The following is a 72,089-nucleotide window of genomic DNA, read 5'->3' on the forward strand; positions in this document are numbered from 1 at the left end:
ATGATCCCAATCTGGAAGGTTTCACAAGTCCAACTTAAAAAGAGAATTTGGGGTTGTAAGAGGTTAAGTGTAGTCTGTTATAGAAAAGAGAATGTATATGAATTAGGTCAGGCAAAGGGCAAACTGTAGCTGACTTACGATTTTATACCCCAAATCAACTTTCTTCCATTTGCTTTGGAACAGAGCCCCAAGTTTTGCTTGGGCACGTATCCTAGCCTGTATTTCCCAACCTCCTTTGCAGCTTGGTGTGACCTTGAGACTAAGTTCTGGCCAAGGATTTGTAAGCAGAAATATTATGTGGAACTTCCAGGAAGGCTGATTAAAATTGCTTGCCCCGCTGTTTAAGGGCCCTTTTGCTCTTCTTCCTGTCTCCTTCCTTTTGCCTGAAAGAACAGAACATGACGGGTGTACTAGTTATATTAGTCTGTGGTGTGACCTTGTGTGGAAGTCAGCCTAGCAGAGAGAAGAGTCAAATGACTTCATGAAGGTTTTGTATTATCCCAGGACTGCCTGTATTTTGTTGCGGTTGTCATTGTTTCCCCCCCACCCTTTGGTGGTGGTGATGGTTTTGTTTTGTTTTTATTTTAATGTGAGAGAATAAATTCTAATATGTTAATCCAATTTGTTATTATTATTATATGCACCTGAACCTAATCTCAAATGATATAATGTCCATATATTTTTATAAATGCTTAGAATTCTTTTCTTGATGGGGTCTACAGCACAGGTAGAACTGGGAACATTACCAGAATGTTCACCTGATTTTTCAGAGGACCATTACCTACAGTAGGAAATGATTGCAAGCCTTGAGAACATTTCTTTGAAAAGATTGCACATAAGTATACACAAGAAAGAGCTATAATTTCTTCAACATTTCCTGAATATCTAAATTATACAGAAATTAAATGAACTATTTAGATATATACCTAATTCAGATTTAAGAAATTAATAACTATTATCAGGTACCCTTATTTTTATGCTATAATCTTGAAATTTTCTGATTTTAAAGTAAAGTCATTCTTGATTTTTTTAAAAAGTCAATCTCAAATATTTTATATATGCTATATCAAACTATTTGCCTTATTATTTTCTCAAGCTTATTGTTACAATGAACTTAAAATGTACATAACCAGTGTTCACTGTTTTTTTTAACTGCCTATTTCTTACTAAACTGCTATAAATCTTGATATACTGCAGTTAGGTGTGGTTTCCCAAGCTTTAGAGGAGAGTAGTGGAGATACAGAACACAAATGGTTGGGTCAGAAATTTGTAAGGGGTGCCTGGCTGGCTCATTCAGAAGAGCGTGCAACTCTTGATCTTGGGATCATGAGTTCGAGCCCCATAGTGAGTGTAGAGAGTACTAAAAAATTAATAAATAAAATTTAAAAAAAGAAAAAGAAAAAATTTTCCTTCTTTCTATCATAAAGACTATAAAGAATTCTGAAATATTGTACTGTGAGGTGAGAATAACATCTTTTTTGAATCTTAAGGAAATAACTCCAGAGTTTGATTAGAATCTCCACATCTTTGGTTCTGTAGTTCAGAAGGTGATTATCGGGCATCTGGGTGGAAATTGTTGGTATATCTGCTGGTATGGCTACATTTTATTATTTTATTAGTAAAATACATCATTTATTCAAATTTTCAAAATTTTTGTTCATATATTTTATAGGAAACCTGTGAGGAATGACTTAAATCTTAAATTATGGTTTAGACTGTTAATAAGGACATCTTGGTTTAAAAGATCAAGCCCTATTTAAAAAAAAAACAGTTTTGTTTTGTTTTTTTATTGAGTACAGTTGACACACAGTGTTCCATTAGTTTCAGGTATACAAAGTAGTGATGCAATGGCTCTAGACATTATTCAAGCCCTATTGAAGTTGTCTAACACACAGTCAAATGTCTTCCTAAGAGCTAATCAGATATTCTCAGATATCAAATAAAAGCTGTTTAACTATAAATAGTGAAATTGATGGAGAACTTGTTTTTCAGAAACCTTCCCATTTAATTTTATACATAATTGAATATTTGAACACCAAAAAATAAAGTCTAGTTCTGGGTAAGAGATAGTGTTGGCAGCAAGCCAATGTTCCTGCTAAGAACAACTAAAAATCTATATCTATATCTATATCTATACAGTTACAAAAATTATAAATTCAAAGGCATCGGAAAGCTGACAATCTTAATGACTTTGTGCCAAGCAATTGTTTTAAGTAGGATAAAAAGGGAACTGATTATAAAAAGAAACATTGAGAAATTATACTACATCAAATTTAAGTTTTTCTGAAAATCTACAGAATAATAATAATAAACATATATAATAAAAGTTACATCCTGAGAATGTAAAATACTGTGAAAGCTCCATTACAAGAACAAAAACTTCATAAAAAAATGTATCAGTGATTTAAAAGATATGTCAGCAGACAATATATACAGATGGCAAACACATGAAAAGATACTCAACATTATTATTAGAGAAATGTCAAAACCACCAATAAGATACTACTGCATATCTACCAGCATCTCTAAAATTAATCAGGTATGTAATGCAACATGTTGTTGAAGATTTGGAGCAACCAGAACTTTCATATGTTTCATGGGAACACACATGGCACAATCACTTTGGAAAATATTTTGGCAGATTTTCGTGGAATTAATATTGACCTAGTGATTCCACTCTTGATGTCACCCAAGAGCAATGAAAAAAACAAAATTGACCAAAGTAAAAGTAGAAAACATTAAACCAAGTATTAGTAAAGCAAATCCAGTGGTGTATAAAAGGACAAATCATCTCCAGATATTTCACAACAATTGTCAATGGTAAAACAATAGAACTTTGGAAGAAAACATAGGAGAACATTTTCATGGCTTTGGAGTGGAAAAATATTTTTAACACAATACAAAAGGACTAACTATAAGGAAAACTTTAAAAAATTGATTATTTTAAGGTATGACACCTTTAATAGTGAAAAGGGAGAACTGTGGCTGTGTGTTTTGCGGGGAGGGTATTCTCAATACTTAATCTTACTAAGGACTCTTATTCGTAATAACTCCTACAAATAGCCTATAAATCATAAGAAAGATAGACAACCTAACAATAATTTGGGAGAAGTAACAAACATTATACACAAAAATAAATGAATATACAAAAGATCAGTGAACATAAGAAAAGATTTTATTTTTATTAGTTGTCAGGGAAATACAAATGAAACCACAATGTAGGGATGCCTGGGTGGTCTCATTTGGTTAAGCAGCTGCCTTCGGCTTAGGTCGGGATCCCAGGGTCCTGGGATCAAGTCCTGAATCAGGCTCCTTGCTCAGTGGGGAGCCTGCTTCTCCCTCTGCCTGCTTCTCCCCCTTCTTGTACTTTCTCTCTCGCACGCTGACAAATAAACAAATAAAATATTAAAAAGAAAAGAAAAGAAACCACAGTGTAATCCCACTGATTATTTACTAGAATGGCTGAAATAAAAAAGCAGAAAAATTATCAAGTTGGCAGGGACATAGCAGTAGAACCCTCATATATTGTTGACAGCAGAGTTGGTAGGTATGTATGTAATATTTGCACACATGTGGAAGTCTATATCTGTATTTTATATATGCATACACAAGAGAAAAGCACATATCTATCAAACGAAAGAAATATATAAAAATGTTCATAATAACATTATTTGAAATAATCCAATCTGGAAACTATGTACATTCCCCCAAAACAGTAGAATGGATAAATTGCTGCATGTTCAAAAATGGGATAGGAGACTACAGCAATGAGAATGAACACATCACAACTATATGCTACAATCTGGGTAAATCTCATAAATGCAATGTTGGGTGAAAGGACCCAAACACAAAACAATGCATAATGTAAAGTTCAATATTCATAAAGTTTGCAGACAGACAATGCTATTCTGTGGTTTTAAAAGTGATGGTAGATATTTGGGGACTTACCTGGAGAGGAGCATGAGGGAGGTTTCTGAGATTCTCCTATGGTTCTCTTTTTGATCTGGGTATTAGGTGTGTTGTACTTTGTGAAAACTTATCAAGTTACGTACTTCTAGTATGTGCATTTTCCTATCTTCATACTATACTTCAATAATGTTTTAATGGAAAAACTACCGTAATTATTTGAAAAAATTAAATATGTAAAAATCTCTGAGGCCATAATAGAAGAGATAGAGAGAGAGAAAGCCACCTATAATCAAACAAAATTTTTTTTCACCGTATGGAAAGTAGCTATGATACCATGATTTTACAGAAAAGAAACCCCTGTCAGTTAAGAGAAGTGAAAGGTGATACTATATTTCACAGCAACCATACAGCTTTACTTGATGTGGGAAAGCTCTGCAATAAATGAGAAGGGAAAGAAACTTGATAAAACATCATCATTTTATGGCTACTGGATGAAAAGTTGATGGAAATACATTTTTCTCAGAATACGAAAATATCACACTACCCAGTATTTCTAGTTTTAAGGGAGAAAAAATGTACTTTGACAAGGGATAGATGAAGTGAACTTCACCCTCACTTGGTGGTTTACTTCAGCAGCCCTGGGAATTTGGGAACTATTCAATAGAATGTGTGTTAGATTATATTAATGAATAACGACTTTGATGTCATAATTGTTAATTTTCTTAGATGTAATGGGATATTACTTTTAAGTACTAAAAGGTGCTTATTTATTTAGAAAGCATAAAATATTTCATAGTGAAGCTTCATAATGTCAATAATTTACATAAGCATTTTAGCAAAAGTAGGAGATACAAATATGGAAAAAATGTGAACAATTATCTAATCAAGTTAATGTGGATGTACATTATATAATTTCTCCATATTCATGTGGGATACTCTAATATTTATGTAGAATATGTTTTTGAGAGATTTAAACAAATTTAACCATCATTATATTATAGTAAATTATAGATTTCTATACCCTTTTAATGTCTTGGAGCTTTAATAGAATTTGCCTTGTTTTTTTGTGGTGATATGTGCATACTAAGATTGTTTTCAACATTTCATTACTTATATTTTGCATGTACAACTCTGAGGTAATTTTGGTATTAGACGGCATTATTGATTATAATTCAGATACACTGTCTATAGTAAAAAAAAGCCTCATGACCATGAATAATGTGATTTTTTAAATTTATGATTGTAGTTTTATCACATGTATGTATGCTTGATATTTCACAAAGCAATTGAACTTGTGGGAACTGACACTTTTTTCCAGTTAGGCTTCTTGTTTGCTTCCATAGCTGTGTGACAGGGCAATTCTATCATCAGTGAGTGACCTGAATAATTTATTGATCAAATCAGTAAATCATGAGTTGGCATAGATAAATGTAAATGTTTCCCAATGGCAGATTACTTTAAGGGTTTTATTTTTGTTTTAATATATTGGTGGGGGAGTGAATTTGCCTATCACTCTTTTCACTTATTATTAACAAGACTGACAGGTAACACCTTAATCCATACTATCATTATGCCAAAATGAATTTTACAAGGTAACACTACATTTTATTTTATGCTGAACATTAAGAGAATGATTATGTGCTTTAATATTGCTGTTAATGATAGATTCTGATGAAACATTTCTTCTTCCTCTTTTGATCTCTGGTGATCCATTGTCTGTGACTTCTCAAGAGTCTCTAATGTCTTTAATTCAAGAAGTTTAACACCATGACTCTCTGGATGAATGAAGAAGGTAGCATGCTTCTGAGGTAGTCTGAAATAAAAGCTCAGAGAGAAAAGAAAGCTACTTATGGTTGTTTGCTAAGGTTGGAAATTTTCCCAGACTGTTGGTTTCTTATTCTAGCATTAAAATCTAGCTAAATTCATCGTCTTAGTCATAGCTTGGATTTATTTCTAAATTTGGTGTCTGGGAGAAATACTGTGCAAAATGTATTTTGTGTTTTGCATCATTTACTGCATATTTAGTGTGAGAAGATAAAGTATTTTCCTTGAGATATGTGTGTGTATGTTTGTGCTTTCATCTTCTATTACTCATTATCTTTCACTGTTTTAGAAGAAAACTAACTAAAAGAAAAAAAAATTGATCTGCTACATTAACTTACATTGATTCAGTGGTAGCTACAGCCAAGGCTTTTAAAGTGAATAGGTAATTATCCCATTGTGAGTCTTTCCAAAACAAATGCGTGCACACACAGACTAGGCTGATTGGCCCACAGTGCTGATGTTCTGGTTTTCAGAGATCTTAGAAATGCTGACTTCTCTGATTCTGTGCTCAATATAGAAGATTTGGGAGTGTTAAACACTTTTTTTTTTTAGAAAAAATTATCAGTTGGTTTTCTATTCTGTATCATCCAATCCCTTTTGTACTAAGGGGGTTTTAGTAATATAAAGAAAAACTAGTGGCTGACTGCAGAAGCAAAGCACAGGGTAGGATAAGACTAGGTAGCATCTATTAAATACCTACCCTGTAAGCAGTGTGATAACATTGTTTAGGGACGTTATCAGTCGAACAACACTGTGAGGTGAAATATCCCTATGTAGTCAATGAGGTGATAGAGACCAAAGCACTTAAGAAACTTGACCTTATATTATACAGCCAAGACACTCAAGCCACACCATTTTGACTCCAACCCTGCTGTGTCCGTAAATAGCAACTATTAGCAAGTAGTTAAATAATTTAAACATTACAATCAAAAGGCCATATGTTAGCTTTTATTTCAGATCATCAATTTTTGAATTTTTTGGCAGTGAATTTATATCCCATGTAAACAAGAAGAAATACACACTGCTTGCCTAGAGGTAGACTGTACTGAAGTACAGTGGAACAGAAGTAAACAAGTAATTATAACGGGACTCCTGCCATAGTAGAAGTAATTTGAATGACTAGAAAGAGAAGGATGTAAATTAATGTGTCTAGAGAGTCAGAAAATTATGCAAAGAGTCAATGATCTCTAAATAAAATGCTAATGATAAAAAAGAATCTGCTAGTTAGAAGAGATACTTAAACGGGTTCCAGACACTTATAAACCAGAGCACAGAGCATGAAATCACTTGACACAGGCATTGAACAACTAGAAATTTGCTTTTGCTGTCCCCCAATCGACGGAGCCACATGATAAGAGATTTTATTGAAATGGCTGGCAGTGTTCTGATAATGGACTTATACCCAGTGTTAAGGAGACTGGACACCACCCTGTAGCTTATAAGAACTACTGAAAAATGTCAGCATTGTACTGATATATGAAGATTTTCATTTAAGAAATCTTACTTTAGCAATGATATAGATGAACGGAAGAGATATCACTAATGGCAGTGAGATCAATAGGGAGATTATAAAAGGTCAAGTCGTTTCTAATTTGCTTTACGTGTCAACTTCATTCCTTGGTTGCCTTCTCTATAGGTATTGAACAGTGTCAGCAAACAACCTTTATTTTCAGAACAATTCTCCTCCTTCTTGTTCCTGTGATCCTTTCCAAAGGAATTTCTAAAATCTATATTTTATTTAAAAAAAAAAAATGGAGGGCACGTGGGTGGCTCAGTCGGGTAAGCATCTCCCTTTGGCTCAGGTCATGATCCCAGGGTCCTAGGATGGAGCCCTGTGTCTGGCTCCCTGCTCAGCGGGGAGCCTGCCTCTCCCTCTGCCCTTCCCCCTGCTTGTAGTCTCTCTATCTCTGTCAAAGAAATAAATAAAATCTTTAAAAAACATAAAAAATAAAAATTTTGTTTGTGCCCTCTATTGTTTGCTTTCAACATGTAAATTCTTCCACTGTGTCAGGCAGAAGCTAGGTGATTGGGATGCGTCATTTACTCAGTACTCACCTTAGTATTGTGTGAGGTATTATGCAAGCATATCAAGTTGTTGTTTAGAATCATATAGTTAGTGAGTGGTATATCTTGGAGGATTACCTTGTTTTAATAATTCTGTTTTATGAGCAACTTGTCTTTTTCAAAATGCTAAAATTAGACTTAAAATCTTCATTCTTTTACTTATTCAGTGAACATATTTTTATTGAGTGCCTATTATGTACCAAGTAGCATGATAAGGTCTGGTATTTAGTGGTAAGAGATTCATAAAATGGTCACTCTGTGAAAGAACAATGATTATGCAACACCTACACTGATTCATGTGTGACATAAGCCAAATGCAAATTCTGTGATTGCTGTAGCAGTTGTCATCACAGATATAGATGTGTTCATAGAGGTGGGAGAATAAAGTGCAGTGGACATTTTCATTTTTAGGAGTGAGAGTGTGCATTATACCCGTAGAATGAAATTCCCTGGGTTATTTATGAAAAATATGTCAATTTGTAGTCATTGTAACTTTCCCCCAAGACACTTTTAGCAATATGTGACACTCAGGAGCTGAGCGTGTTAGTAAAATTGGGGGCAGGGCTCAAATATACATTACTGAACTCTCTGAGAATAGTAAATTGCAGAGAGCCAGTTGCTGGTTTTGTTTCTGATTACATGCTTATGTCAGTTACAGACAATAGCATGTAAAAAGAAGAGGAGGCAAAAACTATAGGAAAGGCAACTATAGGAAAGGCACAAACCTACTAGAAATCTTACAAGACCATGGCTTTACATGGGAAGAGAAGATATCATAGAGGAGTTAACTTCAGGAGTCAGCAGTAATTAAGTACCATTTTGATCAAGGTGTTCTTAAATTAAAACCTCAATGATGGTACCACATCTAGGCTTAAACAGAATTATTTCCCGGGGAGGGGTGGTGGGTTGGGGGCGGGAGGAAGCCTGACTTAATACAAACTATCTTCAAATGGTGATTTCAACTAAAACTCTCCATTGGAGAAGCTATAAAATAGGCTAAAGATGTATGGGTGTATAAAAATTAGTTGGTATGAAATCTTGGAGAGTTTTTGGTTGAGGGTGTAAATGTGGCTACTTTTAGTTTCTGCTCTATGTGAGTGATATAGGTGGATTGGGTATCAATGATTTTGAAATGAATCAGACGTATATTCAACTGCAAGAAATGTTTAGTGTATTTTCTAGCGTATTATTTAGTATAATACATTTTAATAACATTTAAAATATCTGGAATAGTGATTGCCATAATTAAGAGATAAGAGAGAATTTTATGCAAACTTTCAGTTTTTTAAATCTGACCTGATGAAACCAAAGCTATTTTCTCTTTCTTTCTTTCTTTCTCTTTTTTCTTTCTTTCTTCTTTCTTTCTTTCTTTCTTTCTTTCTTTCTTTCTTTCTTCTTTCTTTTTCTTCTTCTTCTTCTTCTTCTTCTTCTTCTTCTTCTTCTTCTTTTTCTTCTCTTTTAGAAAGTGAGCACACAAGGGGGAGGAGCAGAGGGAGAGGGAAGAGAGAGGGGGAAAAATCTTGAGCAGACTCTAGGCTGAGCACAGAGCTCCACGTGGGGCTCAATCTCACCATGACCCTGAGATCATGACCTGAGCTGAAACCAAGAGTCAGATGATTAACCCACTCAGGCACCCCAACCAAAACTATATTCTAAAGATCTTTTTTTTTTTTTTTTTATTAAAAAGTACGCTTGGTGTTGGGTGTATATACAAACTTAATGAGCTGAACTATAAAAACTAGTATGCACATTCAAAATATAATTACCAATAAAAAAGTTATCCTGCAAATTTATGTACTTGAGCCCTTATAATATTTGTAGTCTATTCTGAAAACACATTATGACAGGGATTCACCTTACTCAGAACTAATTTTCTGGAATATTCTTAAAATTCAAATATTTACATGTAAATATTTTATTTGTTGTATAATCATCTTGCATATCTTTGCCATTTCTTAGCTAAGGATGATTTTTTTATATAGTAAATATTAGAACATGAAGAAACATATATAATTCAATCTATGCAAATATTTTTCATTTATTTGTTCTTTAAAGTGACTGGTTTCAATGTTTGATTTCCTTATCAGGAACACTTAAAAGTGAGTCAATGAGCTCCTCCTAATTCTAAAGAATAATATCTATTTTACAGTATTCCTATACCACCATGCTTCTGCATATCATATAAGAAGGGACTCCAACATAGAAATCACAGTGCAGGGATGCATGTGTGAATTCTAAAACTTACTAGGAGAGGAACTTGAGCTTTACTTTATTCACTTAAATACTCCTTGGAAACAATAGCACCTACCCTCCAAACTTAGAGTAAAACAGTATGTAAAATTTGTATATCATAGTTCTTTACGTAGATCTAAAAGGAGTTATGGTAAGGAGTGTTAGTTCCCAAATAGTTCATTTGTTCTCCACATTTACCAACATTTTGCAGTAAAAACGCTTAGCTCTAATCAGTTAGCTTTGGGTAGAAGTGGTATGTGTCATTAAGAGGCAGGAGTGTGAAAAGACAATATTTCACCATTTAGCTATCTATCTACCTTTCATAGCTCCTGATGAAATTTTGTTTTGAGTATGAGATGTGAGAGAAAAGGGATGGTTGCAAGGTACCACCTTGAGCAATTAGAAGAATGGAGTTGCTAACAATTAAGATGAGAAAGGCTATGCATAGGACAGATTTAGAGGCAGTTTTGGAGATTTTGTTTGAGACGGCAATTAGATATCCAAGTAGAGATATCATGTATTGTCCATTGGATATATCAGTATAGTTGTGCAGATAATTCTGGACTGGAGGTATAAACATGAGAGCTGGCATATGGTTGGTATCCAAATCAATGAGATTGCGATTACTAAGGAGTGGAATGTGGATATAGAAGATGAATAGGATGGAGTATTGGGTCTCTCCAACATTACAAGGTAGATAAAATAGGAAGAATTAGCAAGGACCCTGAGAAAAACAACCAGACAGTTAAAAGAAACCCAAGAAGTATGTGATGTACTAGAAGTCAAGCAAAGAAAGTAAATCAAGAGAAAGGAAGTTATCGACTATGTCAAATGATGTTGACTGATAGCTCAGTAAAAACTAAAGTAAGAAAATCAACCATTGAGTAAGGCAGATAAAGTTTCCGTTATCTATTGTGGTGCACTAACCATCTTAAAATTCAGTGCTTAAAACATAAATTTAGTAATTTTTTTGCTGGTTTTATGTGTTGAGTTGTCTGCTGTGTGATTCCCATTTGGAGTCTCTCAGGCATTTGCAATGAGGTATAAGTAAGCTTTAGTCATCTGAAAGCCCTACTGGTCTCAGCATCCCTGATGGATCAGTCACATGGCTAGCCGTTGATGCTTACTGTCAGCTAGATGGTCAGGGTGGGCTGTGTGAAGGCAGACAAGTGACCTCCCAAAGATGTTCATGTTCTAATCCCTATAACCTGTGAATAGGCTATGTTATATGGTAAAGGAAAATCAAGGTAGCAGATGAAATTACAGTTGCTAATCACTGACCTTAAGAAAGGGAAACTTTCCTGAATTATCCCACTGACACCAGTGTAATAACAAGGGTCCTTAAACGTAGAAGAGGAAGGCAGAAGACACACGCACACTTCATGGGAAGTGATTTGAAAAAGACAACTATCATTACTGGCTTTGAAAGTTGACAAATGGGATCACCAGTTAAGGAAGGCAAGTGACCTCTAAAACTGGAAGAAACAAGAAAGTCGATTCTACCTTAAAGTCTCCAGAAAAAAAATGTAGCCCTGCCAACATTAGATTTTTGCTCAGTGAGGTACATTTTGAAATTCTGATCCAGAGATCTGAAAGACAACAATATTTGTTGTCATTTTAAGATACTAAGTTTGTGATAATTTGTTGCATAACAGGAAGCTAATACAGACGGTCACCTATTTGTCACCATCCCATTGGGCATAGGTGCCACTGACCATTGAGGCTGGTTGCAAGAGGCAGCACCCTGAGAAAAGGTGATCCAAGAGATCCAAGCAGAAGACACAAGGCTTATTTAAATATAGTCTCAGAAGTCTCAAAATGTCACTTCGGCTGAGTGCTGTTGATCAAATAATTCACTGAGGTGAGCCCAGGTTCATGGTGAGCTGAGGTAGACTACATCTGTTAATGCATGCCTGTATGGGAACGAAGGACCTGATGGCAGACGTTCTGAGGAGTATCTATCATGAAAAAGGCGAGCAATACTGGTATAGCCGCAGACTGAAAGCCTGATGGGAGTGATTTAAGGGAGAATTGGAGAAAATAAATGGGACATGAAAAGCTTAGTTAATTACTTTGAGAAAGCTTACGCAAAGAACAAAAAATAATTTGGCAACGGGAAGACAAATGGCAACAAAGAAAAAATGGACAAGAGAAAGAATATGTTTGTATGCTAATTATTAAGAAATCAATAATGATTTCTTTTAAAAAATGATAAAAAAATTTCTCAAATTTTATTTTTTTCATTTATATGTATATGCATGTCAAAATATTACAATATTATTATTGCCAGTATAAACCGTATAGAAAGAAGTGCTCAAATGTATTCTGAAGGAATCTAATCTTAGTTTTGGTTCCAAGGAAGCAGATTCTGAGGCAAAAGTTTCTGTGTTAATATTTATTGAGGTACATGCTGTGGACTGATTTGTGTCAGTCCAAATTTCATATGCTGAAGCCCTAATCCCCAATGTGACCTTACTGGAGATGGGGTCTTTAAGGAGGTGATTAAGTTAAATGAGATCATAAGGGTGGAGCCCTGATCTGATGAACTGGTACCTTTATCAGAAGAGGAAGGGGCATCGCAACTCTCTCCACCACATGAGGACACAACATAACGCAGCGGTCTACAAGCCAGGGAGGGCGCTCTCACCAGAGCTGGGCCATACTGGCCTCTGATCTCTGACTTCCAGCCTCCAGAAATGTTAGAAAATAAATTTGTTGTTTAAGTGACCCAGTTATGGTATTTTGCTCTGGCAGCCTGAGCTGATTAATATAGTATGCAAATTCAGGGAGGCAGGAGCAAAGAAAAGGGAAAATGAGTTAGGAAAGAGAGAAGATAGGATGGACGGTACATTTCTAAGCCGGCCACTGATTATTTTAAGCATAGCTGATTGCCTACTATATCTTTGAACATTAAATAAGTAAAAGATTTTACAAAGTCTCACGGGTACACAGTAAAATAGAAAATCCAGAATTTACCAGAATTCACTTAATCTGGAGAACTAAGACAAATGACTAAATACATTTTCTTTGTTATGTGTATAATGCCCCTAGTCTCTCTAATTCTTCAAATATGTGAAGAAGGACCTTAAGACTGAACTTCTTCCCGTGCATCAACTCCCTAATGGAAATAGATTAATACATCTTTAATGTATTGCATTTTTCAGAATAACAAGAGGATTCGCAGTTACATTTACAAGCCACCTCACACCTCACTTTGGCCTCTGCATGTGTATTTCTGGTTTGATTTTAAGATACTCCTTGAATAATGGTCTTCCCATAAATTTGAGCAGGTAAACAAAGTTAACCAGTTCCTCAGCAATTACATAAGTAACTTATATGTACATATTTTTGTCTTTATTTAATCTCGAAATTTAATAAACATAAAGCATTCAACTCTTCTATTGAACACTCTGGCTGCTCGTGTAATATCATTACTTATAATGTTAAACATACTTGTAGCTGTCCTCTTTGCACCTCTAGGGGAAAAAAAATAAGAATGGATTATTCAAATGATTTAAATCCCTTTGAGACATGGGCCTTACGGCAATACTATAAATTTTGTTTTCCCTCCAAGGTTACTTGCAATGTTGGCCTTGATTTAAAACCCAGGATTCTGAGGGAAATGGCAATGATATTGAGCTCTGACAAATTGAATTGGTCTGAAGGTATTAGAGGATGACTAATAAATCTGCAACCTGATCCAGAAAATATTCTATACAAGCTACTTTTTCTTCTTGAAACACATGTGACACCTTTAAGTGTTAATACCACTAGCTGCTTGGTTTACTTTAATTGTGTGTTTGGGAGTGATTTCATTCTTGTTATGACCAACACTCACCTGTCTAGGACAATTGCTTTGGATAAAGATACAAAGGAGTACTATTTTGTTTTGTTTTCCACGCAGTGTAGCATTTTATTTTTAATGTCACCTTTTTCTAAGAATTGGCAAGGTAATGTTTACTACTGTATTTTGTGCAGTTTGTCATGCCATGAAAGGGAATACCATGTTTTCATGAGACTGTTCCAGGAATATGACTTACAATTGCCGTTTTACTGCTCTACATCAAAACACATAAACACTTTTACTGATATCAGAACGAACATGTCTAAAACATAACGTGAATTTTTAGAAGTTTCATGAAGAGATTCAAAGAATTATACAGTTTGAATGTAACCCTCTTAATAACCCTATTTTCGACAAGGCTTTTTACTGGTCTGTTTTTAAACTATTATTATTTACCAGGATATTTGCATGAAATATTTTCTTCTTATACACATTCTAAAGCCATCTCAGAAACGTTATCATTTTTTTTTGTTATGTTCAGTTAGCCAGCATATAGTGCATCGTTAGTTTTTGATGTAGTGTTCAACGAATAATTAGTTGCGTATAACACCCAGGGCTCATCGCCACACGTACCTGGTAGCTCACTGTGATTGTATAGTGGTTAGTACTCTGCGTTGTATAACGTCATCATTTTTATTAATTTATTGCCATGTTTGTAGATATGGGAGATACATGCGACTTAATGCATCAAATCTGAAAAAGGCTTCCTGATCCAACCCAAATGTCTTCACTCTCACAAAGGTTCCCCTATTGCTTCATCCCAAAGAATCTTTCCTTTACAGGCTCCAGCCTTTAACTGTACAATTGCAGTTTTATTACATATGTAGAGTCCTAATTCCATTTTGCACCATATTAATACTTATAAAAAGAGGAAGGAAGTTCCATACATCATATCTAGTATCCCTTTACTTTGTATCCTATCTGGGGAAGCTTTGTTTGGCCACACTAACTTCTACTTTTTGTTTACTTTCTCAAAACCATGTAGCGCTTGATATTAGTATCATACCTTACATGTCCCATATTATTAATATTGTACATTTATTTTCCAGGTGTGCATATTTTATTTATGCACTTCTTTTGAAAGTCAAATGAGGGTAGGTACTAAGACTTACATATTGAATAGAAAGAACATGTGGCTCAATGACTATTGAGATAACTGTTAAAGGGATTATATTTGCTATTACATAAACTTTGAGTAAAAATTGTGTTGTGGTATGAATTATAAGTATGTTATTCCTTCAAAACATTTATCTTCTACTAAAATATTTAAAAATTAAGCTACTGAATTCATAAAATAAATTAGTCTCTCAAATGGTAAAATTCTATGTCATGAATAATGATGACAAAATATGAAAAAATAGCCCACAACTGAATCAAAGATTATAAAGAAAATGTTTTCAAACTTACAAGAAAAAATTGACAAAAAAATAGTTGAAATATCTAACATGAGGTGATTGGTTAAATTGGGTGTTTTATGTGTGCATGTGATGGGATACTCTGAAATTACAACAGACCGAGAACATGCGATGAAATTGGAGAATTTTGTTCAAGTCCCATTAAACTAGAAAAATAAATTGAAAAAAACAAAAGTAAGAAATAGAGTGATAACAATCCTCTTTTGCCTGAACCTGAGAAGTGTTCCAGGATAGAGAATTTCCAGTGCTAACCTCGGTTAAAGTCCGAGGCAAACTAGAATGGGTTCATCATCTTATAAGAGATCTGTTTTAAATCTAAGTGTTTGTGTATGTGATTTACTATATGCATAGGTATACACACACACACAGTATATTTATATAACCAAATATGTCCTTAAACATACATATGTTACATACACATACTGAAAAAGACAAAGAAACAATGGATGTCTAGAAAAAAGTATGTCAGAACAAATGTGACTTTTGAACAACATGGGGGTTAGGGGTGCTCATCACCATGTAGTTGAAAATTTGCATGTAATTTTGAATCCTCCAAAATTTAACTACAAATAACATACTGTTAATCAGCAGCTTTACTGATAACAAAAACAGTCAATTAACATGTTTTGTGTGTTTGTGTTATATACTATATTCTTAAAATAAGCTAGAGAAAAGAAAATACTATTAAGAAAATCATAAGAGAAAATACATTTATAGTACCCTTATGGCATTTATAAAAAAAAAAAAAATATCCACATCTAAGTGGACCTGCACAGGTCAAGCATGTGTTGTTCAAGGATCAACTGTATGTGTGCATGTGTATACCTGTATATATATGTACACACATAGGTAAAATCTCCATTGAAAGGTGGATATATATGTCAGCTTTTCTGTGTAACAGGCAACCTCAAACTCTCAGAGGCTTATTGTAATAAGAAACATTTATTTCAGGCTCAAAAAGGGCCAGCTGGAACTTGGCGAGATCTGTCCTGGGTCAGATCCAGACTTCTGTGCAAGTCTGTTTATCGTATCTCTCATTCTGGAACCCTAGCTGAAGTAGCAGGGTTGGCCATGGCAGCCATCAGGAGTACGAGAGAGTAAGCTTCTGAAAAGTTTTGCTCTCAACTGGCATTTCTACCCACAGTCAACATGTTAAATCCATGGCCAAGCCCAAACTCCATGAGGCAGGAGTTATGCTCTGCCCTAAGGAGGAGCACAGTGAATATTGGCTGAGAAGTAATCCAATATGCCAATATGGGATTTTGAATAATGTTTATTTTTTTAATTATATTTTCGCCAGTTTTTTAAACTAAAGAGATATTAGTTTAATACCCAGAAAAAATATATAACTTAAAACAAAACAAACAAAACTGAAGTCCTATTAACAATATCTCACTTTTAAGCAAATGACAGCAAACAAAAGAGATGACTCTTTATGTTAAGTTTAAGGTGTGGGAAACCAACAATAAAAATTAAATGGTATTAGAAACACCATCTGAATTTGGGAAGAAGCTATAATACTTTGTGCAGAGATGGGCATATGTGTGTCCCAAGTATGTGGCTGTGTGTTAGTTTTAAGTTCCCTAGTTAAGGTAAAAGAGGACAGCCTGGGAAAATTTTCATTCACAGAAGAGAGAAAAAGTCATAGGAAAATGCTCTGTTCTCCAGGTACTTGACAGAGACTAGAAAGCAATCATTATTATTTTTTTTATTTGCGAATTCTCTGGTGAAAGTATTCAGACTAATTCTTATGATTTAAACCTCTTTAGTAGCAGCAAGTATCACTGGTTTAAAATTCATTTCTGCTTTCAAAAGATGAGTTCTCCTGACCTTTCCCAAGCAACTCAGCCACTATGAAGAATATATTGGTGGGGGGGGGGGGGAATCAGTCATTAAAAAAAATTCTTATAGCACCCAAAGTGCCACTTCTACCCACCCACTCATTTGTAATTGTTAGGCAAACAATAATAAAGAATTTGGCCCCTGACAGAGCATTTTAGCAATTAAACTTCTGATGTGTCAGGCTGCCAGCTGTGGAAATGGGCTTCTTGGCTTCTATTTTTTAGTTACTTATAACAATTTGTTTAATTACTGAACCATAAAAGAGACAAAACTAATTAAGAGATTGGGATGCTAGGGTAGTAGTGCAGGTGCACATTAGTCGTGGCTACCACCTGTGGCAAAGCTTTCCAGCTCACTTTAGCAAAAGCACTTGGGATTTGCGTAGAGCAACAGTGAGTCTGAATAGGCCGCCTGTATGCAAGCTAGAAACCCGGCTGCTTCCACCTCCCAAAGCCTCATCTGTCTTGTTGTGTGAGGTAATGCATGGAATACACAGTCAATTTGGGAAACCCCAAAGAAGTTGCCCCTTGGGAAGTTACCTTCCCAAGTATATGGAAAGGTGAGTGAAAAGGATGGATATAACATACAGTGGGTCTACTTTGCCATATTTTTACCTAAAAAACAAAAACATTTAAGTTTATGTTCTGGTGTATGCATATATTCATTCATCATAGTAAAGTACCAGGCTATGGGTCACATAATAATTCCATCCTGGAAATGCAATTCAAAAAAGAAACTTTTTAAAACAACAAAATCAAGATTTACATGCAACATTTCACCATGTAAATTTACATGTGTTGGCTCATCTGATTCTAACTGAACCACTGTGAGGTAGGTAGGTCAAAGCAGGTATTTAGTATTTAACTTATTTCATCAATGAGGACACAAAAACTGTTTTTAAAGGAGAAAAAAAATTAACATGTTGCAGTAAATAGGAAGTTTTCCTGGGTGGGACTTGATTACTTGTCTTTGGTTTGTGGTGTAATGGAAATACAACGGTTTAATGATAAGAGCCCAGGCTTTTTGAGTTTGAAGCTCAACTCAGTACTCACCAGGTCTGGCACATGCGTGAAATTACCTAACCTTTATGCTACTCAGATTCCTTGTAAGCCCTTTAAGGGTTTAAGATTATGAAATGAAACTAAAGGTCTAGCATACAGTGCAGTATCTGGCATCTAAGAGAATGGCTGGAATTGTTAATTTCCTTTATTTTCAGTAAGTTATTTCTGCATTCACTTCTTCATTTATCTGTATCATGACTAGTTCTTAGAAATACAGGATTTATACATTGATTAGGGCTATGTCAAACGTGAAAAGTGAATTTGTTTCTTTCATATTGCCAGACACCAGTTTCCCCTTAATACATCTTTTCCCTGTCCAAAGTCTACTGTATTGTCCTGACATACTAGTGAATATAATGTTGTAATGCAAAGCCGGTATGTGTGTGTGTATACATATATATTTATGTATATATATAAATATATATACACACATATATATTTAAACTATATAAAATTATATATATATAACTTTTATAACATATATACATAGATATATAATTTTATATAGTTTCAATAGTGGTAATCAATCATTTATACTTGTACTAACCACTCAGTTTCAAATAAAAGATCCTCAATGTTTCAAAGGCCCTTTTGAGTATCTGCATTTTTAGGTCTCTAGCTCCCGAGGTAACTGTTATCCTAAATGGTCACCGACCATTTTTTTGCTGTTTTTAAATAACTTTACCATGTCTGCCTTTATCTTTTAAGTATATCTTGTTTTATTTTACCTGTTTAAAAAAGTTAAAAATAGGAGTATGCATACTCTTTTGTGATTTACATTTTCTCTTGATTTATTTTTGATATCCAAATATAGCAATGCATGTAGCAATACTTCATTATTTTCACTGTTATGTTTTATATCATATAAGCATACCCAAATATATGTTGATCATATATTAAGTATATAATCTCTTAAGATTGTTATTACCTCTCATGAAGGGGTTTAATGTTACTTAAGGATAAATTGTGATAGGTTAAAGATGTATACTAGAAACCCTAAAGCAACTACCAAAAAATTAGAGGGACAGCAAATAAAGCAACAAATGAAATAAAATAGTATCATTAAAAACTCAATAATAAAATTCAATAAAGCCTGGAAAAGAAAAAAAAAAGTTTTCTTTTTTATCTGATAAAAAAATTAATAGAAAGATGATGAACTTTATATATAACCATATAAATAAAGTACATATGGTCTAAAGAACTTAATTAAAAGGCAGAGATTGTCAAATTGTATAAAAAGCAAGAGTCACTGTATGCTGCCTATAAGAAATATACTTTAAATAAAAAGACAGAAAATGTTAAAACATAAAAAAAAATAGAAAAAGTTTTACCATGCTAACATAAACCTAATGAAAGCTGGAATGGCTGTGTTAACATCAGAAACTTTTAGAGCACAGAATATTTCCAAGGATAAAAAAGTCATTTCATGATACTATATTAGCCAAATTATTGAGAAGTCCTAACAATCATAAAAGATTATTCACAAAATAACAAATCCTCAAAATAAAATAAATAAAAACTGATAAAATGGCAAAGATGAATAAACAAAAGCACAATTATAATTTAGCATCCCTCTCTTAATGATCAATAGAACAAGTGCAGAAAATCACCCACAATATAAGACATGTACAATATCATCAGACAAACTGACCTCCTGAACATGTGTATATCACTCTACTTAATGATAGCAGAATATACATATTATTCCAGCACATGTGGAATATTTAAGAAATAAGCCATACATAATCTGAGTCATAAAAGGAGTCTCAAATAATTCAACAGGGCTCATATCATACAAAATATGATTTTTGAACACAGTGGAATTAAATTAGATAATGACAGAAAGACCTCTGCAAAATATCCAAATATTTGGAAACTGAATAAACCACTTCAAGGAATGCCTGCGTGGCTCGGTTAAGCATCGCCTTTGGCTCAGGTCATGATTCCAGGTTCCCCATCAGGCTCCCTGCTCAGCGGGGAGCCTGCTTCTCCCTCTGCTTGCCACTCCTCCCAGCAAGTGCTCTCTCTCTCCCTCTCTCTCTCTCTGACAAATAAATAAATAAGATGTTAAAATAAATAAATAAATAAACAAATAAACCACTTCTAAGTAACTACCAGGTAAAAGAAGAAATTAAATGGTAATTAAGATATCATTTGTTTTTAATGAAATTAAAAATACAACATGTAAATATATGTGCAATTCTGTGAAAGAAGTAATTAGAGATGAATTAAAACAAAATGCTTATATTAAAAATGAAAAGTTTCAAATCATTGACTTCCATTTCCATCTTTAAAAACTGTAAATAGAAGGGCAAATTAAACACAAAGAAAGAAGAATGAAATAAACAAAAAATATCAGTATGGAAATCAACGAAATTAAAAAAAAAACAGAAAAACAGAGAAAATCAATAAATTCAAGAGCTGGTTTTATAATGGATCTATCTAATTGTTAAACTTTAGCAAGAGTGATAAGAAACAATAATAGAAAAGTCCCAAAATATCTGTAACAATTATGGGAAAGGTAACTGATTATAGATTTTAAAGGTACAATAATATTATGATCTACTTTATGCAACAATCTGGCAATTTCAATGAAATGAGGAAATTGCTTGAAAGATAAAAACTGGCAGATTTTGCTCAAGAGGAATTAAAATATTAAATAATCAATATTTATTTTAAAAGTTGAATTTGTATTTTAAACCTTTCACAAAATACAAAAACAAAACACAAAACAAAACAAAAAGGCAGTTCAAGGTCAAATGGTTTCATAGGTAAAGTCTTCCAAATGTTTAAAAAAATAATACCAAGGCATACAAAGGCATATAAAATACAAGGCATACAAAAACCAGTCCAGAATTCATTCTTCGAGGTCAGTAAAGTTCTGCTATCAAAGACATCTCAAGTAAAGAAATGTAAAGAGCAACATCCCTCATGAATTTCAGAGGCAAAATTCTAAATAAAAGTTTACCAAATAGGGGCACCTGGGTGGCTCAATGGGTTAAGCGTCTGCCTTTTGGCTCAGGTGATGATCCCATGGTCCTGGGATTGAGCCCCACATTGGGCTCCCTGCTCTGTGGGGAGCCTGCTTTTGCCTCTGCCTGCTGCTCCCCCTGCTTGTGCATTCTCTCTCTCTCTGACAAATGAACAAATAAAAATCTTAAAAAAAAAAAAAAAAAAAAAGCTTACCAAATTGAATTCTACAATATGTAAATATAGTAATACTTCATTACTGTGTGGAGTTCATTTTAGGAATTCAAGATTCTCTTAACATTTGAAAATGAATTTGTGAAATTGACTATATAACAAACTAAAAGAAAAGCCATATGATCATCTCATTTGACATAGGAAGAATTCATTCAGCAGCATTCAGTATCCAGTTCTGATCTAAAAAAGAACAAAACAAAACACCTCTTAGCAAATAGGAGAGTTTGTTTTCTTTATTATGTATAACAATTTCTTACTGACTATTTGATATCATGTGGGAACAGTAGATACTGAGATAATTTATATTTATGCCTGGAAATGAGCCTGCTTCTTCTTTTGTCAGAATGTTAGTTTGAAGCATTGAGACATCTGGTCAGGAGTTGAGCTGAGTTTGGGTTTTATTGTTACTTTTGTTACCTTCAGTGCACAAAAGTATTCAAATTGTTCAGATGACTCCTGTGCTTAAAGTGGGAGCTAAGCTACCAGAGGGTTTTTCCTCAATGTTTCTGCTCCAGCCTCAGCTTTCAGCCGTCCTAGCACAACTGCAACACGGAGGGGCTCTCCCTAGAAAGTAGGACCCTTGCTCCTTCCCCAGGAAGGACTTGTTCTGACTGCTTGCTAGACTGTTGGACAGGTGACAGAAGTTGTCTCTGGTCCAGGATCAGTCTTAGTGAGGCCCCATATGCCTGGGCTTCATACATGGGGCTTTCTCAGGATTCCTATGCCTCCTCCTCATGAAAGCACATCTCTACATACTAGCCGTAGTGCATCTTGTGTGGGAGAGATTTGTCTTTATGGTGCTGAGGACTCTGAAGCTATTGATATGGGAAGGACACCAAGGAAAACTCTTTGCTGACATTTCCGCAGAGAAAGTTTGTTTCCCTTCCCACAGGAAAATGGGTATCTATCTGTGCCCTGAGAGTGATAGAACTTGCCATTCTTCCCCACACATCTTACGGCTTTTATTTAGTGTAAGAGAAGGAGCCAAGCAGGAGAGATGGCGCTTCCTGGCGTTTGGATAGTGGCGGACTTCCTCTATGCCTGTGCCACCCGTGCAAGGCTGTCTCCTGTCTCCGAGACATTCGCAAGCTTTCTTATGAGAATTCAGTGGCGGTCCATGGAAAACAGCCTCCACAGGAGTGAAAATTCCTTTGGGTCTGAGGCACCCCAAATTTGTTATATGTTGAGCTAGCCCACATCTGTCCTTCAACAATGTGATAACATTCTAATTTCCTCTTACCTGCTGGAGCTACATATTCTTTCCATGTATTCCTTCTTCCACTTGGACGTCTCTGTTCTGGGATTTAACCTCTGCTCTTTGACGGAATAAAAAAAAAATTATGAATTTGTTTATACAGTTTATTCTCCTGTTGTTCGAGTGGAAGTGATGCTCTTTTCCAGCTTTATATAAACTAGGTGAAAGTGGAATCCCATCATTTTATTTGTTTCTTTAAATATATCAACAAATGTACTCTTAATTTAGTATATGTTAATTCTATGGGTCTCTTTCTACAGGTAGTTTCTTTTATTTTCCCCCAGATCATTTTTATTTATGGTAGTTTTATTTCTTAGGGCTCTATTTTTTTAATTGTAAGTTAATTTGAAACAGATTCTGTGGGACTATTTAAATGTGTTTTTGCATTTTAATTGCATTCTTTCTAAGATAATTTGAATTGCTTCTAACAGGTATCTTTTAAATTAATAAAGTATTGATTAAAGGAATATTAATTGTTTTTCTTATTGGCAAATCACAACCTAAAATCAGCCAGGATTAATATCTAAACTGTGACTTGTGGGGCACCTGGGTAGCATATTTGGTTGAGTGCCAGCCTCCTGATTTTGGCTCGGGTCATGATCTCAGGGTTGTTGGATTGAGCCCCGCATAGGGCTCTGCACCGGGTCGGCTTGGGATTCTCTCTCTCCCTCTCCTTCTGCCCCAACCCATGCTCGCTTGCTTACTCTCTCTCTCTCTCAAAAAAAAAAAAACCCAAATAAATCTTTAAAAATTTTAAAAAATAAACTGCAACTTGGATTTTTTTCTTGACATGAAAAAAAAACAAACAAACCACCCATCCAAACCTAAACCAAACTTTCATCTTGTGTTTTAGCTACACCTTCAAATGTCAAACTTGAGGACGTTGGGGAAAAGATCAGAGGAATGCTGTGATTAGTGAGTGAGTCCCCTCCTTAGGCAAGGTATAAAAATATTATATAAACGTAACTTATTCCATAATAAAAATGATTGACAGTTAAGCTAAATATCTAGACCTTAAGACAAGACATTTAAGAAACTCTCTGATGAAATTAGTGAATATAACCAAGGAAGAAAACATTAAATGGCATCATCAGGTTACCTTTGCGTGATTTACTTTAGTGTGGTGGTAGACATCTGCCGTAAGTTGCCTATTATTCCTTGGAGCTTTTTTTTTTCTTTTCCCCCAAATTCTCAGTTTATAATTAATGAAGAACACTTTCTACTCCTTATTCAGTCATGCATTCATTGGCTACAATTGGGCTTGTCTACTTTTTAATGCATACATATATACAGGTGCATTTTCGTTCTCAGCTGCTTTGATTTTTGCCATTTTATATAGATGCTAGACTATTCCAGTAATTATTTTAAACCGAAAAGAGAAAAAGAACCTGCTACTTCTTGTTAATGATGTTCTTAGTAAACTGAAAAATGAACTAGTAGTAGGAGTGTTTATATGGCTATTTCACACCTCTTTTACTGTAATGCTTGGTTTGTTCTTAGATGAATACTACCATTTGGAATCATTTCAAAACATAATTAAGAACTTTGATGATGGTTGATCTAGTGTTCTAAACTATTCCTGAATGTCTCGTTTCCTGAGTTAGAATACAGTAATGGAAGAATAGAGCACATGTATATTGAAAACCAGCAATTGAAAATAAGCACAAAACAAAGAAAAATAACTAATTTTTAATTAATGAAAATAAGTTGAATTCACATACCAAAAATTGTGTATTAATACGACCCAGAAATATAATTACATTGACTAGCCTACAACCTTAATGTTATGAAATTTTTGAGTGAGCAGTGTGGTGGACAGATTCTGTATCTAGCGATATGGCAGGGAATTTAACGGCATGATTAGACAAACAAACTGATTAATGGGATCTAATGGAGGAGGTTTTATTTTTAAAAAATTTTCTCAGATTAAAAACAGTTCCAAAAGGCAGAAGCAAGAAAAGCAAGCTAAGATTTTGGTATTTAGGGATAGTGTGGTGCCATCTGCTTAAAGTAATATACTCTACCTAATTCAGATATATTCCCTGTACATACCGTATTTTTAATATGACCAAAAGCATTAAACCACAAACACTAAACTAATGACAATGTTTGGGGCAGCATAGGTACTTTCTTTTACCTGGATGTAACCCAAAAATCATTTGTCAGACCACATTTCTTGATTTGGGGTTTGGGAAGTACAGTTATCATAACCAAATAAATTACATGCATTTTCTCTGTTTAAATAAGACAATAAAAATCACTTAACACTAAAATAATTCTGAATATAGTTTGAGCATCATTTTAATTGTACTAAAAAGTCTTTTGAGGTCATAGCATCCTTCTGAGGAAAACAGCTATTATAATATAGATGCACAATAGGGCTGGCCAGTGGATAGAAAATTCTAATTGATAGAATAGCAAGTAAACAAGGTGAAACTTTTTTTAAGTGTTTTTAACCATTATCTGATACATTTAATGGTTGGAGGGTTAAACGGTGCACATCAAATCTAATTCATGTTTATTCAGGAAATAGAAAATTGTTTCTTCAGCACAAACCAGTACAATTCTCAGTTTTAGAATAAAGAAGAAGCAACTTATGAAAATTATTCCAGTGGATCCAGTGTATTTATGGAACTTAGTGGAGTGTGAACAAAAAGTAATTTTGTCTGCTCTCACATTTATTCTCTCTGAACACGTTCTGTGGGCTTGTTCTTTCCTACTCCTGGATAAAATCTTGGGTAGATCCCATAGCTTTCTTTATAACTTACAGGTATTAACAAGTGCTCTCACTTTTTCAGGTATTAAAAAGTCCAGTCTCATCTAAGATCTACTTCTTCTTGTCATTCAAAATTTCTCTACGCTCTTCACCCCTCTTTACTCCCAACCCCACCATGTCTGCAGTCGGATTCCACCTCAGGCCTGAAGATTGCAGTGGGAGCTGGGAGGTGGAGATCAGTTTGCTCCCTTTTTCCAGCTACGCACATCCTTCACCTGTAGCCATTGCAGTTCCTTCAGGACTGAGTCTAAGGAGAAGGACAAGGGAGGGTTAACTTTGAAAGTTAAACCGTACATGGGTGAGGAGACCGTGAAGCAGTGTCAGTAACTTCCTCGACAGAATGTCCGGTTACTGGCTCTTTCACTCCCAAGGTGCTCCTCCCTCCTATGCTGCCCCCAACCCCTCTTCTTTCCTTCGTTTTTAGAAATCACCTATACTGTAACAGGATAGCCCATCTGCAGGTTCCTAGTTTCAGATGAAGCCTTGTCCAAGTGTGGTTTATCACCACCCTGTCAGTTCCTTGCTAGTGGGGATCCACCTTCATTTAAAATCACTTTGTTCAGATGCACCACTATCCTTTAATACACTATTTTCCAAATTAGGAAGAGACACAAGTTATCCAAACGGACAGTGCTCTGCTGGGGTAACAGTTACAGGCTGGATTTCAACCCCAACTTGAACCTCTGTGGAGGTCACCAACTGTAGCACCAGAAACCATGGCCATGATTCTACCTTTCCAAGGTGTTTAGAATGATCTGTACTAATATGTACTGTAAGGCGTCAGCTTTATATCTACTGATTTTAGGATAGACTACCGGCTCCACAGTTTTATAGCGCATTCCTTAATGTATATACAAAGGGGTGTTGCTCATGTATTTTAGTATTTTAGCTAAATACTAAAATTACAAAAAGTGTTTTGCTGCTCTTGGTATCTTGACATTTGAAAGGCATGATATATTATTTTCCAGCCAATCAAAGAGAAATTTATGGAATGCCAACTCTAAGCATCATCCAAAACTAGGCACTAGAGGAATATCGTGTTAGAAGTTTGACCAAGGTTACACAGCAGAGAGGGAAAGCTTCAAAATAGTTCACTGAAATATACATTGTGTGCTGAAATCACAAAAAGAAAAAAATATTTGTAATCTTTATCAGCAACCCTAAATTTAATATGCCTGCATGAGAAAATCATCTTTATAATCAAAGGCAAGGTGTATTTTCCTGTTCTCCTAATCATTTTATATCATTTTTAATGTGCAGAGTTCCAACTAAATGTGCATTAAGTAGCACACTTTAATTAAGTACTTCAATATGCATTCACAAAAGCATGTGCTTGAAGATGCTAGCACATATGAAAGCTCATTCAGTAGAAACTAACTTTATTTTTAGAATAAAGTACTAATTGAATTCTGTGATGTAGCCAGTAACATGAATATCAGAGTGTGTGGTATTTGCAAATAAAGTGCTTTATTATCTATAACACTGCGAGAGATCACCTCAAAGACTTAAATCTTCTTCCATCAAAGTGCTTTCTTTATAATGGCTAATGGAGAATAGATATGCTCTAAAGCTTTTGATATAAATATCTTGAATGACATTCTCCCTTCTAGCTTTCTCTTTGTACCTAGGATGTAAGTTACTGCTGAATTACAGTTGATCAGACCATGCTTGAAGTCACGTTTGGTTTTTTTTATCAGGTGAGAATTGGGAGTGATTAGATAAAAGCCTCTACTAGTTCCTGTTTGCCACAGTTGAAGAAGTAAACCATAAATTGGATCAGATGAAAAAACTATTGTTTATGGAGGCAGGGAATGAGGAGGTAAATTTATGACATGCGCACATATGTTACATTCGATTGCAAAACATGTATATAGGTTCAATATTATCAGGTACTTGCTTTGTTGAACTATTTTTTTATTGTTGTTCTCTGAAGTAACAGAAACAAGAAACTCAAATTCAACTCAGATTATGTTAAACTAAACAGAAACTTCAAAGGATGTTATTCTCACTCTCTCTCAATCTCCATCACTGGATTTTCTCACTCTCTTTGCTGGCTTTATCTGTCCTCCCTATTGGGGTAAGAAGGACACTGAGGACTCTAAAGATTATCTGCTCCTTGGACTTATTGATCCAAGAGAAAACATGATTCTCTTTCACCCAATATCCAGATTAAACCAAGGTTCTTGGAAAGTTTCATGTCCACATCTTTAGCTAGAGAATCAGCATCCCCACAGACACATGGAATTAGATGGTGGTTCTTTTGCCTATGAATGGAGGTTTTCTTATGAGAAAAAACAGAAAATAGAGTTGAGCAAACACTAAAAGAAAACAATCAGCAATAGCAAAACAAAAACAAAAAACAAAGGTATACTCTACAAAATCATTTCCCTTCACATACTTCTGAAAGGGGTAAAAGAAAAAAAAATTACCTACACTCCCCAAAAAACATATAAGTCAAAGGGTAGAGAAATAAAGGGAAAAGACAACATGTGGTTGTACCTACAATTTTTCATAGACTTGTCATCCTACAAATGGTTTTGAAAATAAGCCCTTAAAGCCACAGAGTTAGAAAGAGATATATATGTCTGAGATTCTGAAGAGAGACAGAAATGACTAAAAGAGGTTGTAGTACCAATTTCACCACAAAAATTCTCGTAGAATATCAGGAGACTAATCCAAATGCAATGGTAAGGGGATTAAGTCTTCTATTCAAAATCACATATTTGTATTTGTTTTGAAATCTAATATCAAACAATATTGTGCAGTCTAGTTTTGTCTCCCTGAAAATGGTTGCTGTATGTACAATTGCATTTCTTTTAAGACAAACATTGAAAGATGACAATATTAGAAGTTTACCCATCAGTCAGATTATGTGAAATAATAGAAAATGCCAGAAAGTGTCATAGAGAACACTCATATTTACTAATTTTCACGTTCCATATATCAGAGCACATTTAGAAGTACTTACTTAGGATTGGAAATCCCAAACTCTGAACTTTTTTGACAAAAACAAGGCTTCTTACTTATTGCTCACATTTCATGATTTTTTTTGTGTGATGAAAGGGCAAAGTTGGAGAATTTCAAATAGAAATTAACCTAATTGCAAAATAGATATGAAACTTGCAAAGCTTGGAATAATTTTCCCTACAGGGAAACAACTTTCTAGCATCCACTCATAAATCAAGAACTGCAGTGTTAACTACATTAAATTCATTTTATAGTCTAGTTTTCAAGAAATTGTGTGCTTGGAATGTATTTGGTAATAATATATCTTCTAACCTGAAATGACATTTAAAGACAAAATTTTTAATATTAAATCTGAGACTACTTCCAACTTTTGCAGAGCTTCCTTAGTATAAAAACCCAATATATTTTGATTGAATTTGTTTTATAGTCAGCTTATCTTTCCTTCTTTTTATTAACAAATGTTGCCAATTTTCAAATATTCCATACTTATTATATCTAACAAAACCATAACACATGAGCTGTCACATCAAATCTTATTCTATGTATACAAAAATAGACTGTGAATTACTTTTTTCTGTGCTATATAGTTAAAAGATCAGTTAGTCTTGCTTTTCCATATCAGAATAATCTTTGAAATACAATTCCAATAAGCCATTGCTACAACTTCTTCAGTCTTAAAATTCCTTTCTATAAGAATAACCAGTCTCTTCCCTCTTCCTTTTGATTAAATGCACAGCTATAACTCCTTTAACCAGTTTTACTTTTTGAAGATTAATATAGACTCATCCAGTTGACAAATGTAAATATTTATTTGGAATGCAAATTTAATAACGAAATAATCTCTCATAATCATTGCCATCAAGTTACTTTCATTGAATGATCTGTGGAGTGGACTAAAGTTGTTCTTGCCTTTCTTGTTTTCTTTGATGATGACGATGTTTCTTTTTTAAAATGTGCCTTTCATGTGCAGATTCTTGAATCTTACAACGGTATCTTCTTAATGTGAGGACCATTATATCTATTACAAGGTCTGAATTATAGAGGGAGTTCAATACTTGCTCAACAGAACTTATTAACAATTTTGAGAAGTACTTCATTTAGGTAGCAACCATGTACATACCCTAGATTTGTATCACCAGACTTTTGTTTTATCTTACTTTAACAGATTGTATTTAGAAGCTAATTCCCATTATTATTTTTCATGTCTTAAGTGATTTCTTAAAGTGTAAATATATGAAAACTACACATTTCCAGAAATAGGAGTTTCCTTGTACTGGAATGCAGAAATTTGTTTTCTGGTGTTGTTGAAAATATTTAGATGTTTGTTTCTAACTTCTTAAGAGAAATTGCATCAAAAATCAACTGTAAATCAAATTTAATAACCCGTGTATCACCTCTTAATAAAGTATACTACCATGAAACACACAATGATTGAATAAATATATATTTAAAATTTAAAAATATTGGATAATAATCTCACAGAGCAGATAGTGGAGTTATGAGAAAATTCCCTGAGGAGCACGTGGGTGGCTCAGTTGGTTAAGCGTCAGACTCTTGATTTCAGCTCAGGTCATGATCTCAGGGTCTTGAGATTGAGCCCCAGGTAGGACTCCATGCTGGGTGTGGGACCTGCTTAAGATTCTCTCTTTCCATCTCCCTTTCCACATCCCCCCCAAAAAAAAGATTCCCTGAGATCCAGTAGTGAATGATCTTACTCACATGGTGGGGTAAGTGGGTAGGATAAGGACGCACATTACTATCTCTTAAGGAGACTGAGCAGCAATTCTACTGAGGTAGAATTAAATCAAGCTGCCAGAATAGTGCTTTGGTTGCTTCTCAGTCTTCTCAGGGTAGAAGGAGGAAGACCTATTATCATGACAGTAGTCAACAAGCCCTACATTCCCATTGAAAGGCAGTATGGCTGTGCCTGCTGAGTCAAGTGCTGTTTAATAACCAAGTAAATGGTATCAGCAACAAAGACCTCTATAATATAGAAAATTGGGTGAATCAAAAACATTGGAAATTCATTTGCTTGAAGCCAGTAATGTGATGCTGGAAACCAAAGTAAATTTACAAAAGTAAATTTAAAGCCTTGCTTACTAGTACAACTGATCTCTCTTTTCACACATATGCTTGCCTTTGTTTTGTTTTTGGTTGTTTGTTTATTTTCAGATCCCACATTAAATATAAACTCTATAAAAAATAAAAACATAAAAATATTGGATAAATGTGTTAATCCTTGAAAAATAGGGAAGGATTCAGATTTATTCCTGTGCTCTAGCTCCTTTTTATATATTATCTCATAGCATACAGTACATAAAAATACAAGCTTCTGTTTTACAGTTTAGATGTACCTTACACTTACCTTGCTTCCACTTACTTGAAATCTGGATTTGAATTGTCATCTTTCCAATTGTAATATATATATATATATATATATATATATATATATATATATATATATATATATATTTTTTTTTTTTTTTTTTTTTTTTTACCACATAATACTGTTTCCATTTCACTATCACCTGAACTGAGGTTGGGGTGAGGAGACTCAAAATTTATTGTGTTAAGATAATGTAAATGTTGATTTATTAGAAATGCAAAAGTAATAATAGGTAATAAAAGTTACAATAATTATTTTTGAACAAATTAGAAAATTGTTGCTAAGGGGATCATAACTCTTTCCCCTACTTTTTCCTTCACTTACATAGATGTTTTAAATGAGAATACTCACACAGAATTTGTAAGGCATTTGAAATGGAAAAAAAAAAGAAAGGCCGGCTAATATTTACTTCTTTTAAGCAAGTTGCTGAATTATTTTTTGTTACAGTTCCTATAAATAGTGTACCACACATATTTTCATGTGGAGAATGATTTTTTAGAACAAAAATTCCTCCTCTATAGAACAAAGTTATTTTTAGTTATAATCATACAATGAAATGAAACATAATGGTCAGAAAAGAAACACAATGAAACTTCTTATATTTTACCTTATAATCATGTCAATAAAAATAAAATAAATATTACTGTACAAAAAAGGAAAATGAATAGATTAATAATTTTAATAACATAATTCTATTTTTCCCCTCAAAAGGAAAATTATACTTAAATTTTGGTCTGCCTCAGTATGAGTAGTAACATTCATCATATAACATTTCTGCCAAATTTTGTCAAGGACTTTGTCAAATTGGAAACCTTTTGCATATTGCTTTTAATAATCATTTTAACCAGATTTGTCAACTGTCTTAATTCATACTTAATTGGGAATATTTTTATAAACTTGAATTTCAAAAATTGTTTTTGTGATGCAACAGATATACAAATAGTTAGAAAAGCCTGAAATATAAGGATAATTTTGAAAAATAATTTCTCAACAAATTCCAGGAAATTTAACGCAAACATTTCAAATGGTCTAGATAATGATGGATTTGAAGCAATTCAAGTTCTAGTTCCACACAACCACTAGGCTATCATTGTTTATTCCAAATCTAATGTCTAAATGTAAGAATATGGAGTATGACAGAGGCCTGAAAACAGAAAATCTGCCCCCCCAAAAGGATCAAGCATTTTTGAAACATTATCAACTTCCCCTGAGTGTGATAGTTGACATATCACTAGGATTTCTTCAAATTAACTTCCTCATAGGATGTAATGTTTCCTCAATATATGTAATAAAATATGCGAAAGCTTAAAATATGAAGCTTAAAAATATACTATTAAAATTCAACTATAACTCAGCAGCCATTTAGAGGCTATAAAAACAAAAGAATGTTTCAAGGAGGAATACTGTACCTCTGATTGTTTAGAATCATGTAAATAGTAAAAAGCAAATTGACATTTAGTTAGTTTTATTGTTTTTCAGATCTCAAGAGACCACTTCCCATAGCACAGTAATGTGTTTCAGACACATTACTGGATCTTAGGGAATTCATAGTGTGATGGTGTTTGATGTCACTCTAACACTCAAGAAGGAAGAAAAATTAGAATTCAGTAAGAACTTCAAGGAGTATGATTAAGGAAACTCAAACAAATGTTTTTAACTTTTGTATTAGAGACTAAGAATTTACAAAATATATAAGAAAGGTTTAAATACATGAAAATACTTTTTGGTATAAAAATCAATTACACATAGTAGTACAACTTTTTTTTACCACTTCCTTTCACAATTTCAAGCCGATTTAGATGGCTAATGATAAAAATTGAATTCACTTTTAAAACTTAAGTTTACTCTGAATGACTGCCATTTCCCCTCAATAGATGCCATTAGCTGCCATTATTTATCTAAAACTAAGATCCAAGACTACTCATGTAGTTGGAATTCCTTGACACAATGCAATCTGGACCATTTAAAGTTGGTTTTGAAAATGTAAGCAAAGTGAAACATCCTTTGAGTGCAAAGGTTGCTAAATTAATTCCAAATACTTTCTATAAGTCAGATAGATTAGAGGAACCTTGTCCCTGAGAAGCAGCTGATACAGACTTAGTTTATTTCATTCTGAGTCAGGGAACATGCCCTTTATAGGCACTATTATCAATGAATTTGAAATGACTCCAAAGTTCAAATATCAGTGAAGCATCACATCGTATGTTCAAATCAGATGACCGTTTGGCTAGGCAAATGCCATTTATATTTCAGAAGACATCCATGTTATAATCAAAAATGAATTAGCAGACATGGAAACTTCAAGCACCATTTGTCATCTGGAACTCATGTGCATTAATATGCCTCATATCTGTGACTCTGAGAAAAGCTAAGTCAACTCCAAAATTACCATAACATTCAAAACTAAATAGTAATGCATTTTAAAGTGAATGTATTGGAAATTGAATGCCAACTGAAAATAAATGATGATACCATTTAAAATTACATTACAAAAGGCTTTTTCCTTGTCCTTTACCCTATTGTCATCCTCAGTTAGCATAGCTGTCACATTTCCACTACTCATATCCTATAACAAAAATGGTTTAGAATATAAAATGCAACAAAACACACACCTAATTCTACTTAAGTGAACACTTGATAAATAAACTTGGCATCTTAAGAAGGAAAAATTCAATGTTATTCTATTAGTTGACTTGAAACTTCTACACAGGACTCCTTTGGTAACCTATCTGGGTTTTATTTTTTATCATTATTACTTCCAATGTACATATGTATCATAAGAGATGTAGTACTGTATAATAGAAAGGACATAGACTCTAATCATAATTTCAAACTAAACTGGGATTCTGTTTGAGCTAACAGCACCGATCTGATTCTGAAAAAGATGTTAAGCCTCTCTCAATGTTTGTTTCATTATCCTAAGATATGGATAACCCTAATTAAGTTCATAATGTTATTATGAAGATTAAATTAGATATATAAAATCTAAGCATAGATTACGTGGAAATGTGACAGCTATGCTAACTGAAGATGACAATAGGGTAAAGGACAAGGAAAAATCTAAGTATATTTGCACTTCAATAAAAAGAGGCAGAAGAAAACTAGCCCTTAATGTTTTAAAATGTTTAATATACCAAGAGGGAAAATACATTTTATGGTAAAAATGAAGTTATGAAGTATTTATTTTTTATCCTTTTTAATAAGCCTGAAAAAAATGAACACATAAAACTGAATTATGTTTTGTCTAAAAGAAATACAAATCAAACAAAAGACAGCTTTGATGTGTTTTGCCAATAGATTATTCTCTCTTTGTATATAGATGTGCGTATATGTACTATTACACAGAAAACAGTACAAGAATATATGATTCATTCTAATTATGCTAGGAGGAAAACTGTAAAAATAAAAACATAAAATCCTGAACATCAAATACCATTAGCTAAAACTAATTTACAGAATTCCACAATTTTTTATGAACTAAAGGATAATACTGAAACTTCCAAAGACAGTAACCCTTTTCCCATCTCAAAACATTTTATTATCGCTCTTTGGTCGTGGTGCGGTATTATAGTTACTTAATATGTATACATATAAAATTATATATGCTATTAATAGAATATACAATTATTTCTATTTAATACATATATTTACATCTATTATAATTAACACATTTAATGTATTTAATGCATACCTATGGAAATGCATATAATGTAGTTGCATTATGGGTTCCTTGAGGGCAATAATCATATCGTGCTTCATTTTATTTCCCCTCTAAAGTAAGCATACTTCCTGAAATAGTGCACATACTCAACCTCTGTTTATTGCATGGTGTGAAATTTTCCAAATTAATTAATTCTAGGCTATAAGAGATGAGTCTTAAATCGCTACCATTTAGAGAACACTTTCTCTGTGTCAGGCACTGTACTAGGTATTTTTACATATATGATTTTCCATTCTCAAGCAACCTGTCATCAGAGCATCAATATGCCCTGTTTATGTAACAATAGCTACAATTATATTTTTAAGATTGTATTAGGATTTTATATATCTAATTTAATCCTCACAATGACATTATGAACTTAATTAGGGTTATCCATATTTTAGGATAATGAAACAAGCATTCAGAGAGGTTTAACATCTTTCTGAGGATCAGATCGGTGCTGTTAGCTCAAACAGAATCCCAGCTAAGCAAACAGAATCCCAGTTTAGTTTGAAATTATGATTAGAGTCTGTGTTCCTTCTATTATACAGTGCTACATCTCTCATGATTATGTGGCTAGTACACAATGCAGAGTAAGGTGCCGTTTGTACCCAGAATGAGATTTACACTGATTTACATATATGCATGTGCATGTGCGTGTGTGGGCAGTGAATGAGATTAACCACTTCTTAAAGTAAAGTAAGAGATTATCAGTAAATGCATGACTGAGGAACTGGCGATACCCAAGTCCAGTCAAAATGTGTAGGTTGTAGTTTCAGTGTACAGGTACCTAAAATGGAAGACTTAAAAAAAAAAAAACAAACTGTATAGTATACCACATTTCGAGAAAGGCAAAAACCAAACCAAAACACAAGTGATATGCCCAAAATATAAAAATTGAAAGTCTCAAGTTATAAAAATATGTATAAAGGAAAAGTAACCCTGACTGGTTATCTTAAATATCTGGTTATAGTGTAAGCCGGTTTCAAAAGTACAGTTTCAAAAGTCTAAACTCTGCCACTACTTGGTGAACTTGGCTGGTTATTGAACATGTAGGAGACTCGAATTCCTCATCTCTAAAATGCAGAGAATAATACACACCTTACATGGCTGTTCTGAAAATTAAATGTGATTGTTCAAAACACTAAAGCTTTACGTTGTTTTGAAAGAGAAGAATAATGGAAAGGAATTTCTCTTCAACTTCCCACTGGAAAGAAAAATATCAATCTGCAAAAAATGAAAGTTTTTGACTCTCAGAACTTTTGACATCATTACCGTGAAATCATTGCGTGACTGTATAAAAATAGCAAAATTTTCACCAAGATAGAAAAAAAATAATTTTCTCAAATTAGCAGTAGTGGAGTTTATTTATTTTTTTAATCTAAATGAGTTTCTCTGTTCTATGTGGGGGTATGATTATGGAGATGTTAGCGAGCATTTGGTGGTAGTCATTTTACAATATATAAGTGTATCAAATCAACAGGTTATGCATTTCAACTTATGCAATGTTATATGTTAATACTTCTCAATAAAGCTGGAAAAATGTTTTTAAAAAAATTACTAGAGTTTTAATGAGGTAGGTGCAAACTTTCCAGAATTTCTATTGATTACTATCAGTGTAGGTTGTTCAAAATATAGCATTTGTGAATATAATGGCATTATAAATTTGGAAAGGACTAATTTCAAAGGTTGTATTACACTGATAAAAATGAAAATTTAATGAATGGGTTTTCGTTAAGTTCACATTATCATTTGACAAAAATGTAGCTGATATGTCACATATTTTCATGAATTCTAGCAACTTGAACAAAGTAATTTTTAAACAGTTGTATCTATTGCAAACATTGCAAACATTAATCATTCATTTATTAATTTAGTCAATATTTGTGACCTGTATATTATATTTTTATGTATACATGCACATATATACACACACAAATACTTATAGCTACTTATAACCATAATGCATTTCAAATCCCATAATAGCCTGTATTCATATCATACTTGTATAACCTCCAACTAGTTTTTTAAAGATTTTTAACTCAAACATTACTACAGACAATTTGATTTTTCAGTTTGTTACATGGATCCATATCTCAGATGATAAGGATGTTTGGAGTCTTTTAAAAGTCTTTGAATAAAGGAACAGATACTGTCCAAGTATGATGTCATGTCGTTGCACTTGTATTTTAAGGAGTAAAATTATGTGTGTACGAACACAGCAAAAAAATTTGAGATGAGTTCATTTTTTTTCAATCAATGATGCCACTCACATATAGCAACAGTATTTGTTTCAGGTCGCTTTTTTTTTTTTTACACAATTAGTGACGTTATTATTTATGATCAGACATTTTACACTTCAGAGTGCATGACATGTCTGAGAGTAATAGGGTTCCCGCTTTGAGGGGATTCTAATTCATCATCCCTTAATTGCCTGCTTGGAGCAAAGTCAAACCAATTCCCTTCTTGCCTGACCAAAGTAGCATTCCTTTTGGCCTTGAACACCTGACTCTCACTTCTCTTTATAACAAAACTCATGTCAGTTTGAAAGCACCGACCAAAAAAGATGGTGAGGGTATAAAATATGTTGAAAGGATTCATATTCGAGTCTTTGTTACTACCCTGTTTTCAGGCATATGAAATAAGACTTCATAGTATCCTCAGACATCTTAAAGTCTTGCCTACAGTACTCAGATTAGAATTGATTTGGGCCTAGAATCACATTAACTAATGAAATGTAGAATTAGAACTTAGAAAAAGAATTTTAAAAAAAGATTTTATTTATTCATTTGACAGAGAGAGAGAGAGCACAGGAGGGGGAGCAGCAGAGGGAGAGGGAGAAGCAGACTCCCCGCTGAGCAGGGAGCTCGATACAGGGCTCGATCCAAGGACCCTGGGATCATGACCTGACCCAAAGACAGGTGGTTGACTGAGCCATCCACAGGCACCCCTAAAAAGATTTTTTCTATGATGAAATTTCATAAGTTCCCACTCTGTCATCATTGTCGGTATTGATCCAATATCTTTAATTTTTATGCCTCAAAAGAAGATACAACTTTTTTATTTGTTTGCTTTTTGCTTATGGGGTGACTAAAAGGGTGTTTTGGTAGTTTTGAAACAGTTCAGTTTTTACCAAAAACCTTAAATTGAAGAGAGCTTGAGGAATAAAATATTTTTTTCTAGACAAGTATAAAAGAAGTTCAACTAATTGTTTCCACATCCATCTTCAGCAAAGTTGATGTTCTTGTAACATTTTCCTTCTGTTCTCTCTGCTCAGTTTCTTTCCCCTTCCTGACTATATTCCTGCTGAGGAAGCAAGGATCTTCATCAAATCTCCAAGGTTCACAGATGCCCCCAAACTTATAATATGTCAGTTAGGTCAGTATTTCTAAGGTTAGAAGGACCTCTCCCCTCAGTGCTCCAAATATGCTTTGGCAAAACATCTCTAGTTTTTAAATTCTATATCTCAAGACTCTTTTCTCCACTTTTTGCCTCATTGGAAGGCGTAAATTAAGCTTACTCTGATTATACTATTTTGGATACCACATCTGGATTATTACATTACACAAGGAATAAGCCATGCACAAAGATAATTCATTTATTAATGATTGATAAACTATTATATATTTCTAATGTTGTTTTATACAGGATGGCCACCTGATGTCCCTGAAATCATATGACACAGATAATCACTTGACATGTCTGTATAGACCTGCTTACTTACTCTGAGTTTCAGTCCCCAAGATTTGGCATATTGTTTCTCCAATATTAAATGGCAATATAACAACGAATGTGGACAAGTGAGCATTTAAAAAGCCAGGGAGCCTGTACCAAAATGCCAGATTGACTGCTCATGGGGTCTTGCTGCATTCACTGACCCTCTTCACTAGAACAAGGATGGTTCATTAAAACAGAGGTCAGCAAACCAAACAACAGCCTCTGGGCCAAAAATGAGTTGGGACCTATTTTTGTATAACCCATGAGAAGAATAATTTCTGTACTTAGAAAGGGGAATAAAAGAGAAAAAAAGATACATAGATTTTTGGTGGCTAGAAAGACTAAAATATTTACTTTCTGGCTTTTTTTTTTTTTTTTTTCAGAAGAAGTTTGCCTACTTTTGTCTTAAAAAAAAAAATGACAGTTTCCCAAACTGAATACAATGGAAGGAATACCATCATCATACCAGAACACATTAGCTCTTTAACGACACAGAAGACATTAAGCAGGAAAAATCTTCCTTCTTTTGTTACAAAAACCAACAAGAACTAACCTAATATTACAAACAAACAAACAAACATGCACAAAAACTACTGACAGAAGCATATTATCTTTTTTGATACTTAATTATAAAATACATTGATTAGAATGTCTTCCTGATACTCATGGATTAAAAAAACCACTGGGGCTGAACATTCTTTATGTTCACCAGAGCTTACTTCATGCCAAATGAATATGGATGAATCGTATGTTTATTACCCCTAAATAAATCAATGCATGTTTTAAATATGCTTGCAAAGTTTGCCTAATGATAAATCTTTTGCTAGTAGGAACAATTCTATTGATATACCGTGTGAATTTATATTTTAATATACAGATAGGTTATCCGTAGTAAGAGAATGTCAGGATAATTTTGGTAGTAGCCTTGTGAAACAGGTGCAAATTGCAAATTTCAGTTAATCAGTAAGATTGACAGTCATGTTTAAATAAAATAAACTTCAGAGATTAATTAGAATACTGCATTGATACAGTAGTCCAGTAGTTCCTAACTATTAAAAAAGTGGTATCCATTTAAATATAAAATAATGTTTCCAACTCATGACTAATAGAACATATATCATGTTGTTATTTTGGAGTTGTTCATGACCTACCGACTCTTGGAAGGGTGATGCAGGAAACGCATCTGTAACAGATGGTTAGTGGTACTGGTCCACAGACAAGACCCAAGACCATTGGATCTCATTATTTGGGCCTTTTTAGCAGCATCCTCTGTCACATGCCTATTGGTATAAACCTCAATAATTGAGTGCCAGTGGTGTTCCAGGAAAGTCCGCATTGCTTCACATACCACAATCTTAGTTCATCATCAGAACAACTCTATAATCTAAGTATTCATGAAAGAGGTTATGTAGATCAGGAGTCGACATATCTTGTTTCTGTAAAAGTTCAGATTTTCTACTTGTGGACCATACTACCTTTATCACTACTACTCAGGTCAATTGCGTGTAAGCTAATGGTTATTGCTGAGTTACAATGAAACTTTATTTACAAAGACAAGCAGCAGGCTGGATTTGGCCTCAAGGCTGTAACATGCCAAATCCGGATATGGATCATAGAGCTGGGTCTGACTAATTGCAAACTTTATAACTGTAGATACAGAGAAACCATTTAAGTTGGATACTCTTATTTTCTTAGTTATCAAATGAAAGTAAATTACCTCTGTAAAATCCCCCACATACACATGTAATTTTTAATTCATGAAATTACATTCACTCCGTTTGTTCCTCACTTCAGCAGAATGCATTAGTACCATCCATTTGGGAATCTGAGAGAAAAGAAAAGATATAAAGATTCTGAGCATCAGTTGGAACAAAAGAATAATGAACTTTTAAAAAAAAATGTCTTCCTTTATGGGAAAAGAGGTACCGTTATGTTCATTGTTGACAGAGAAAGGGAATTGGCCAAAGAGATTTGTAGAAATAAAAGATGGCTTAACAGGAAGTGCTGTGTGAAGGGAAAGTCAATCCAGTAATACTGTTGACAAAGGTTAACCACAAAAGAAACCTCACATCTGTGTTCAATATGAGGGCAATTAGAAGGGAAACCACAATACGTCTCTTACCCTAAGGATATGATCAGATTTAATTGACAAGATGTGCTTTAAATAGGAAACTTCTACTCATAAGAACTTTTTTGTAGTAACAGGTCTTATTACATGACTAATAGTCTCAGCAGGCAGCAAGGACCCCCATGCAAAACTTAGCCTACACTCTGAAGTGAATATTGAATGCTGCAAGTCATATGCTCTGTCTTTCTTGCCTTCCTCACAAACGGTAGCTCCTGAAGAAAGCAAGGATAAAATTAAAGACCTTGTCACTCTTTTCATCTTTTTTTTTTTTTTTTTTTTGAAAGAGAGAAGACATATCTTAAAGACACACTGTGACTGGTCAACTTACTTATTTTGCTTTCCCCAGCAGATATTCACAACTCATATTAAAAATGCATTTGGGGCGCCTGGGTGGCTCAGTCAGTTAAGCGGCAGACTCTTGATTTTGGCTCAATTGTGATCTCAGGCTCCTGGGATCAGGGAGCCCCACCTTGGGCTCCACACTCAGTGGGGAGTCTGTTTTATCCCTCTGCTCTAACCCCTGTCCACATGCTCTCTCTCTCTTTCTCTCTCTCTCTCTTTCTCTCAAATAAATAAAATCTTTTTTAAAAATGCATTTGATAATATAAAATTAGGTGGTAAATGATCTTAGTCTTTATTCTAATTCAATTCTTTATGTCAGTTTTATTTAGCATTGTTTTCTCTGAAACTACATCCCACTTATATTCGTATTTCTTTGTGTGTTTATGGGAAGCATTGTACCGAGGTGATTAAAAACTCTATTGATACCAAATCTATAATTTCCTAGTTGTGCAATCTTGAATAAACAATAATCCCTTTTACGAAAAATGGGAATAGTTGGGCTACTTGCTTTAGAGAGAGAATGGTGGCGACTACTGAATTAAATAGATAATTACTAAAGAAGTTCATATCGTGTCTCTATCACCTCATGCTTGGTGACAGCAATTGTTGTCTAACTGATTTTGATGTCACTCTTGCTTCTCATTCAGTCTACTATCTGAGCAGCAACAAAACTAATCTTTTACATGTAGATCAAAGTATGACATTCCTCTGCTCAACACAAAAGCTCAAGTGACTTGAGATCATATTTAAAATAAAATCCAAGAAATTTTATTCATGACCCTACTACTTCTCCAAATGTTTGCCACTGAACCCCTTGCTCATTCTGCTAAAGCCACAGTAGTTTTCTTGTTCTGCTTGAAGTACAACAAGCTTTTGTCCACGCTATGACATTTGCTCTTCCCTTACTCATTCATCTGATCATCTCTACTCCTTCCAAGTCTCTGCTCAAATGTCACTTATGGAGCCTAATATCCTGCCCAGAATAACTCAACTCCTGTGCATGTTTTGGTTACTCTCACTTCTCTTCAGGGTCCCCTCAATTATGTCCTGTTGGTCTTCCTTCCTACCACTTCCAGTCTCAATGAATTTCTTTGAATTATCTTTTCTTTTCAAGTTTTCACTTAAATTCCTGCAAGCTAACAACCAGTGTACTATGTTTCAGGTGTGGAATTTAATGATTCTTCACTTACATACAACATCCAGTGCTCAACACAACAAGTGCCCTCCTTAATACTCATCATCCATCGAGCCCATCCCCCTGCTCACCTCACCTCCAGCAACCCTCAGTTTGTTCTTTATAGTTAAAAGTAATTTTTATGCTTAGGCTCCTTTTTTTTTCTCCCTATGTTCATCTATTTTGTTTCTTAAATTCCACATATGAGTGAAATTGCATGGTATTTATCTTTCTCTGACTGAGTTACTTCACTTACCCGAATACATTTGAGCTCCATCCATGTCATTGCAAATCGCGAGATTTCATTCTTTTTTATGGCTAATATTCCATTGCATCTTCTTTATCCATTCATCAGTTGATAGACATTTAGGCTGTTTCCATAATTTAGCTATTGTTAATGATGCTATAAACATTGGGTGCATGTATCCCTTCAAATCAGTATTTTGTATCCTTTGGGTAAATACCTGGTAGTGCAATTGCTGGGTCATAGAGTATCTATTTTTAGCTTTTTGAGGAATCTCCATACTGTTTTCCAGAATGGCTGCACCAATTTGCATTCCCACCAACAGTGTAAAAGCGTTCCTCTTTCCCACATCCTTGCCAACACCTGTTGTTTCCAGTGTTGTTAATTTTGGCCATTTTGACAAGTGTGAGGTGATATCTCATTGCAGTTTTGATTTGATTTCCCTGAGAATGAGTGATATTAAGAATCATTTCATGTGTCTGCTAGCCATCTGTATGTCTTCTTTGGAAAAAATGTTCATGTCTTCTGCACATTTTTTAACTGGATTATTTATTTTTTTGGGTGTTGAGTTTGACAAGTTCTTTACAGATTTTGGATACCCTTTATCAGATATGTCACCTGCAAATATCTTCTCCTGTTCTAAAGGTTGCCTTTTAGTTTTGTGGATTGTTTCCTCCCCTGTACAGAAGCTTTTTATCTTGATCAAGTTACAATAGTTTATTTTTGTTTTTGTTTCCCTTGCCTCAGGAGACATATCTAGTAAGAAGTTTCTACAGCCCATGTCAAAGAGGTTACTGCCTGTGTTCTCTTCTAGGATTTTGATGGTTTCCTGTCTCACATTTAGGTCTTGTATCCATTTTGAATTTATTTATGTGTATGGTGTAAGAAAGTGGTCGAGTTTCATTCTTCTCATGTTGTTGTCAGGTTTTCCCAACACCATTTATTGAAGAGACTGTTAGGTTTTTTTCCCCCATTGGATCTTCTTTCCTGCTTTGTTGAAGATTAACTGACCATATAGTTGGGGGTTCATTTCTGGGTTTTCTGTTCTGTTCCATTGATTTATGTGTCTGTTTTTGTGCCAGTATAACATACTGTTTTGATCACTACAGCTTTGTCATGTAACTTGAAGTCTGGAATTGTGATGTCTCCAGCTTTGTTTTTCTTTTTCAAGATTGGTTTGGCTATTCGGGGTGTTTTGTGGTCTACACAAATTTTAGATTGTTTGTTTTAGCTCTGTGAAAAATACTGTTGGTATTTTGATAGGGATTGCATTAAATGTATTGATTGCTTTGGGTAGGATAGACATGTTTACAATATTTGTTCTTTCAATCCATGGGCATGGAATGTTTTTCCATTTCTATGTGTCATCTTCAATTTCTTTCATGAGTGTTTCATAGTTTTCAGAGTACAGATCTTTTACCTCACTGGTTAGGTTTATTCCCAAGTATCTTATGGTTTTTAGACCTAAAGATACCTGCAGATTGAAAGTGAGGGAATAAAGAAATATGTATCATGCAAATGGATATTAAAAGAAGGCTGGAGTAGCAATACTTGTATCAGACAAACTAGACTTTAAACCAAAGACCATTATTTATCCTCCCAGCTTGGGAGCTCTTAAATATATAAAACAGTTAAAAACAAACACAAAGGAACTCATTGATAGTAATACAATAACAGTAGGTGATTTTAACGCCCCACTTACATAAATAGAAAGATCATCTAAGCAGAAAATCAACAAGCAAATAATGGCTTTTAATGACACACTGGACCAGATGAATACACTGAATACAGACATATTCAGAACATTTCATCCTAAAGCAGTAGAGTACACATTCTTTTCAAGTGCATATGGGACACTTTCCAGAGTAAGTCATGAATCAAGCCTCAACATACTAGGTCATGAATCAAGCCTCAGCAAGTACAAAAAGATTGAGATCATATAATGCATATTTTCTGACCATAATGCCACGAGGGCTTGAAGTCAACCACAAGAAAAAAATTTGGAAAGACCACAAATACATGGAAGTTAAAAAACATGCTACTAAAGAATGAATGGGTCAACCAGGAAATTCAAGAATAAGGAAAAAATATACATGGAAACAAATGAGAGTGAAAACATGATGGTCCAAAACCTTTTTGATGCAGCAAAAGTGGTCATAAGAGGGAAATATATAGCATTACAGGCCTACCTCAAGAAGCAAGAAAAATCTCAAATAAACAACTTAACCTTATACCTAAAGGAGCTAGAAAAAGAACAATAAATGAAGTCTACAACCAGCAGAGGAAGGAAATAATAAAGATTAGACCAGAAATAAATGATACAGAAACAAAAAACAAAAAAATCAGAACAGATCAATGAAACCAGGAGCTGGTTCTTTGAAAGAATTAATAAAATTGACAAATCCCTAGCCAGACTTATCAAAAAGAAAAGAGAAAGGACCCAAATAAATAAAATCCCAAGTGAGAGAAGAGAAATAACAGTCAATACCACAGAAATACAAACAATTATAAGAGAATAATATGAAAAATTATACACCTACAATTTGGACAATCTGGAAGAAATGGATACACTCCTTGAAACTTATAAACTACCAAAACTGAAACAGGAAGAAATAGAAAACATGAATAGACTGATAACCAGCAAAGAAATTGAATTACTAATCAAAAATTTCCCCAAAAACAAAAGTCCAGTACCAGATGGCCTCACAGGGGATTTCTACCAAACATTTAAAGAAGCGTTATCACCTCTTCTTCTCAAACTATTCCAAAAACTAGAAAAAAAAACTTCCAAACTCTTTCTATGAGGCCAGCATTACCTTGATTCCAAAACCACACAAAGACTCCACTAAAAAAAGAGAACTACAGGCCAATATCCCTGATGAACATGGATGCAAAAATTCTCAATAAGATACTAGTGGATTGAATCCAACAGTATATTAAAAGAATTATTCACCACAGTCAAGTGGGATTTATTCCCAGGCTACAAGGGTGGCTTAATGTTTGCAAATCAATCAATGTGATACGCCACATTAAAAAAAGAAAGGATAAGAACCATATGATCCTCTCAAAAGATACACAAAAAGCATTTGACAAAGTACAACATCCATTCATGATAAAAGTCCTCAACAAAGTAGGGATAGAGGGGACATACCTCAATATCATAAAGACCGTACATGAAAAACCCACAAGTAATATCATCCTCAATGGGGAAAATTGAGAACTTTTCCTCTATAGTCAGGAACACGACAGGGATGTCCACTCTCACCACTGTTAGTACTAGAAGTCCTAACCTCAGCGATCAGACAACGATCAGAAATAAAAAGCATTCAAAGCAGGGGCACCTGGGTGGCTCAGTCGATAAGCGTCTGCCTTCAGCTCAGGTCATGATCCCAGGGTCCTGGGATAAAGCCCTGCATCCGGCTCCCTGCTCAGCAGGAAACCTGCTTCTCCCTCCCCCTCTCCCTCTCCCCGTGCTTGTGTTCCCTCTCTTGCTGTGTCTCTGTCTATCAAATAAAATCTTAAACAACAACAACAAAAAAAACACATTCAAATCAGCAAGGAAAAAGTTGAACTTTCACTATTTGTAGATGACATGTTACTCTATACAGAAAACACAGAAGACTCCACCAAAAAATTGCTAGAACTGATATATGAATTAGTAAAATCACAGGATACAAAATTAATATACAGAAATCAATTGCAGTGGAAAGAGAAATCAAGGAATCAATCCCATTTATCGTTGTACCAATTACCTTCATACTTGCTTCACTCAGAGGGTGACAAGAGGTCAATCTCAACCTAATTGTAGTAAGTGATGTGAGGTATGGAGCTAGATATGGATATGGAAATATAGATATTCAAGAAATATATTTTTTAAAGATTTTAATTATTTATTTATTTATTTATTTATTTATTTATTTGAGAGAGAGTGAGAGAGAGAGCAGAAGCAGGGGAGAGGGGCAGAGGGAGAGGGAGAGGGAGAAGCAGACTCCCCGCTGAGCAGGGAGCCTGACATGGGGCTTGATCCCAGGACCCTGGGATCATGACCTGAGCCAAAGGCAGATGGTTAACTGACTGAGCCACCCAAGCGCCCCTCAAGAAATATTTTTGAAAAGAATTATCTTCCTCATGAATTATATCAATGCCTTTGTCAAAGCAATTTGACTATGTATGTGTAGTTTGATTTTTTGGGCATTTACTCTGTTCCATGATGTATTTGCCTATCTTTTACCAGCACCATGCTGTCTTGTTTTCCGTTCTTTTATACCAGTAATTGGCCTTTTTTTTTCTGTAAAAACCAGATAATAAATATTTTATCCTTTAGGGACCACACTACATATTCTTGTTTATTTTTACATCCCTTTGAAATGTAGAAACCATTTTAGCTTTTTGGCCCTCCAAAAAGAAGCCACAGTAGGAATTGGCCTACAGTCTTTTGATTTCCAGTTGTAGATATTCTATTATTATAATAATTAAATCAGGTAACATAAATTCTCTAATTTTGTTTTCTTTCAAAATTTGTTTGATACCAAGTTTGTATCTAAAATTTATCATATTATCAATATTTATTTTAAAAACAGGATTTTGATTGTAATTGCATTGAATTTACAGATTAATTAGAGAATAATTAATATCTTTATTGTTCTAAATTAATATACTTGAATGGCTATTCCAATTAATTTCATGACTGAAAATGATAAAATAATTGAATATTCAGCCTACTGAAACAACTCATTGAGATGAGATAATCTGCTCACTTGGTAATGCCACAGTCTTGTTTTAACATGTGTGTTTGGTTGGTTGGTTGTTTTGTGTGGTGGTAAATGCATTATTCCATAACCCTGTAAAATGAAGCTCTGGGCTTTTTCCACTTTTTATCACCAATTAGAAAGTGGCAAAGGGACTTAGATCATTTTTACCTAGAAATTGGAAGAAAGAATCGGGTAAGCTGTGGTTATGATCCATAGTTTTTCAGACTAGAAAACACCAACCTTCTGTAACAACAAATTCAGGAACTTGGCGGCTAATTGTGAACCACAAAAATGACTGGATGGCAGCATAGTCAAATGGTTCACTTTATTTGTGATAAAGTGAAAAAATATGAATGACTGTAAACTCAATCTGGACACTGAGATTTATATTAGTCTTGGAGACCACAGTTTAATATAGAGGCTCCTGAATGACAAGACCCCTATGTTCATGACATGAAGGCTGCTTAAAAAATTTAAAAAAAAAAAAAATCACTCAAGAGTTTTCATGGATTCTGTGGCTGACCTTTCTGTAGGGGTCTTGTTATGCTTTCACACTTTCATTTTATGCTCCTTACATTCATGTTATCTTGTCTTTTCCCCAAGGTACAAATTCAGGTTAGTTTAGTATAATTCTGAACCATTAAAAAAGGAGTTCTTTTAAAATTTTTCCTCAGCTCATTAGTCTGCATTAAGCTTCCCAGTACTGCATTTGTCATCTATTAGCCTTATTATTGACCACATTTTTCCTAATTATTTACTGATCCTCTTAATTTAGAATCACAAGGAATCATAGTTTAAGAACATTTTCTGATTCAGTTATTGCAAAGATTTGAAAATAACACAGTAGCTAATTGGAAGTTCTCTTCCACTTTGATGCCAAACCTTTCCACTGCTATATTTTTATCCTTTAGAAAATATCTAGGGGCGGGGCGCCTGGGTGGCACAGCGGTTAAGCGTCTGCCTTCGGCTCAGGGCGTGATCCCGGCGTTATGGGATCGAGCCCCACATCAGGCTCCTCCGCTATGAGCCTGCTTCTTCCTCTCCCACTCCCCCTACTTGTGTTCCCCCTCTCTCTGGCTGTCTCTATCTCTGTTGAATAAATAAATAAAATCTTAAAAAAAAAAATATCTAGGGGCGCCTGGGTGGCTCAGTTGGTTGAGCATCTGCCTTCAGCTCAGGTCATGATCCCAGGGTCCTTGGATTGAGCCCTGCATCGGGCATCTTGCTCAGCAGGGAGTCTGCTTCTCCCTCTCCCTCTACCTGCCACTCCCCCTGCTTGTGCTCACTCGCTCTTTCTAATAAATAAATAAAATCTTAAAAAATATATCTAATAATTTTTTTCAGATAGCTATTACAAAGCCATCCATGACCTCAATTAGATTCTAAGCTTAATTCAATTATTAAAAGAGGGGGAAAGTCTCTCACTTCTACTTTAAAAGAATCTTAGCTGAATGGGAGCTCAAGTATCGCATATAGAATATAATTTGTGCACTAAATTTCTGGAAGCAAGTTTTGAAAAGTAATTTGTTTAGCTACCATAGTGGGATAGATTGCATCAGATAATGAGACACATAGCGTGATCACATTAGTTGTTTGTAATCAAATATGGTGTTGGAAAGTTTTTCACAGGAGCAGGAAGACTCAAATATTGGATGCAGCACTTGCTCTTAGAATCTTAGTAGAGATCTTCTAGGGTGTTTGGATGCTACTTCCTTTTGTCCCTGCTATTCACATTGCAGATACATGTCTAAGTGTTTATATGTATACAAAGCTTTCAGTTGCAGCTAACTGCTGCAGGTTGAGCTATTCCCCTTGCACGGTTTCAACAATTGTTTGTCAGTGTGTCCTTGTAGACTGTCATCCATTTTTCATCCATGAGCAATTTCTACAGTATGTTTCCTATCACCCCTCACCACTGTAAGAATTTTTTTCTTTTCCAAATGTTTATTTTCCTATCAAATTGTCTATATCATATATTGTACCCAAATATATTTCAATCTCATTCTTGAAGTTTGATTCAAAAAATTCTGATTTACAATTTCATATGACTTAGGAGACATTGGTCCAGAGGTCCTTTGTATATTGTATTTTCGTTTAGGCGGAAAAAATGTGACCTTTCATTTCTTAAGAATGGTTCCTAGTTGATATTACCATAGGAGAGAAACTGTGTATTTTGTGTATACCTTGTTAAATATTTGTGGTTGTTGACTATTAACTGCTCTGTAGACCACTGAGTGCCATATTGTTAAACACAATGACTCCTTCTAAACAACAAAAATTCAGGGGTGACTGGGTGGCTCAGTTGGTTAAGCATCTGACTCTTGATCTCAAGGTTGTAAGTTCCAGCCCTGCACTGGGCTTCGTGCTGGGTGTGGAGCCTACTTATATGATAAACAACAAAAATTAAACTGTGAGTAAACTTAAAGATCAAGTGGCGTTAGTCAATGATTCATGAATCAGGCAGCATCCCAACTAGCCAACAGAAAGGACCTCCACTGATCTGTAGAAAAGGAATGTTTTTTAAAGTCAGAAGAAGGGCACAAAACAAAGTTATTATCAAACAATGCCTTGTTTCAGGCAAGGTCACCTGCCTAAGGGGGACGTAAGAGCTCTATCAGGCAGATTACCTCACTAGTACTGGCCAGGTAACTCCAGGTTGAGTAGTTGAAGGTTATATTGTTGAGAGAGGTTGAAGCTGTGACTAGGTTAGGTATTAAGGCTTGTTTTATTGATGTGGGACTTAGCACAAGTGAGTCCTATTGTCTCTAACACTCATTAATAATCAATGTGTATCCTTATCATTTCATAGGCGAAGGCATTGAGGTCAAAGATGGGAAATGCTGGGGCGCCTGGGTGGCTCAGTCATTAAGCATCTGCCTTCGGCTCAGGGCTCGATCCCAGGACCCAGTATTTTTTATAAAATACTGAGATATGTAAATACCACAAATATTCCATACTCTATTTTAAGTAATATTTTATGACAAAACTATCATACAAATTATCTCTATTAATAATCCTTTTGAATATTTTAATGAATATATGTATACAAAATCATAAGCCTTATTAATTTTATTCAATATGTATTATCAGAACATAAATCTACCCAATTAAAAATTAAAGGTTCATTGAAAGAGTCTTCCATTAGTCGTGATATTACAAAGTACAATTAAAGAATTCAAAAGTAAGTCTTTCATGCCAATTAATTTTTCATCTTTAGTTTCTTCTGTTCCCCTTGCTTACATAAGGATACATTTTAATATCTTCCTATTTTATATTAAATAAATACAATTCACTAAATGCTGAGTTTTGGAGCACTTCATTGATTAAATATTTTAAATAAATATTTCAAACATATTTTGAATTAAAGACACTACAATTTATATATTTCACTTACAAAAAAGTTTCATATCATTGTAAGACACTTTATTTCAAAATTTCTAAAATACTATAATCAGCAAAGAAACTGTATCACAAGGCTATTTTTAACCAACATCAGCTGTATCACAAAACTTTGTAATTCAGTTACTTTAAATATACATAAAAATACTGTAAATATTGCCAAATATAGCTTCTATTTCAGTAGGTACATTAGTGCAGCTTATTTGGACATAGAAATGAATGGTGCATGGGCCACAACCAATTCCCAGTATACTCCTGTTCCATAAGTTTCTTAATTTGGTTAGAACATTGTTTTGCCAAGCTTCTGTGCCCCTACAATACTAAATAATTTTATCTTATATTTGAACATTTTAACTGAATTTGCAATAACATTCATAATGACGTCTGATATTTCTCCTTTGACACAGTGAACTTTTAGCAACTTGACTTGAATTTCATAATGAAGTGGTCTCCATTTAGAAGATTGGTTTATTCATTTATCACATATATTTGATATTATTTTTATGTTAACACATTTTTTTAATATTTACAACTTATGAATTATGTAAGAAACTTAAAATAATATTGTTTGGGTGCCTGGGTGTCTCAGTCAGTTAAGCTTCTGCCTTCAGCTCAGGTCATGATCTCAGGGTCCTGGGATCGAGCCCCACATCAGACTCCCTGCTCAGTGGGTAGCCCTCTTCTCCCTCTGCTCTGCCATTCCACCTGCCTGTGCTCTCTGTCTGTCAAATAAATAAAATCTTTAAAAAAATAAATAAAATAAAATAATATTATTCACTCTATCCCTCATTTACATCTCTGGTGCTATTATAGTTGTCATATTTTATTTCTATATAATATATGTAGCTATTTTAGATATACATACAAATATAGAACATATATAAAATATAAATCTATGTAGGATCTAGACATGCATACATATTTTATATAATGGAGATTTCTAAATATATACATATTTTGTACATTATTTTTTAAATCATTAGTCTTTTAAATAACTTTGATTAAAAATTATCTTTTGGGGCACCTGGGTGGCTCAGTCATTAAGCGTCTGCCTTCAGCTCAGGGCGTGATCCTCCATCTGGGATCAAGCCCCACGTCGGGCTGCTCCGCTGGGAGACTGCTTCTTCCTCTCCCACTCCCCCTGCTTGTGCTCCCTCTCTCCCTGGCTATCTCTTTCTCTCTGTCGAATGAATAAATAAAATCTTTAAAAAAAAAATCTTTTAAAAAAATTGTTTTTTATATTTATTCATATATTTACCTTTACTTAGGCTCTTCATTTCTTTATTTTTTATGGTCTTTTATATGGGATCTTTTTTTTTGTCAGTCTGGTGCATCTAAAATTTTTCTCTTTAGCTCTGATTTTCAGCCACTGGTCTATCATATATCTGGTATTGTGTCTTTCCTCGGGTTTTCTGAGATTCCTAAATGTGTATGATTGATACATTTTATCAATTTTATAAAATTATTTACAATAATATCATCTCCATCTCCTTTCTGGCTTAGACCATTTCATATTTTCCCATAGGTCTCCAGTATTATATCTAGTTTTCTTTCTTCCTTTTTTTCTTCTGGGTTCAGGCTAGATACATTTTATTAATCTGTCTTAAGTTTTTCTTTGTTCTGTTCCATCCAGTTTGCTGTTATTTTCGTCAATTCATTATTTCAGATATTATATTATTCAATACTTAAATTTCCATTTACAGGGTGCCTGGCTGGGTCAGTCGGTAGGCCATGTGACTCTTGATCTTGGGATTGTGAGTTCAAGTCCCATGTTGGGTGTAGCGATCACTTAAAAATAAAAAATCTTAAAAAAATAAAATAAAATTTCCATTTGCTTCTTTTATTAGGATTTTAATTTCTCTACTGAAATTCTTCATCCTTCCCACTTTAAGTCCAAATTTTCCTTATTTTAAAGTTTTATTGCTCAATATTTATTATGGATTATTATTATGGATTCTATTTCTTTGTTTCTTTGGATGTTTCAAATATTTTTATTCTATCATGGAGAGTATGGAGGATACTGTAGTAGATAATATTTATTCTCATAGAAGAATTGCTCCTTCTTCTGTAGAGCCTCATGTGTGAATATCTTATTTTTACAACCGAATCCAGAATTGAGCTTTAGTTAATGTCAGCTCGACACTGACTTCATATAACTTAAAGGTAGTATCAATTACTTCCCTTCCAAAGGGTTTGGAATATAATCACCACTAGATTCCAGAGAAATCTCTCTGCTTTACAGCCCTGCCCTGTTTACCATCACATCTCCATGAAAAGCGAGTAGAGAACACAAGTAGGAAGGGAACACTTTTGTCTCTGCTCCTAGGCTTTTCCAGAATTCAGTCTGTCATTCTAGTCTACAGGTTCTGAAATTTGGAGGGTAACTAATACCAACATCACCAATATTGGCCCAAAGTGACTCATGTGCCTTCTGATATGATGTATTCTGAAGAATTGTGTAACTTGTTCCTAATCATGAGGAAATATCAGACAAAGCCAAATAGAGAGACATTATGCAAAACAAACAAACAAAAACTTGGTCTGTACTCTCAATAAAATATCAAGCTAAGAAACACAAAGAAGGCAGAAAAATTATTCTGGATTAGAGAAGAATACAAGGATATTACAACTAAAGGCAATGGGTGTCATGGACCTGGGATGAAAAGAGCTGTAAAGGACATTGTTGCTTGATGTAAAGGACATTACAACTTGACAAAGTTTGAATATGGACTGTGGACTAGGTAATAGAATTTTATCAAAGCTAGTTTTTTTAAAAAATTTGATTATTTAAGAGAGTGTTCATATTATTCACAAATACTAAAACATGGAAGGTAAATGTCTACCAATAGCTCAGGAAAATATATGTGTTGATAGGTCAGTGGATCAATAGGATAAAAAGCAGATGGTAAAGCAAATGGGCAAAGTATAAACAAATAATCAGTCAGAGAAAGAAGGATATAGACTCTCTTTGTCCTATTCTTGCAACTTTTCTATAAATCTGGAAATACATCAAAATAAAAAAGTTACAAAAATAAACCTTTCTTTGGGATGCCTGGGTGGCTCAGTCAGTTAAGCATCCAACTCTTTGTTTTGCCTCAGGTCATGATCTCAGGGTCGTGGGACTGAGCCCCCCTCGTTGGGCTCTGTGCTCAGAGTGGAGTCTGCTTGAGATTCTCTCTCTCCTTCTCCCTCTGCTCTCTCTCTCAAATAAATAAATAAAATCTTGTTTAAAAAAAGAAACCTTTCTTTGACCGTTTCCTTACTCCTGTGATATTTCCTGACAGGGTTAACTCTGTTTCCATCATGCCTCCCCAGGGGAAAAAAAGAGATCATTGATCTTGTCTCTCCTAAGGTTTGCACTTGGAATTTAGTTCATTTAGACTGATTTCAGCTATAACTCTGAATGGTTTAAAATGTTTATTGGTTATTTTCTTCTGTTTGAGTAGAAGTGATGCTGTCTTGCAAGCTCCTTTGCCCTAATCTGAAATGGTTAGGTTTCTACACACAGTCTTCTTATAATAACTATTAACTATTAGAATAGATGCTAATGTTTTTTGAACAGATTTATGTCTTTGGGACTTTAATGTAAGAAATTTAGAATATGGCCACTCCAATTATTAAAAATGGTAATTTTCTCTATGGCTGGCTTTAAAAATGTGTTCTGCTTTATCATCATTAGAAAAATTTTTCCTACTGCTCCACAATGATCTTGAGAACCATGGTCCAGCATTTTATTCCTTACATGGTTATGCACTTTTATTCTATAGTTCCTAAACAACTAAGAAAGATTTGTGATTTTTATCAAAGAGTAAAGTTATAATCAAATTAGAAGTTCTAGATTTCTTTTATAAAAACTACTCCAATAACTCCGAAGCTATTCTGTGCTCTCATTATGATATTTGGTGTTATGTGCCATTATCTTAGCTTCCTAGATAACCAAGTTTCTTTAAATTTCCTGGAGCTGTAGCATTCCTATGAATTCCATACATATTTTAAAAGAAAAAAAAACTTTAATTTTTTCTTTTATAAAATTATTGTAGAATAAAATACACAAAATTCAAATAAACTTGCATTCAGTCATTGATTTATTGAGAAGTTACTATGTGCCAGGTACTGCTCAGCTGGGAAAACATATCAGTGAATGAAATACATCCTCTCCCTTTGGAGTTTACACTTACATTCTGCTATTCTACTAGGGTGGAGAAAAACAATAAAAAGTAAATAAGATAAATCAGTCATATGGTAAAATAGAATGTACTACAGGGAAAATGAGAAAGTAAAGCAGATTCTAGAGTGTCAGGAATATTGACATTATGTGGGTTTTTAAATAGGCTTCTCTGGGAAGGCCTGCCTGTAAAGGTGGCACGTGAAGAAGAATTGAATGTAAATATTTGCTGAGAAAAAAAGAAAAGTCAACTCTAAGACATAACGACTATTAAAATTTGCCTTTTTCTACAGATACTAATATGCTTATGTTTCTTGTAACGTGTGATTTGTTTGTTACTTAGCCACATGTTTTTTAAAAAATTGTTAAAACTTATTAAATGCTGTTCTGGAACAGTGATTATCCAAGAGTTGCAGGGTACCTCTAAATTCCATAGAAGTTACCTCACAGGAGATACTATTTACAGTAGGGAGAAACTAAGCAGCACCCTTAGCTGCCTAGAGAATTGAGCACCATATACATTTCATTTGGGAGAAAAAAAATGCAAGTACTAAAGAAGTTTGGGGAAAGAGTATGTTTCCTGTACTTTAAAGCTCGTCTATGATATAATTTTATAACTTTCTGAATTAGTCCCACAGGGTTCTGTTTTTAGATTTTTTTTCAATTTTCTTCATATATATATATATATATATATATATATATATATACACACACACACACACACATACCCTCAATACAATGATGGATAGTTGGAAGGCAGGCAGGCAGGGATAAGCCCCCCACGCCCCAAGAGGAAACTACCCTTAACAGGATTTTATACCACCCTAGAAGGAGCCCTCCTCCACCCTTTCCCATGTGATTGATAGGTGACAAAAACCTGATTGGGTGACAGGCACAGGGAGGGTTAATCAGATTAAAACAGCCCATAAAAACCCCTAGACTTAGAAACTCTGATGGCAACCTCTTGGGTCCCCTCCATCCTCAGGAGCTTTGTACTATCACTTTGCTATCTATTGCTCAGTAAACATTGCTTTGCTGCCCACCACTCTGTCTGGTCTACCTCTTCATTCTTTGAAGCGGTGTGACCAAGAACCACGAGCACCGACGGAGAAAATCCTTTAACAAACAGAAATCTCTGCAGCTCTATGTGTTCAACAATAAAATGGAATTATGTAATGTAAATACTACATATAATTGAAACATGTTTTGTTTGTCAAATTATCCTATAGCAAGACTACTTATATTTCTACAATCGTTAGTTAAATGTAGCCATTTTTCTGAATACTTCTTTATACAGTATTTTATTTTTAATTGTGAGTCTAGTTGGAAAGGCATAGTATCATTGGTATTTTTTATCTTTTTATATTTCTTGACTATTTTTTCAAAGGATGTTGATAATCCCCATCATGTAATTAGATGCACAAAATAAATACTGATGAATGTTTGGAAAAGCATATTCCATTCCAATTCCAAAGATCTGTAAAAGATATTGTTGCATTTCAGTTAGTTGGTGGAATACTGGACTTCAAATTCTTATGGTGCTTTAGCTCCTCCTCTTTCTAGTCGGTCTTTGTAAGCTAATTAATGTTATCTGTCAAAGAGATAGGTGGGTATCCTAGGTTCTGGGGTGGATGCTGAGATTTGCCTTTGTGCAAACACCAGTAGATCTCTATAAGATAAAGAGAAAGCTTTTCCTGTAAGTACTTCAATGCTTATGCATGTGCTGCGTAGGCAAGACTAAAAAGTAAGAGGGAAAATATGTGTAGCAAAAATAATATTTTGCACTTGGAAAATGCTTGTTTTGCCTTATTAACAAAGATAAATCTATGAAAAAAAAAATCATTTGGCTGATTTAGTTGTTTGGGGAATTCATTTGTTCCCAGAGAAGTTATATTAGGATTCCATCCAGTTCCTCATAATGTATCCAGATGCAAGAAATTTAATTTATGTTTTAAATACAGTAAATGTTCTAGATTAAGGACTGAGTGTCTGCCAAATTTTAAGCTCAGCTGTTTTATTTTTTCGCTTAAGATATGAAAAAAAGTATTGAACTATATAAAACCAAATTATTTGCTTTTTAATTTTTTAATTTGCTGATTTGTATCAAACTTTGGAGAGACCTTGCCAGGCTGAGTGCCTATACACTAGTATAGAGCCTGAGGGATGTTTTAAAAAATCAATTTTTATGGGATTAAAACTTAACTAAACATACTGCCATTTGCATCTAACTTTGCTTTGTAAAATGTCTTGGAAAAGTGCTTGTTCTTCAATTTGCTGATAGTTTTGAATGTTATTAATAATAAGTTTAATATAGAAAAAAACAACATGTATAACAAATGTTTGAGAAAACTAAATGACATTATTTTCTATTCTGTTATAGTTATGCAAATGATTAGTTTTTTAAATACCGCAAATCCAATAATAAACTTTGTGTCATGGTTATTACCCACCATCACCTTTTCCTTGATCCTAATTGTTCTTTACTTGTCTTTCTCTCTCTCTCTTTTTTTAAGTTAGTTAACATACAGTTGTAATATTGGTTTCAGGTGTACAATATAGTGATTCAGGTTTCAAGGCCTTAGATTTCAGTGATAACTTGACTGCCATTTCCAAGGTAGACTGGGGCTAAGTTAGGCAAGAATGAAATTTTTTAATGTTGTGTGAGGAATTATGGAAACTTGGGATAAAAAGCAGATGTGTGTCTAATTTTAGGGGCACCTGGGTGGGTCAGTCGGTTGAACATCTGACTCTTGGTTTCAGCTCAGGTCATCATCTAGGGGTCCTGGGATTGATCCCTGGGTCAGACTCCGCACTCAGTGGGGAGTCTGCTTGAGATCCCCTTCCTCTCCCTCTGCCCCTCCCCTGCACTCTCTCTCTTTCTCAAATAAATAAATGGATCTTTAAAAAATATGTATGTGTTTAATTCTAAAGGTCTTTGGTTCTTTTCTAAGAATCAGCTTTTTTATTCATTAGGAAAAATAAAATCATACAAAAATTAATAGAGTGATAATAAATGTATATTTGAGGACTAATTAATACAAATACGTTACTGATTAGATTGGATAAATAGTCAAGCTGTATGAGAGAAGAAAGATTGAGACTGCAAGGGTTTTGGCTTGCGTGTTATGAAGTAAAACTGTATGCTGTTAACTCATAAAACTGATATAGAAAATGAACTAGGCATTGATTTGTATATATGTATATAAGAAGAGGAAATTCAAGAAAGAAAATGGGTAACTGGACCAAATTCCAACGTGTGTGTGTGTGTGGAGGCTTCTCCACACCAATAAGAATTCAACTCAATTCTAATACTATCTACCCAGAGATAGCGTCAGACTCCACAGTAGAAGGCTCAGTCCCACAAGACTGCCTTCCATTTCAGATGCTAATCACAAGCGGAGGTTGTTACTTCTGTTTCTGAGCAACCTGCTACAAATTGGAAGTTCCAAAGACCTTTCCCAACTCAGGATACCAATCTCAAGTCCAAGTTGTTACCTGTACTTCTGACCAACTGGCCATAAATCAAAGGTTCCCACAACCTTCTCCTTGGATTAAGTTAATTTTCTAAAGTAGATCACAGAACTCAAGAAACCCATTTAATCACTGGATTACTAGTCTATTACAAAGGATACTAAGGGATGAAAATCAAAAGCCAGATGAAGAGATACATATGGTAAGGTCCCTAATGAATCAGCTTCTGTCCTTATGGAGCTTAGGGCCTGGCATGGTGACATGTGGAAGCATTTTGGCTCCCCAAGTTGGAAGATCTCCAAATCTCCTTTCATCATTTTTTGTGGAGGCTTCATTACATAGGCAAGATTGATTAAATTATTGGCCATTGATCATTGGTAATTGATTCAGCCTCTAGCTCCATTCTCTCCCTGCCCCCACCTCTCTACCTGTGAAATCAGAGGTTGGGACTGAAAGTTCCAACTCTCTATTCATGGCTAGTTCCCCTGGCAACCAGCTCCATCCCTAAGTGCTTTCTAGAAGTTACCTCATTAACATAAACCAGTTGTGGTGGTGAGGGGGTCTTGTTATTCATAACAAGATACTTGTCTCATTTTTATGGCTCTGAACATCTTCAGAGACCAAATAACAAAAGATGCTCCCATTGCTCTTCTGATTAGGAAATTCCAAGGGACGTAGGACCTGTTGGCCAGGAACTATGGAAGAAGACCAACTATATATGAGAAATATATTTTTGTCATCTGAATGACCAAATATTTATATTTCTCATAAATCACAATATTGCAGAGGTCAATTTAAAGCATGTTGAATTTAATATGTCACATGACATATGTGAGATTTAAAACATATGCAAAAGTGCTCAAAGGGCAGTTACATTTTCATAGCTATGGAGAGAGTTATTAGCTACCAGATAGGGGCAAGTTAAACTTGACAATGTGAAGTAATGCTAAAGCACAAAAGATAATAATGGGTGTTGATTTTTCCATGTTCTTGATTTTAATAACAGAGACTGACAATAATAAATAGATTGAAGTTTTTATTGGTAGTAACATAAAGATAACTTTGTATTTAGACTCAGTTGCATTCCAGATTTAAACTAATCTATTATTTCAGGTATCGGAACTGATACTTCCAGTCCTGTCTATGCATAAGAGAAAATCTTTGAGTTTAAGCATATCCTTTATGGTCATTTCCCACCAGTAGATTGAGTACACATGCAGTTGTGTTTGGCTTCTTAGCTTATAATTATTATGTTATGTCTTCTTTTCCAGAAATTCATGTAAAAATATTCTGGCTAGGATGACTCAAGAGGGAAGTGCTGTTCTAGGGATGAAAAACCAACCATGGCTCTGTGTATAAGTTCTATATCCTTAAAAATCAAACTGCCACTCAAATTTTAGCTTCTTGAATATTCTACATTCCTCTATTTTTCAGAATTGCATATTCTGCCTAGTGGGAAAGGGGTGGAGAGCTTAGATGACTATCTTCTAGCTAAATAGTTACTCTCTTTAGTACGACTGGGTTTAGAGTTAGAGTGAGGGTGTATGTTAAGATGACAGCCGAACAAAACACTTGTGAATGCAATGAATCATGTACATCTCTTCTCTTTCTAAGTGTTTTAGATGTATAAAACCGAAAAATTCCCTCTCCATACTTGTTACTGGTTTTACGGTTTGCAAAGTTTATTAAGAAAAGTCCCCCAAAGATATAGGAAAGTAGGAGAAATAAGCATTATTATATTGAAATAACATGCATTAAATCTTCTGACATCAAATCTGTAAGTAAACTTAGTAGAGGAACAATTTAGAGTTTAGTTGTTATCAGTTAGCTATTACTACAAATTGAGGCAACGCAAACCATACTCAAACTCAGTAGCTTAAAACAACATTTAGTTTTGTTCTTACATTGGCAAAGTAGCTGTGATTCAGGTGATCTAGTCTGGGTGTGAATGTGTAGCTGTTTTCAGTTGTGGTGGCAGAGATGTCTCAGTCCCACCTCATACTCCTTCTCTCATTCTCTTTCTGTCCCAGAAACCTATGTGCTTCCCATTGCAATGCTAGAGATGTAAGAGTGGGTATAAACACGTGAAGCCTTTTGCTTAGCTAGGCTTATAACCAGCATACTGGTGCTTCTACCCACATGCCCTTGGTTAAAGAAGCCATATGCTTTTATGGGTTGAATTGCGTCTTCCCCAAAAACGTCAATGTCCTAACTCTCAGTACCTATAAATATGACTTTAATTAGAAATAGGTGTTTGCACATGATCAGGTTAAGCTGAAGTCATTAGGATGGGCCTTAATCCAATATAAAGCACTTAATTCTTACAATCAAGAAACACCTGAATCTGGGAGAGAGGCATGCAACTAATTCTCCCTCGCAGTTTCAGAAGGAACCAGCTCTCCCAACTCTTTGATTTCAGAATTCTGGAGTCTAGCCTAGTGAGACCATCATGTTTCTTTGGGATATACTAGGACAATTTCTTGTGTGAACATGCTCACATACAGATAAGTAATTGCTATTTTCCCTCCATTCACTTGCATTCATAATTTTGTGTCCTGAGTGAGAAACCCTCACTGACATTCTTCACTCCTAAGAAAGGTCAGCATCATATAACCTAAAGTTTCTTATATGTTTTTATTCAACTTCATAGATGGCAGCCTTTAAAATATGGTAAGTATTTCTCTAAGGAGTAGAAACCATTTTCTTCAGCAATACTTACCTTTCAAAGAGGTAAAAAAAAAAGGGGGTGAGGAGTTGATCACCCACAAAAACGAAAGCTTTTCCAATTCATTAAAAAAAATGGAACTAGCATTATTCACAAAGGTCCACAAATAGTTCTGAATATAGCTCTCTACATGAATAGCATGTACCCTGGGCAAATGCAACCAATGAGTTCAATAAAGCAGAAAAATCTATTAAAAACCTGCTACAAACAACAGCTTGTTATGGATGTTACAGAAATTTCTTTAGAAATTTTCCTTCCAGTTGCTTTTTCCATTTAGTTACCCTGCCAATATTTATTGCATACTCATTGGCTACAAACTGCATAATATCTATGGAGTACCACCTTCTAAGTGTGGAAACTTAGAAAACGCACACTTCATATTCTGTGCATGTGGGAACTTAAACTCTGGAGTATACATAAAAAAATACTTATGACTACATAATTATTTGTCTTGTAAATATATGTCCCAGGTATAATAAAAATATTTAAACAAATCAGCAGTAAAGTTTTTTATCTTATACTAGAAACAACAGAGCTAATACCTAGAAGATATTACAACCACTTTCTTTATTCAGGAATAGAGAGATTTACCATGAAAATATAAATCTTAAATGTCAGGACCCCTCAGCTACATGAGCCCTTCCGAAGGCTCTAGGAAGGTCCCTGTCAATGCGGTTACATGATTATATATATTTAGAAAATTTCACAAGTGAAAAACAAAAGAAAAACGTTAGCCGAAATTACGTAAAATCATTCTCCCTTTACACTTTGAATTGTTTGCTCTCACCATTCCCTCCTGAAACATTGCATTGGAGTGGTCAGGCACATCTTTGGAATATTGCTAAAGGGATGTTGAGTTGAGACATGTTCCTTTTGGATTGACTAGAACATTTTTCTGTATACACTTCCACAGACAGATAAGTTATTGCTATTTTCATGCCACTCACTTTCATTCCTAAGGTCGTATTCTGAATTTTGTATTGTCAAAGTTTTATTATAAACAGCTTAGAGTTTCCAACACTTTTTCCTAATTCGCTTTTAAAAAAAAATCTCTGGTAGTTTCTCTGATAAACTATAGTTGCTAATCAACAAGGCAGAGAAGCCTGTTATTTCCTCTCCTCCTCTTACCTGAAGTTGACGAGAGAATCCTTTGAACCTCTGAAGAAAGTTTGTCTATTTTCCTGTCGCACTGCTTGAACAGTTATAGTAGCCAACCGAGAACTGAGAGGGTATGAAATTGTTTAAACTGTTTTCCTTCCAGGTTGACCATGCATATGATCATTGACATTAGCCTGTGTCATTATAAACACGACATTTATGTGTGGAAGGCAACTTTAATCCATACCTGAGGGCAACTCAGCATTGGAAAAAAATTTAGAATCCACAATGCAAACATGGTTATGGAAACATTTGAAATATTATTCTTGAAATGTGTACCAGAGTTTTGGGGAGTGATTTTGTTTTTGTTTTTAGTTAGTATACAGTTGTCAGAATTAATTTTCTTTAGCAAAACAAGTGGCATCCAGTAGCAATGTTTACCCAGAAACACTGAGTAGGTGCCACCAACTTTGCATCATCTGATGGCCAGGACCATCCGAATAGCACTTACATTCTGTTTGGGCCTGTATATCCCCACTTGGCTCAATGCACTTCAGTTTGTGCAGAACTGTTACTTGACCCATGTTGGCTGATCCCGGCCTCAGATCGAGCACCAGTCTTGAGGTACACCTCCCTAAGTGTCTGTGGAAAGAGAGTGGGTAAATTAGAAAATTAGTTTATAAATGTGTGTATGTTGCTGATAAATGTTTGGATGTTTGGCAGTACCCCCCAGTAGGGAAGCTATTACAGGGAGATGCAAATCCTCCACTTACCTTTAGCTATCTGAGGCTGCTGAGATTTATTAGACAACAGAAATAAGGAAAATTTCCTTGGTTCAGCTTACACATGACCCACAAACCTGACAATTACTTGAAAGATAGTCAAGAAAGTGCGTATGAGAGAGACAGAGAGAGAAGAAGAAGGGAGACAGAGAAAGTGAGAGGAGAGGGAAGGGGGGAGGAGAGAAAGACAGAGAAGTGAACTTTGTCTGAAATCTTACAAAGGAGGGGAGGTGAAGAAAGAAGTCATATTGTGGTCCTGCCTTCTCATTGCAATTCCCATTCCCAGCAACCCTGGTAATTCAAAGCAGTAATCTCTCTTTTACATTCTTTCTGTGTGCTCTCTGATGGTGGGGATGCTTTTATATTAATTTTGTGTCTCTAAGACGTAACACAATTCTGAGCACATAATGAGTACTTGATAAATATCTGGTACATTAAAAAGTGAATGAATGAATCGTATTTCCCAGTTTTCAAAAAATTTTAATAACATATCTTATTTCTCCATTTATCTCTATTTTAGCAAGAAACAATAAGTGATAAGATCATTACATTTTTTAATATTTGTAGACAACCATGCTTAACCTCTGTGCCTCATTCTTTTTCATCTTTAAAACAGAACTAATATTAGTACTCAGCTCACAGGTGACTTATGCATGGATTCAGTGCATGTGAATTGCATTGGGCTGTGCTTGCCACATAGTAAACACTCAATAAATCTTTGCGATTACTATAATCCCATTTTGTCAATATGGGATATTGCTCAAATGTAATGGTAAAAGTACAGTGATTAAAGCTGTTATGTTGTTTTCAATCCGTTCATCTTTTTAAATGCACTGCCAAATTTTCTGGCATATAAACTGTGCCACAAACACAGAAAATATTTAAACTTAATTCAGAAGATCAGAATAACATAATATTATTAATTTAACAGTAAGACACTCAAATTTGTATTCTGTAAGCTGAAGATGTTCTTTATTCCCCAGTGTCTATGGAACATCTACAAAATTATATTTTGCAGGCCACAAAGAAATTCTCAACAAATTTTGCAAGTAGAAATAGCAGAGGTCACATTTTATGACCACCAAACTATAAAACTAGACATTAACATTTTAAAATTTAAAACTTGAAAAGTAGAGAACATTGCCTTAAATCCTGGGTTAAAACGGAAATAAAAGTGTGGTGTGATTATAGTCTATTTAGAAAATAATTACAGTACAAACACTATATTTTATTTGATGATGTTTCGCTGATACTGTAGCTGGCAGAAAATGTGATGTGTCTTAAATGTTCCCACGGTTTTGCAAGAAAAAGGAAAATAATGAACTGTATAGTTAACTCAAGAAATTAGAAATATAATGTCAAACAAACAAAATAGGAAAAAAAAAGTCGGAATTAAGACTCTGAATAGCAGAAACTAAGCATTTAGGAAACAAGAATGCCTAAGTACTTAACTGATGAAGACATTTAATATTTTCTTTGAAGAGAGTAATACCATCCATATATACCTAGCAGGTGTAATCAAGACAAAAAGAAATTGTAAAAAGGTAAATAAGGAAGGTTTTTAAAAGAAAAATAATTGAGAAAAAGATAAACATATTTGAAAGATTTTTTAAATACCAAATAAAAATCTTCAGGCTGAAATGTTAATACATTTAAAAAATCTAGAAAAAAAAAAGGGATTTTGTGTGAAATATGAATGAACAAAATCAGCTTGTGAAGTAGAACACCTGAGGACTCAAATACAGATGACCTTGAAAATTCTATCAAAAAACAACTTCCAAACAGTGTCAGTTTTCTTTCAAAGGTTAAAGAGCCAACTAACTTCTATTATATTTTAAATAAAGGAAAGCATAGAAAATAGAATTCTTTTTCAGATTCATGTTTTAATCCGGCAATACTTAACAAAGTTAGCATAGAATAGTAGAAAGTGGGAAAAAAGTAGTAGAAAGTGAAAATCATAGCCAATCTCACTTGAAAATAAACATGCAAAATTTTAAAAAATTATATTGTTGGATATTCATAATTATAATGTTCTATTTCCCTCATAAAAATCTGATGAAATATAATTTTTCTTTTTAATTAGTGTGAGTGATTAGTGCACAAAGCTTCCTTTTTTAAATTCTAGATTCTTGTGTCTTATATCTTTTATAATATTTTGGAAAAAAAATATCTGTTATGTTGAGAATAGATTCTGAAAGCAGAAAACTGGAGGATAACATGTTGGTCCAGGTGAAAGATGATAATGACTTGGACTCTGGCAGGAGTCACCAAGTAAAAAATGATTTGATTGAGAATATTTCTTAATGTTTTGGTTAACAGAATTTTCTGATAAGAAGAACTGATGAACGAAAAACATCTGTGTTTTTGGCTTGGTTAACACATTTGATGGGGGAATGTTGAGGAAGACTTTGATCTAGACTTTGATCTAACTAAGAGTTAATATTTTGGATATTTCACTTTAAGGTATCTATTAGGTCTCCAAGAGAGTATTTCAAGTAGGCAATTGGATATACAAGTTAGAGGTCAAGTGAGTGGTCAGGTCTGGAAATACAAATTGGGAAATACAATGATATTTAAAGCAGGAGGCTCAATGATATCGCTTTAGGAGAGAATGGAGATGGAGAAAAGAAGAGACTTAAGGACTCTTTCCTGGGGTTCTTTAGAATTATAATGTCTGAAGGAGATCTGCAAAAAGGAGGAGAGTGACCATTTCATGAAGAAAAATGCTAGGAGAGAATGAGGCCTAAAAATTAAACTGAGAGACGCTTGCATGAAATAAAACAGATGATGCAAGTGCTGTAGGTAGTTGATTAATAAGAGACCTGTGGATTGAATTAAAGTGATAAAAAATAGGCAAAATGGATGAGAATTATTTTTAAGTTGGAACTTCTTACAGGAAAAGTATTTTCTAATGGGAACTCCGTAGTGGAGAAGAATATATGGATGCTGAAGATTAGGAGTGGCATATATATTGGAGCAAAAGCCCTGAATGAAGATGTGAATGGATCAAGTACACAAGTGGAAGAGCTGTCCATGGCATAGTCACCCATCATAGCAGAAGGAAGGAAGATGTAGGTACAGATGCATAGTCACCCATCATAGGAGAAGGAAGGAAGATGTAGGTACAGATGCATAGTCACCCATCATAGGAGAAGGAAGGAAGATGTAGGTACAGATGCATAGTCACCCATCATAGGAGAAGGAAGGAAGATGTAGGTACAGATGCATAGTCACCCATCATAGGAGAAGGAAGGAAGATGTAGGTACAGATGCAGAGAGTTATTAGATTTGGACATGAAAGGATGATTGGGTTCTCATCCAGTTGCTTCTGTTCTCTTGGGTTGGGGAAATAGGAAGCAAGATTATCAACTGAAAGTGGGAAAGGAAAAGGTGGCATTGGAGTTTTATGAAGAGAACTGAGGTAGTGATCTCAGAAAGTGGGATAGTGAATTGGGCAGGGAAATTCACCTCTGGTCTTCTCTACTATCTAATAAACAGGATTGGAGAGAAGCGAAGGAAAGAATTCAAACAAGAGTTCGACAAGTGAGAGTGGAGGGGGTGGGCACAATAGAGGTGGCTGAGTGAGGTGGACTGGATGGGCAGAATGCAGGGGATTAAACATCTGAGTGGAGAGGGTGACTTGAAAGGCTTGGGATTCTACTCAACACTGAAGAAAGAAATATGTACCTCATATGGGGATAAGTACTAACGGTCCCTTAGTGGAAGGAGACTATCAACTTGAATTATGAATTGCCTATTCTGAGTGAGCTCCTTGACAGAGAGTTCCACACGGAGGTGAACATGTGGGAGAGGAACAGTGGTTTTACCCAGTACACGTGGAACTTCAGGACTTCTCTTAAATCCTGCTGTGGGATTAGGGTTCTATATTTAAGCTGATGTAGATACAGCTCCTGACCTTTCAGTACTTACAGTCTAAATCATAGTTCAGATCACAATGTTTATTTGACTTAGAAATAAACATTTTAAAAATAGTAACTTTGACAGATATTTTGTATGCAGTAATCTGTGCCAGGCTAGAGGAGGGTGATTTTCGCATCTGCTGGGGTGCTTCTTCCTTAGCTCTTCTATTTTTTCTTAATGATCCACTCCAAACAGGCATTCTGAGACTCATCATTCATTGAGGTAATTCACTTCTGTATGATTTTAAGTGGGTATTAGTTTAGGAAACATATACGTTCTTTTCTATTACCTAACAGTAGTCCTGTATCAAATTTCTCCAACTAGAAGTTTATACAAGTGGATTGTTCTGGCTCCTCGTGGAAATGTGTCTAGAAATAGGACCACCTATTTCACTATAATCACAATCACATAAGAAATGGACAGCAAAATTATCTCTGTTTATTTGTCACAGATGCAGTTTAGAAATGGACCACTCTATTTTTCACTGCTCCTTAATACTTCTGTAAAGATATAGAAATACAATATTTCAGTTTTGCTTTATATTTCTGTATGCATCTTGGCATTCAATGCTTAAGGTGGGGTAATGTCTCGTTATTAAGCAATGAAGTTATATTTCCCCTTTTAGCTAAGGTACTAGGAAACTCAAACTAATTCAAATGTCAACGTGCAATAATTTATCATGATCTACTCCTTTGTTTTTGTGTGTAACCATTTTTAACCAGAGTTGGCTCTTGCCCTTATTCTTTCGGCCTTATTTCAATAGGTCACTTGTACTGATCCTATTTATTATAAGCTTCCTGTGGTCCTTTTGGATGTAGTCAGGCAAAAAATGCTAGGCATTTATTTTTATTTTCACATTATTTAGAGTTTCTTACTATACTAGTTCTGCTCTGTCTCTTGCCTTATGTGGAAAACGGCAACTTTGGAAAGGTTCCCTTACTTGCACACACTCAACTCTCCTAACTGAGCTCTTACCCATTCAAATCTAAATTCATCTCCCCTCTGTCAGGTCCTTGAACGCACTGAGTTTCCCTTACACCTCTTTTCAACATTCTTCCCACTTCCTCCTTCTCTGTTTAATTACCACTCTTTCTTTAGATGTCCCTTTAGAAATCAATTATTGACCTGTTGACCAGTTTCTTCCCTGTGCTCTTATTCTCCAACCAGATCTGATTAAGTGCTCCTTTCTATGCTCCCAAAGTCCTCCCCATCACAGTCTCCAAGAAGCTGCATTTTAATTATGTGTTTATATACCAGTATTACTCATTATCCCAGCAGTTCCATGAGAAGAACTCTGTACGTTTTGCTTATAGCTACAGCCTCCAAAGTTGTATATGCTCAATTAACATGTCTTGAATGCATGTATATATATTTCTTCTGGCTCAATATATTAGAGATATTTTATTTTAGATCTTGAAATATATACTTTTTATATTTTTATCTGAATAGGAATCTCAATAATTGCATATTCCATCCGAAATAGCATGGATGGTTATGAAATCATTTTTGAACATTTTCTTTTTTCTTTATTATGGAGATATTTTCCTACCTTTCTGTTGTTTTTTAATTGCATGGATTTGAAGGCCAGCAATATATGGGAAATTTTATTGGTCAGATTACCATGCTGGATTTATTCAATTTTGTTTTATTTAACTGTGATATAAAGAGTTTCAATTAGCACACTGGCAGCAATAAAATCCTTTGTCAATACATTATAGCAATATTCTAAGCATGAATGCGCTTTAGTAGGGACACAAATCATTAGTAATGAAGTGGTCCTTTGGCAGATTAGAAAAATCTAACTAAGCAGAATGACCTAACATGCATTTTGCTTATCGTGGAGATTGAAGATGAGTTACACCACCAGGCAGGCTACAGATTATAGAAGTCAGTAGTTGCCCCAAACTTTTGTGAATATGAAAGTCTGATTTCTGTGTGGCATTATTCTTCTTTCCTAGCTTATGAATTAACACATCAACATTTTCACTTTTAAAAAGTGACAAATTGACAAAATAACAGAAAAATAAAATATGTACTTTTAGTTTGATCTCTTGTTTATTAAATAAATTGAGAAAACCAAAAACTCAGTTGATGAAGCAGTTTACCCAAGGTACTATTAAATAACACAAATGTACCCAGTGTACAAATGTTCTGACTTACAGTGATTTATGTCTACATAGAAGTCCCTGTCTGGATTATTGGCTCCAGAATGTATGTCTCAGACTACTAAGTGGAAGTTTACAAAATTATTCTCCTGCTTCTTGCTTGCTTCATCCCTTCCTGCAGAAATACCTGTACACGGACCGCTGTTCCTGATATATGTCAGCTGAGGCCATGTAAACATCAAAAACACACCATACTATGCTGCATTGAAACAGAACTGATCATTAAAGAGAATTTTCATAAAATGAGCACTATTTTCTTGCAGAGAGACAAGAATTATTGCATGTTAGTCTCATTGTAGAATATAAAATGCTTGTAATTAAATTTTTCTGAGTCAATAAAAACCTTGGGTTACATATTTCCAAGGAGACAGGGTTGTTCGTTTCACTATTACGTACACAGAGGGATTTAAAGAAATGGAGAGACACAAAGAAGTTACAGAGTAGTAGAGGTTCTGACATAGCAGCTACCATGACCAGAAAATTCATTCAGTATTATTTTACTTTAAAACATGATATTCAATATTATGCAGCCATCAAAAAAAAAAAAAAAGAAATCTTGCTATTTCCAATGATGTAGATGGAACTAGAGGATATTGCGCTAAGTGAAAAATAAGTCAATCAGAAAAAGACAATTATCATAGGATCTCACTGATACATGGAATTTGAGAAACAAGGCAGAAGATCATAGGGGAAGAGAGGAAAAAATGAAACAAGATGAAACCAGAGAGGGAGACAAACCATAAAAGACTCTTAATCTCAGGAAACAAAGTGAGGGTTGCTGGAGTGGAGGGGGGGTGGAAGGGATGGGGTGGCTGGGTGATGGACACTGGGGAGGATATGTGTTGTGGGGAGCGCTGTGTATTGTGTAAGACTGATGAATCACAGACCTGTACCCCTGTACTAATAACACATTATATGTTAATAAAAAAATACAAAATAAAAAAAATTTTTAAATGATATTCAAGTACTTGAAAATAGTTTATTCTATGAAGTTGAGCATTGTGAAATGCTACAAGCTTATTTGAAAGTTAATTTGCTCAGCAATTCCTATAATTTAAAAATAAAGGTGAGCTTTAATAAAGCCCATATGAAAATCATTAAGAAATCTGGATTATTTTGAATTAATGAGATTTTACTGTAGTGAGAATTTAAAGTCCTTGTCTTCCATTGTTGTATTTACTTAGCTTAATTCTTTCTTAATTTTCCACTTACCTAAAGAAGCAGATTTGTGCTATATTTTTCTACCCATGTAAACAGCAGATTTGTGCTACAGATTTCCTCTCTGAACTCCAGAGGGATGAAATATAAATGAGGACTCACTCATTTCTGATTTGGTTAATCTCATTAACAGTGAATTGTTTAAAGGAGGTAGGGACATAACCTGGGGGATATGAGGTTAATATGAGAATGGTTAGTTTGATTTTGCTATATCTGTATCCTAGTCCTCCAAAAGTCTTTTTTGAATTAATTAAACTTAATATAAATTAAGTTTTTTTGAGATTTGAGAATGTCTAACTTAAGGCAATTATAGATATACTTCCTTGAATCATGCAAAAGACAATATAAAGTTGAGGTTAGAATACAATCTAAACAGTAACACCAAGAAGTTCTAAACATAGCTAATCAATCTGCCAAATGTGCAATTTCCACTAAATCATCACATCACCTTCACATTTTTGTGAATATGAAATGAGGATGCTGATGCTATTGGAATTATTAAAAATTAAATGAGGTAGGGGCACCTGGGTGGCACAGCGGTTAAGCGTCTGCCTTCAGCTCAGGGCGTGATCCTGGCATTATGGGATCGAGCCCCACATCAGGCTCCTCCACTATGAGCCTGCTTCTTCCTCTCCCACTCCCCCTGCTTGTGTTCCCTCTCTCGCTGGCTGTCTCTATCTCTGTCAAATGAATAAATAAAATCTTTAAAAAAAAAATAAATGAGGTAATGCAGGTAAAACAGTTAATGCGGTGACTGGCACATAGCACTAAACAAACCTAGCTATTAACATAATTTTTAACTGTTGCTTAATATTTGAGGACACTGTCTGAGATAATATTGCCCTTTGAAAATGAATTAAAGTACAAAAATGTATCAAATAAAGCCTTAAGATATACTCTAGCTTTGAATGATGATAGATATTTTTAATCCACTCCCATCCCCCTGAGTCTCATTAAATACAACAAAATAAGAATACAATGAAAAGAATCAAACTCTGTATTCAAAGAAAGAAAAGAAATTATCAAAATCTAAACCACTGATCATGAAGAATATCTACCCAACAGGGAAACTGAGGTAAAACAAGAAGCTAACACAACGCTCCACAAAACTAGGAAGGATATAGATGCAGCTAAAAGAAATGCTCAGCCTTGAACTGCTCTTACAATGAACTTTGATGACAGTGATAAGATGGAGAAGAATGGGCAGGACATTCCCTGACAGGGAAGTGCTCCTGTGCCTCCCCCCTGGATCCTGCCATACAGCAGATGTGGCGGAGCTATAAGGATGGGGGGGTGGGGGTGGGGGTGGGGGTTGGGGGGAGAGCGTAATCACCAGCAATACCTTTAGTTACTACCATAGAGTCTACAAAAGAAAGAGATGTGGGAGAATGGAACAGGGAGAACAAGGAGGGAGCACGGCATGGTGACACTGAGATTTAAAAAGTTGTACTGTCACTAAATGATGGCTTCTTGCTGAGGAAGTATATGAGACTAAAACTTAAGCGGGTTCTGGTGAGAACTGTCTTCTGGGTTGTAGACAGCTGGCTCCTCATTGTATCTTCACATGATAGAAAGAAGGTGAAAGAGCTCTCTGTGGTCCCTTTTATGGAAGCACTAACCCATTCGTGGGGGCTCCACCTTCACCACCTACTCACCTCCCAAAGCTCTCACCTTCTAATACCAGTAAGTCTGGGGTTAGGATTTCAGTCAAAATAAGAATTGGGGGTAAGAGGACATAAATCTTCAGTCGTTGAACAAAATAATCAGAAGGAAGGAAATAATAAAGATTAAAGAGGAAATCAGGGAGCAAGAAAACTCAACAACAGAAAAGGTCAGTGAAACTAAGAACTAGTTCTTTGAGAAGATGGATAAACTTAAAACTTCAGCCAGACTTGTCTGGAAAAAAAAAAAAAAAAGAAATCACAGTATGAGGAATGACAGAAGTGGCATCACTAGAGAGTCCACAAATATTAACAGTATAATAGGAAAATATTATTAACACTTTCAAGCAAATAACTTTGATATCTTAGATGAAATGCACAAATTTATTGAAAGACATAAACTACCAAAGCTCACTCAAGAAGAAACAGATAAGCCATGAAAGGAATTGAATTGGTAGTGAAAAACATTCTCACAAATAGAAAGCCTAGCTCAAATGGCTTCTTTACTGAATTCTATCCAATATTTAAGGAAGAGATAGTACAAATTCTGTCAAACATGGACAGAATATTGAAGAGGAAGAAATGCTTTCTAGATCAGTTTCTGAGGCAAACATTGCCCATATACAAAAAAAAGAAAAAAACAGACACT

Source organism: Ursus arctos, unplaced genomic scaffold (assembly GCF_023065955.2).
Source record: "Ursus arctos isolate Adak ecotype North America unplaced genomic scaffold, UrsArc2.0 scaffold_3, whole genome shotgun sequence".
NCBI classification, from domain to species: Eukaryota; Metazoa; Chordata; class Mammalia; order Carnivora; family Ursidae; genus Ursus; species Ursus arctos.